General features: G+C 39.8%; 1 long non-coding RNA gene across 1 annotated transcript; it reads right to left on the bottom strand.

Moving 5' to 3' along the window:
• Positions 1 to 29,719: 29,719 nt before the first annotated feature.
• Positions 29,720 to 51,661, bottom strand: LOC139935451 (uncharacterized). The gene is made up of 7 exons (XR_011785813.1): positions 51,540 to 51,661; positions 45,151 to 45,295; positions 41,783 to 41,877; positions 40,784 to 40,856; positions 32,112 to 32,263; positions 31,313 to 31,430; positions 29,720 to 30,322 (listed from the first exon to the last, which is right to left on the bottom strand). It is a non-coding gene; the product is annotated as an uncharacterized lncRNA (long non-coding RNA).
• Positions 51,662 to 72,089: the final 20,428 nt, after the last annotated feature.

Below are 72,089 nucleotides of genomic sequence, written 5' to 3'. Positions count from 1 at the left end.
GTAAAACATATTTGTCAGCAGTACTGGAGTTTAGCTTATTTATTTATCGATAAAAAACAACAATTTTACTGCAACTGACCTCCTATGTTCTAGGACAATGGCAAAGATTTCACTACAGTAAAGTTTCAATCGTACTTTATGGGCACGGGTCTCTTGCAAGAGGCCCTACTGCTGGGCTGCCTCCCTGCACATCTTCCGGCAAATTTTCCCGTACATCTTAGACTGTCATACGTGTAGTCTCAACAATTCCTACAAGTAAAATAAAACATTGGGAATTGAGCAAAGAAAAAATGACCCAGTCTGTTCCCTTTAGAGTTAATGTTTAAAGACACTGTGATACTAATGGTAATTGTCAAAAACTAGCCTTCACAGTTGGTGTATCTCAACATGTGCTTAAAATATCAAACCTGTGAAATTTGATCTCAATCTCAATGGGTTGGTGAATTTGCGAGATATTAAAAAAAAACAAAAAAAAAAACAAGTTGTCGCACGAAGCTGTGTGCTTTCAGATGCTTGATTTTGAGACCTCAAGTTCTTAATTTTAGGTCTAAATATCAAACATGGGAAAATAACTTCTTTTTTCGAAAACTATGTCTCATCAGAGGGAGCTGTTTCTAACACTGTTTTATACTAAAGGCACAGGACACTAATGTTAGTTACTCTAAATAATTTTAAGCATAAAAACTTACTTGGTGATAAGCAATGGAGAGCTGTTGATAGTATAAAACATTGTGAGAAACGGCTCACCATTAAGTATGTTGCTTTTGAGGAAGAAGTAATTTCTCACGAAAATATTTAAATTGAACTTGAGACCTAATCTGAGGTCTCAAACTCAAGCATCTGAACGCACAAAATTTGTGCGCCAGGGTGTCTTTTTTTCTTCCATTATTCTACGACCAATTTAGTTCACAGTTGCAAGGTTTTTTTTATTATATATGCATAATACGTTGAGATACACCAAGTGAGAAGACTGGTCTTGAACAATTAACGAAGGTGTCCAGTGCCTTTAAGTATTGCCATTTGTGGCGTTAGTCATTATAAAAACAACAATAATAATAATGCATTTATAATGCTATCTATCTAGTGTAAAATGCCTATTCCAAGGCGCAGCACACACAAATAACAAAGTAACAGAGAGAAATATAGAATACATGGACAAGTATATATTAGTAATCTATAATAATGTTATAAGCTGGAGCTTAATAAATAAGTTTTCAGCAAGTTTGTTTAACAATTACCTGCAAGTAAAATCAAAGTAATGGGAAGAAAAGAAAATTCAACATTCAAGTCCTGGTCTAGTCAGTTTTTCTTTGTTCAGTCAAATCTGAATTATTTAAAATCTACTTAAAATCTAGTTAGCATCGAAGTCAGATTCCCTTGTGGTTTTCTTACTTGATAAGTAAAATAAGGAGTACATGAAGTATACAAAGTATTCAAGGAATAATCTAAGACAAGTTACAAGCTGGAGTTAAATAAATGAGTTTTCAGCAAGTTTTTAAACAAGTGAACAACTACAACATCTAATGTTATCAGGTAAAGCGCTCCAAAGTTCTTACAGCACAAGCGGAATTTTACTCCCAAAATGGTGAATGTGGTAATCACTAGTAGCCACATGGCATTGATGCAATTGGTAGATACCTTGAACAAATTTGTTATGAGAATTACTTAATTTTAGGAATTCATAACTTAATTTGAACTATACAGAGTTCCCCTTAAAGGCAGTGGACACTCTTGGTAATTACTCAAAATAATTGTAAGCAATAAAATTTTCTTGGTAACTAGCAGTGGAGTAACACAGTATGAAAAAACGGCTCCATCTAAAGAAACCTAATTTTTGAGAAAGAAGTAATTTTTGCACAAATTTGATTTTGAGACCTCAAAACTAGATTTGGAGGTCCCGGCATCTAAAAGCACCCATTTCGTGTGACAAGGTTGATTTTTCTTCCGTATATTTTGCAACTTTGACGACCAATTGAGTTCAAATTTTCACAGGTTTGTTATTTTGTTCATACTTTGAGATACACCAAGTGAAAAGACTGGTCTTTAACAAATACAAAAGTGTCCAGTGTCATTTTGCTGGAGTTTATTCAGGAAGCCAACTTAAATATTGAACTAACAAGTTTTAAAGGCAGTGGACACTATTGTTAATTACTCAAAATAATTATCATCATAAAGGATGTTACACTCAAGGTACCTGAACTTCTGTCAGTTAACGAAATAATAACCTCCAACTCTGAATAAGGCGGGTGGTGGGCTAAGTCCAGAACAAATACAAGGACAAGTCGACCCATTTATGCAACGACTGAAGCAAAGAATGCCTTGTTTAGACCTGAGCTTGAAGGCTGAAGTCTGTGTTTGTCCTTGGCTGTAGTGTAGTGTAGAGTAGGATAAGGAGGGACATTGTAAATAACCTCAGCTTGGTTGTGAGTTTCAGGCATTTGTTCCGCTAGATCAGCTTGGTTGTGGGTTTCAGGCATTTGTTCCCTAGATATGATTTAGCTGACCAAAGGTGGATAAAGAAAGCCAAAGACATCGACAGATGTTGGAAAAGGAGTAGCTTCAAGAGTGGATGTTACAGCCAAAGTACTTGAATTGCTGTTAGTTTGTGACAGATTTACCCGCAACGCTGACTGAGGGGGTCAAGTACAACAAGTACAGGACTAACTAAGAGTACAAGAGTCGCTAAATACAGAGAGCTACAGGGCTTATATAGATTTCATCAGAGTAGGCTAGAGTGTTAGACACATGAGGTTTCATGAAATAGAGAAAGAACTGAGGAGTGGTGTTGCTTGGCACTATTGGTTATTACTCAAAATAACTGTGAGCATAAAAACTTACTTGGTAACGAGCATAGAGAGCATAGTTTTTGATCACGAAGTAATTTCTAAGATAAATATTTGAACTGATCTGGTAGACTCCCTTGGGCCATATATTGTTCTCTTATACGATCAGACACTGCATAAATGATGAGATAGAAACTTGCTTTTGACTATATGAAAACATGAGTAAATTTTACAAATATACATTTATTATTGAAAAAACAAATTCCTTGAATCTATTCATTTACTTTTATACTACGCTAAGTCATTATAATTTGTGTATATTCGTAGTCACTGTACAGCCCTGTGTAACTTTTGTCAGGCGCTCTATAACAAATATTTACTGTTATTATTACTATTATTACTTCATAATCAATGGCTTTGGGGAGTTTAAGTCAGAGAATAGACTCCGAAGTAAATATTCATCATTACAATGTACTCGCCGTTGGTTCATACATTCTATTAAAAAATCTACAATTTCTCCTCAATTCTCCCTTAAGTATTTTGCAATTATCCTCTTCTCAGAACCATGAAGTAATCAACGGCAATTTCGTACTCGTAATGATCAAAAGGACATTAAACTTAGAATGCACACAAATTTCAAAAATAATATTATGAACAAAATATAGAAATTAATTTTGTACTATCAAAATGGAGGTTTCTTTTTAATTCTTGAAGACCATTCTTGATCAGTAAAACACGTATACAAGGAACTCCAAGGAAATTGTACTTGACCCCACAAACTACAATAAAGCCTAATTACATTTCTGAGAAGCCATCATGATTGCATGTCAATATCATGCCTTTTCCCCATATGGTATTGTCAATTAAAGAATGTCAAATTGATTGACGTGATTGTCATTTTATGGTGTTGACTAACTTGCTTGAGTTGGTGGCGTGGTGCTGTGCGAGGCAGACTTGTGGGTGACTGATTTTGGTGAGATGTCTGCTGCATTGTATGTTGGTAAACCTCTGGCACGATGGGCAGAGGGGAATATCGGGATTGTGTGACTTGCATTGAACAGGAAGCAAGGTCAGGAGGATGCAGAGGGCTGAGATGACGGTAAGTAGGTGTGTCGATGGCTTGAGACTGATGGAGAAACTGGAGAATGGTTCGTAATCTTGCGCCGTTGCCAAAAATGGGGCCTATTGGTAAACGTTTGTAAGTGTTGGTCGACAGAATCTCAGTTACCTTGAGGTCGTAATCAGAGGTGGACATGATCACAGTCAAAAACAACCTTAACACAACCCCTAACCCTAAACCTAACTCTTAACTACAGTCCGTATCCAGATCCTGCAATCACTCAAAAAGGCCAAACTACCAAGGAACAACCAACAAGCCAAGCAGTGTCATCACCTAAGCTCTACCTCATGAACAAAACAAACCCTAACACTAAACCTACTCAAGTTCAAAGGCAAAACAAAAGAATGTCGCAATATTTGTAGGTAAAAGCCAAGGTTCTTACTTAGTTGTGCAACATGATATTCCATTGACATCCTGGCATCAAACAGAACTCCCTTATTACCTACAGATTTGGTAAGTAAAATAGTTGTGTCTTCACGTGCATAGAGTCGCTCTCTTCACCAACATACACACAAAAGAAGATTCCATCATCTCCAAACAACGCCTCTCATGATATCTTTGATATTATGTTTTCTGTGGCGATTGCATGGTCCATTTAACCACATTGTGTAAATTACGCGTAAACAATAAAACGACCCATTCTCATTGATACAATGCACTGACCTGAGTCTAATCTTCTTCTTGCAAGCTTGAGTGCAGAACCGACCTTGACACAAATAGTGATGATCAACCATATCTGCAAATAAAGTTTTTGAACATAGATTTAACTGACCTGGACTTTTAACAGATTTTTGTGAAGAGCAAGGATAACAGCCATCAGAACAGTTTTACAACAGTATGAACTGATGCCCCCATAAATGTGCTCTTCCATGTAGTAGGGTAGTATTCGACTTTGCACACAAAACTTGTTGCTGACAGGAGTGTTGCTTTTGTTCTTTTAAGATCAAACCCCTCTGATTTTCAATAAGAATTTCGTTTTTAAAATGTGGTTTGGTGATAACACAAACTGTGCCATTGTGCTCTCATACCCCCTACTTGTATATCATCTTGAAGCTACCTCTTTTTACATTTACACATATACAAAACACATAGGGTCCCAATAAAATGCAATCTATAGTTTGTAAACGGTTGTTCGTATATTTGTGGAGTAAAAGAAATGTTGTTTTTCAAAAAAGCAGGAAAAAACACAATTTAGGGCCAAGATAAATCTGTGTGGATCATTCTTTAGTAATGTTAAAATTACGCTTTTTGTACATGGGCCAATGGTCATTGTGAACCAGTGTTGTCTGCAGATACCATCGATTACCAACCGCAAGGCAACCATTACTGAAATGCAAGGATTTTAAAAGACAGTGAGAATTTGTGCAATTGTATTTCCTGGACGAGAGAGTAACGCTCAGTGAGAGTACAAAGAACAGTGTAGTCATGTAAATGTGAGGGGCAAAACATTTTGAGTACACTGTTTTGTATTCGCTGTCACTCTATAAGCATATGATACAATTCATGGTGACAATACAGCAGAACACGCTAACCAACACTTAAGTATGTATTCTCCTGTTGCATCTGTACTCATGTCCGTCTAAACTGATGCCTTTTCATAATTTTGTTCTAATATTTCACTAATGGTTAGTTTTCATGATAATTCAAAGCAGTTTTACCTTAACATCCCTTGTGGCCAGACAACATCTGAGCAGAACTCAAACACTATGAGCTCATTCTATTATGAGCTTTTCAGGTCATGTCTCTCGTAGACCTGCAAAGAAAACACCAACATTTCAGGATGTAAGAAAGTACTCAAACAGTATTCCACATTGACAGAAATATTTTTTTGAAGTTCAGATTGGCTATAATACCTACCTCATTATGTGCTACATGTGAAATCAAAGACTGTGAGTAATGAAATGCACTGTAACCTACACTTCTTCTCTACATCCAGAATTTCAAATGGGCACATAATGCATGAGGTTTTGGTGTTGACGTTCCCCTTGCACAAAACATGGAGGTACCTTGCACTGCAGCTGCAAGTAGTCAACAATGGAAAGCAAAATGACTGAAATCAATGCTGCTAAAAAATTTAACCCTTGCAGGCATGAATGCTGAATACATTTCAGCGGTTTTTCACTGTTTTCTCAGGACCCAGATGACCCATTGAACTCAAACTTACGTATATTTTGGATTACACTGCCAGTATAACTGTTTTGTTAGCAAGAAACTTGGATGGACTCATACGTGGTAAGCAGATAGTAAGTTTAACTTTCTAATTATGCAAAGATTGAAGCCAACAATGCCTCGCTGACTATTGAGGTTGAAAGGTTGGAGCCTGCTAGTCCAAGTGTTTCCGAGTCCAGGCATAAAAACTTTAGTGGGATCTTTGAAACTCTAGAGCAGTGTCTTACCAACTCGACTACCAAGATTGCCTGGTAGCTCAAGGTAGTTCTAATCCTAAGTTTAGCAGCAAGGTCTGTGATGCTTCAAGATGTTAAATTTGCATCGCCTTAAAATTACAAATTACAAATTTTCGCTGTACACCGTTTACTCAGCACTGTTTACTCAGTATTTTTTCTACGAGTCCTGTAAAAAAATGTGATTGTTTAATATTGTCGTAACACAGGGGCAAACAGTGAAAACATCAAACTTTAGTCCAATCAAATACGATGTAACTTCACACCGGTGTGATTACACGCACCACGCACAGTACAGACGCCGCTGTAAACCAACCGGTATATATACCGGTTGGTTTACAGCGGCGTCTTTTCGGAGCGAATTATGCGACTGCCTTGAGCAAGGCTACAGTTGAGGTATCATACGCGGTTAGTTGACACTGCAACTTGCGTTGCTCTTTGCATTAGGCATACACAAAATGGACCTGCTCCACTCTTTGTGTGGAGGCATTAATTTGAACTATTATTCTAGAGGGGCGGACATGCATGCATCAATCCACTTCATTATTCTTAATACCATTTATTTGATTAAAAATACATAAATCAACTTTAGAAGCTGGGGTGTTGTACTTCATCAGTCCACATGTTTATTATTTCCGTACAACCTATATCCCTGTGAAGCAATGACTCGTTCCATCATGCAGTGTGTGTGTGCCATGTGTGTCATTGTGCTGTAAAACCAATAATTTAGCAGTTTTTAACAAAAGAAAAACACCAAATTATAAACCTCTATATCAAAACTACAGTTTTCCACCACCTGAATACATTGTCTTCCTAGACCTGCATGTATCTTCAAGTTCCATTAAGTTTAGGAAAATCACTGTAGAAATGCCGATAAATCCCAGAATGATATTTTGATCGAATGGGGTGAGTGTTTCTTGGCATTGAGAAAGCACCGTCTCGAGCACTCGTAAACTTGCACTGGCACACACTGGGTTTTTAATTCTGCCCTCCCATGCTACTAGTTACTATTTATAGCAATCGTGCATTACATTAGTGCAAAAAAGTTGCGTTGCATAATTGGGAAGTGACTTAGTAAAGTTGAATAGTGACAGTCAATGTGAAACTATAGGAAAGTAAACAATGGTTGCTCCCCATGAAGAGTAATACTAATACACCTATCAATTGTAAGACGCACCACTTGACCCCGGGGAGGATGCGTCACTGTCCACATGCGAGTCGGATTTGTGTGTCCAAGACCCACACTGATTAAAGAAAATGACACACTTGTTGCAGATTTGGACGGTCCTCCAAACGATTTTTTGACTAACCAACCGCGGAAAACAACGCACATTACCGACGCACAAAAAGTCTCGTTGAACTACGCAAGCGCAGTGAATACAAAGTAATTCAACCTTACAGCTACAAGAGCGAGTTTCGCTGTTTTGCAAGTGCATGCACCATTTGAGGTGTTCGAGGTGGTACCGCTCGATTTTCGAGACAAGCGGGACCCAGCGCACTAGCTATTAAAACGCACAGAAAACAGAGTGGGGTCCTAATAACCGCAAGTCAAAGCACATCGTGCACGTGTGTACACGATGGTGCACAATCTTCAAATTGCTCGATACACAATTGGAACTGCCTGTTCTGCATAGCGCAAGTTATAAATTGTGCACAAAATTGTTGCGCAGATTTGTTGATTGCGCTCGACCGATGAGCGACAGCGGATGCCTGTTTTGCTGCAAAATAAACGATCGCAATCACGATAGCGGCTAATTAGATCGAGCAAAACACAGGTTGTGGCTTTGAAAGGTTGGAATGTCTGCAAATACCAACATCATACGAAGGCAGGGAGGGAAAGTTGGCTTCATTATTTGATTCTCCACCAAATAAACAAAAAAATCGAAGGAACATGGCGTACCTCGACGCACATCTTAAAGATTTTTTGACTGACGACTAATGGATTTTGATGTACCCACCATCACTTTATTGAGAGTAAAGACGCAGACTTGACGCAACCTCCCCAGGGGTCAAGTTGTGCGTCTTACAATTGATAGGTGTACAATTTGATACACCCAGGGCCCAGGTCGGAATTCATCAACAAACAATTAGGCCTATGAACTCAGAAAATAATAGTCCTATTTTTATAAGTAATAACTCAAAAAGAATGTTTGGAATAAATGGTTTAGAATGTTCAATTAGGATCGTAATTATTAGATCTCACTTACTCTGAAGTCGATCGTGGCTCGTTTTAGGGACTACTGCTAAAATACCGGTAACATGTACATTGTCCATGTACATACATACATGTATATGTAAACCACAACGTGAGAGGAGACCGTGGGAAGCTTCGCTTGACTACATTGTAATACTAATGTCATAGTCTGGCCCGTCAATGTGTCATGACCGTAGTTTGGAGGCAGCTTAAAAAGTACACGTATCATGAAAACAGTTCAAGGAAGTGCCAAATGGTTTTACGGAAGTGTATTTTGACAGGGATATTAAAAAAACAAAGATATACCTTTTCTCTGTAGAATTTCGAACTGCATCATGCAGACGGTTTTCCTTGCAGCTGACACTTGCGGTTTTACGAAGACGGCTTATTTTTAAATCCCGATTATAAGGTTTTCAGCCCAACTGCCGTTACCCAGTGGTGGGAAACGTTAGCCAATCACCAAGAGAGGGCGCTCTCCACCACGTAATGTCAGAGCCGTAAAAAATGTCAACAACTTAGGAAAAGGAGAAGCATTAGTGACGGCCACTGACAGCAAATACCTTGTGTTTTGCGTGTTTTTGATTTTGTATTTGATTTAGCCAAATTGTATTTTGTTTCTCATAACACAATTATGTCAGCGATATTTTTTGCCCTAAAAATAATTATCAAAACGTGGGATTAAAACCGGCCCTTGTGATGTTTTAATTGTTTTGTGTTTTATTTGTTTTGTCCCTTATGGAGGTACATGCTTTTTACGGTGAATTATGATGTTTTTTTTTGTGAATTTCAGCCACCCGCCCTTATGTTTAACCAACTAATTTCATCAAAATGCTGGATGGGATTTTTTCGCCATTAAACACGCTGGACTGTTTTGCGCATTACAGCCTATGATCTAAGTGTTGAAACTCTCCCTAAAACAGGCATACCTGGTCCAAATAGACCCAAAACACAATACTGGGCCCGTTGTTCTTGTTTATGTTAATCTCCTCTTGTTTTCTACTTATGACATCCGACGCATTTTGGGGCCAAAACTAGATCGTACAAAATGTTTAGATGCCGTTGTCGCATGCAATTATATGTCTTCTATGCAATACTATCCGGAGGACATATTGCGTGAAGAGGTTTGTTCCTAGAGCAGCGTGAACATGAACGCGGTCACAAATTGTGTCATTTGTCGTTAAAATTTCGCGAGATGCAATAAGCCCAAAGTGACAATAAACAAAACACTTTTTTGACGTTCACGTTTAGTGCCCCCGTAGTGCGCAGCCTACTGACCAGAAAGTTTACAAGACCAATTCAGATGAGAATAAGCAAAAAAGAGACCTACGCTCTTACCGCCCCCCCCCCCGAAAAAAAACCCAAAACAGTCTTAAGATTTGTGGCACACAGCATGTTCCGAAAACTCGCTTTACTTATAGTGCTGTAGCAACGCTATGTATATCGTGGGACGTGACAATGTCATTTTTGACGATGTTTTTTAAAAAGGAAATGCAAGCATTATGAATGTATATTGAGTGTGAGGGGAAAGTTTTGGTAGTGTAGTACAAAAGAAACTTTAGTTATTGGTGGCTAACGGTCAGTTCCACCTATCAACGCTGATTTGAAAAACGTGTAGCGTTAAGGAGGCCCAAACTATTAGACCCCTATAAGGCTCACGGGGGAGCCTTGTAGTTTCTAGAAGTATGCATAAGGTACGTCGTCTAACCCAAAACGAGGTGGGCGCAGCCACTGCAAGTAGTGGCGGACGTGCGAAATAGCTCCATTTTGGGTTAGAATTATGACGCCATGCATAAATATTGAGAGAGGCGTATAACACCCTCCCCCACATTACATTTCGAAATATCTGTGTAAAGCGGCATCCCGCTAGTTACCGTTAATTCTGTTCATCTATGCAAAGTTAACAATCACAGTGCCAACTGTTGCTTTGGTAAAAATTGGTAAAGATTAATGTAAAACTACCACTCCTTTGTTATCACAATAAGGGTTAAAATTTGGAAGTGGTTCTGTAGAACTAAGCGCATCAACTTGTCAGTCAATTTAGGATGAATTGCCTATATTCATGTTTTTAGGAAAGGACCATGCAATACTACATTTAAAATAGTAATACAAATCTTCAGGAATCCACACTTTTTGTGTGAGAAAAGACTCTGAATTGTAGATTCATTTTAAACTACAGATGTACTAGTCTTCAGCTCGTACATTCTATTCAATTATTAATAAATACCTTTGACGGTTTCAAGTCTCTGATTGGTCAAAACCCGGTCACGTGTGGGAGTGTTAACGGTGGTATAAAGACCGGCTTTGGAAATAGCAAAATAGTGGCCACTAAATCAGTGGCCACTGTATCGCACGCTTGTTTATATCTCTATAAGTTTCATTGCAACTTTGCGCAATTCACGTTCGCGCGCTAAAAATGTATACATTTTGAGTGCGCGCGTGTAACATGTGCGCGTGTATACACTATACACTGACACCCATTGATCTCCATTATACTGACTGGATAGGGCATTGCGTTATGAGAAACAAAATCAAATTTGGCTAAATCTAAATACAAAATCAAAAACACGCAAAACACAAGGTATTTGCTGCCAGTGGCCGTCACTCATGCTTCTCCTTTTCCTAAGTTGTTGGCATTTATTTTTACGGCTCTGACATTACGAGGTGGAGAGCGCCCTCTCTTGGTGATTGGCAGATAGTCTAAAGTTTCCCACGTTGAGCAACAGTGAAGCTTCGGCGCAGCGGCGGGAAACACGGTAGTCGGATCCCAGTCTCCATTCATGTATTTACTTCGTGTGCGCATGATGGTTACACCACTGGGTAACGGCAGTTGGGCTGAAAACCTTAATCGGGATTTAAAAATAAGCCGTCTTCGTAAAACCGCAAGTGTCAGCTGCAAGGAAAACCGTCTGCATGATGCAGTTCGAAATTCTACAGAGAAAAGGTATATCTTTGGTTTTTAATATCCCTGTCAAAATACACTTCCGTAAAACCATTTGGCACTTCCTTGAACTGTTTTCATGATACGTGTACTTTTTAAGCTGCCTCCAAACTACGGTCATGACACATTGACGGGCCAGACTATGACATTAGTATTACAATGTAGTCAAGCGAAGCTTCCCACGGTCTCCTCTCACGTTGTGGTTTACATATACATGTATGTATATACATGGACAATGTACATGTTACCGGTATTTTAGCAGTAGTCCCGGATAACTTTCCGTATGGCGCCACCACCTTTTCACTCATTTTTACAAAAAGGGATATATCAATCAGGTAAATTAGATACTATATTATTTTATTTCGAATGAAAAAGTGGTGGCGCCATACGGAAACTTTTCCAACCATTTATTCCAAACATTCTTTTTGAGTTATTACTTATAAAAATAGGACTATTACTTTCTGAGTTCATAGGCCTAATTGTTTGTTGATGAATTCCGACCTGGGCCCTGGGTGTATCAAATTGTACACCTATCAATTGTAAGACGCACAACTTGACCCCTGGGGAGGGTGCGTCAAGTCTGCGTCTTTACTCTCAATAAAGTGATGGTGGGTACATCAAAATCCAATAGTCGTCAGTCAAACAATTTTTAACATGTGCGTCGAGGTACGCCATGTTCCGTCGATGTTTTTTGTTTATTTGGTGGAGAATCAAATAATGAAGCCAACTTTCCAGCTCCCTGTCTTCGTATGATGTTGGTATTTGCAGACATTCCAACCTTTCAATGCCACAACCTGTATTTTGCTCGATCTAATTAGCCGCTATCGTGATTGCGATCGTCAAGTGGTGCGTCTTACAATTGATAGGTGTATTAGTATTACTCTTCATGAGGAGTAAACATTGTTTACTTTCTTATAGTTTCACATTGACTGTCACTATTCAACTTTACTCTTCCCAATTATGCAACGCGACTTTTTTGCAATAATGTAATGCACGATTGCTATAAATAGTAATTAGTAGCATGGGAGGGCAGAGTTAAAAACCCAGTGTGTGCCAGTGCAAGTTTACGAGTGCTCGAGACGGTGCTTTCTCAATGCCAAAAAACACTCACCACATTTGATCAAAATATCATCCTGGGATTTATCGGCATTTAAACAGTGATTTTCCTAAAATTAAAGGAACTTGAAGATACATGCAGGTCTAGGAAGACAATGTAATGAGGTGGTGGACAACTGTAGTTTTGGTATAGAGGTTTATAACTTGGTGTTTTTCTTTTGTTAAAAACTGCTAAATTGTTGGTTTTACAGCACGTTGACACACACGGTACACACACACTGCATGATGGAACGAGCCATTGCTTCACAGGGATATAGGTTGTACAGAAATAATAAACATGTGGACTGATAAAGTACAACACCTCAGCTTCTAAATTTAATTTATATATTTTTAATCAAAAATTTGATATTAAGAATAATGAAGTGGATTGATGCATGCATGCCTGCCCCTCTAGAATAATATTTCAAACTAATGCCTCCACACGAAGAGTGGAGCAGGTCCATTTTGTGTACGCCTAATGCAAAGAGAAACGCAAGTTGCAGTGTCAACTAACCGCGTATGATACCTCAACTGTAGCCTTGCTCAAGGCAGTCGCATTATTCGCTCTGAAAAGACGCCGCTGTAAACCCACCGGTATATACTGTGCGTGGTGCGTGTAATCACACTGCACACCGGTGTGAAGTTACATCGTATTTTATTGGACTAAAGTTTTGAAGTTTTCACTATTTGCCCCTGTGTTACGACAATATTAAACAATTACACTTTTTTACAGGACTCGTAGGGAAAATACTGAGTAAACAGTGCTGAGTAAACGGTGTACAGCTAAAAACGAAAATTTGTAATTTGTAATTTTTAAGGCGATGCAAATTTAAAATCTTAAAGCATCACAGACCTTGCTGCTAAACTTATGATTAGAACTACCTTGAGCTACCAGGCAATCTTCGTAGTCGAGTTGGTAAGACACTGCTCTAGAGTTTCAAAGGCTCCAACCTTTCAACCTCAATAGTCAGCGAGGCATTGTTGGCTTCAATCTTTGCATAATTAGAAAGTTAAACTTACTATCTGCTTACCACGTATGAGTCCATCCAAACTTCTTGCTAACAAAACAGTTACTGGCAGTGTAATCCACAATTTACATAAGTTTGAGATCAATGGGTCATCTGGGTCCTGAGAAAATAGTGAAAAACCGATGACACACTTTATAAGCGCTTAAATGTTTTCAGCATTCGTGCCTGCAAGGGTTAAATTTTTTAGCAGCATTGATTTCAGTCATTTTGCTTTCCATTGTTGACTACTTGCAGCTGCAGTGCAAGTTGCCTCCATGTTTTGTGCAAGGGGAACGTCAACACCAAAACCTCATGCATTATGTGCCCATTTGAAATTCTGGATGTAGAGAAGAAGTGTAGGTTACAGTGCATTTCATTACTCACAGTCTTTGATTTCACATGTAGCGCATAATGAGGTAGGTATTATAGCCAATCTGAACTTCAAAAAAATATTTCCATAAATGTGGAATACTGTTTGAGTAATTTCTTACATTCTGAAATGTTCGTGTTTTCTTTGCAGGTCTACGAGAAATATGACCTGAAAAGCTCATAGTAGAATGAGCTCATAGTGTTTGAGTTCTGCTCAGATGTTGTCTGGCCACAAGGGATGTTAAGGTAAAACTGCTTTGAATTATCATGAAAACTAACCATTAGTGAAATATTAGAACACTTTTACACGCAGGCTCCAACCTTTGATCCTCGGCAGTCAGCGAGGCATTTTTGGCTTCAGACATGCATAAATAACTCACTATCTGCTTACCACTGATGAGTCCATCCAATCGACTTTAAAGTGTCCTTTTGGTTAAAAATCTTTGTTCTGACACCTGGTTAAAGTGTTTGGTCAAGGTCTTGGTTTAAGTGGTAAGGCTAGGTTTAGTGTTAAGGTGGGGTGAGGGTTAGGGTTAGGGTAGGGTATGGGAGGGTATGGGTTTGGGCTAGGGTTAGGTTGGGCTAGGGTACGTAGGTTAGATCATTGGGGTGTCAGATCATTGATGTGCTAACTGATTGATTTGGACATACTAAAAAGGTCATGAATTGCAGCATGGACTCGCACTTATATCGACGAACCAATCCCTTTGCAGGTAATAATTGTTTTTCAATATTTAGCATGCGAATCCACACAACACAATCAACATAAGCAAATCTGAGAAGGTATGTTCATCATCAAGGACCAATTTTGGTCATTGCTTAGCAAAGAGCAAGCAACTAAATTTTCCAGCAAACATTGTTACGATCCTGGACAGTCAAGTTAGAGCATGCCAACAGCACTGGAATACATTTAATCTGATAATCATTGAAAAGCGCAATACCTACATGTAGACCACTGTCCAATACATCTGGCTTTCGCGCAGACACATGCAAAACAGCAGCAAATGATCAGTTCCCTGTTGCCACTAACGGTACATAGCTACAACGCGTCATGGGCTTGGTAAATCACATGGGTAAAATAGGTTTAACTCTAACCCGAATTCAAAAACCACGAACAATTGAATATATTCTTTGTGTTGACATAACGTCTGTTTGATCTTTACTTTAGTCATTAAAGTGCGCGTCCCGGTTGACCTTTGTCATGCCCGTGTGCCACACAGACATCTTTGTCACTCCAAGCTAGTCAATGTTTTGCCCTCTAGCGGCAAATCACACAAAAACTGGCGCTACAACCAAAAAATTAATTTCATACTTTTTTACCACAAAAATTAGTATGTTAGTGACCTATTTTATAGACCTTGCTTATATATTAGAACTGGGCTGTTATCGTGACTTATTTTTGTGAAAAATTAAAGGAACATTACAGAATTGGTTTTGCTAGCTAAAAAGTTGTTGTCAGTGTCAGCACTTTATGGATCTACCACAAACATAAACTGACAAACCTGTAGAAGTTTGAGATCGGTCCGTCATCGGAGTCACATGAAAATAGTGACAAAAACGACTAAAAATTTTGCATTGCATCTTATGCAAAACAAAAATGAATAAAACTCTCACTGAGCGATGAACTTCAAACGCGATATTAGATTATTTATTACTCATCAAATATGACATGTCAGACAGAAATATTGTAAGGTATGTTTTCTACCATCATCATCATTAGATCGTGTAAGTTTTATGTAAATCTGTGATCTTCAGGAATTGTTAGAAATTGTGGTGCAAGTTAAACAATAAAATAGCAACACATTGTATTAATTAATCTTTAATGTTTAACACTTTATTTTGTAGAAAACAAAAATATATATATCTACTTTTCATTGCATTTATTTTAAATAAATAAGACTTTTTTTAATACTTGGTTTAGGTTTCACTGGGTTTTCAATGTTTAAAGGCACTGGACACCTTTGGTAATTTTGTTCTCACTAGTAAATCTGTACAAATTTTGACTGAGTTGGTCAGCAAAGCAAAGGAAATTATGACAAAAATCCTTGTTTGCACACATTTGTGTGTTTAACAAAAAAAATTCTCAAGGCCTGAAGTCTTTGAATATTTGAAAAATACATCGGAGGTAACCTATTCTCACAATGTTTGATACTATCAACAGCTCTCATTGGTTTATGTTAAGTAAGGTTTTATGCTTACTGTTATTTTGAGTAATAATAAACAGTGTCCAGTGCCTTCAGGCTACCCTAAAAAGCTTTATTTGGTTGAGCTGTTTTAGTTCTGCTTCAAGATTGTTTGTTTCAGTAGTTGGCTTTCTGAATAAACTTCAGCAACTTAAAGAATCATTACAGAACTTGGTTTTGCTAACAAAACCATTGCTGGCAATGTATAATACCACAACTGACTTTTTGTAGAAGTTTGAGATCAATCTGCCATCTGGGTCGAGATAAAATTGTGAAAAACCAATGACACACTCTGCATGATATCGACTACCAACCAAAACTTCATAAAATGCTCACTTTGCGGAAATTGTTTTTATATTAAATTTACTCATCAATATGACGCTTCAGACAGGAGCACTCTGTATAGCATAAGTTGCAAGTTCCTTAAATGCAATAAGTCTCATTCGACTTTCATGATAATTTTGTTTATGTTTTCTGCCATTGCATCAATGCCACAATGCCACTGATTACCTAATGTACCATTTTGTGGGTAAAAATCCATGTCAATGTCAGTTACGGTAGCCTTGTTCTTTTTGTCTTGCCTAAAAAGGCTGCACAATCTTTGAGGTATCCATGGTACCACATTGATTCCCAAAATTGCAACATAGATTTTTCATCATGTACTCTTTATTTTACTTATCAAGTAAGAAAACCTGAAGGGAAACTGACTTGGTAGATCTTAAACAACTTAGGTTTGAACAAGGAAAAGTTTACTGGAGCGGCCCGCTTCAGTACATTTTTCTTTGTTCAAGCCCCATTGCTTTATGTTACTTACAGGAATCATTGACAGTTAGACAATCAAAGATGCACGAGAAGATTTGCGAAAAGATGGGCAGGGAGGCAGCCCAGCAAGGCCTAGTGCACAGGATGCTCAAGTGCCTTCTAGTGCCTTCTGATGCCAAGAAGCTTTTCTGTAGTGAAACCCTTTCCATCATCACGCAAGACACACATGGCAAGGTACACTCAAGTTTTTTGTTCTTCTAGATTTAATTAAGTTGAACCGTTTTCATTAAAATGACCTAGTTGTGGCACATTGAAGCCAACTTTGTGCGTCTGCCTTCTACACAAGTTTGGCAAGTCATTGGTGTCTTTAGGTATGCATGAATTTAATCTGCATTATGGAAAAAGCTTATTGCCTTCATGGAAGAAGTCGTTCCCAGTGGTGTATATTTTCACTGTGCAACTATTTCCCAGAATACCTAATTCTTGGTCTTAACCCCTGGAACTTTGAGTTTGAAACATCCTATAATGGATAGCTGGCGTGCTAGGCTTAAATGTTTTAGCAGCACTGATTTCAGTCCTTTTTGCTTTCCATTGTTGACAACTTGAAGCCGCAATGCAAGCTGCCTCAATGTTTTGTGCAAGGGGAACGTCAACACCAAAACCTCATGTATTATGTGCCCATTTGTATGGATGTAGAGAAGAAGTGTATGTAACAGTGCATGTCATCTCACAGTCTTTGATTTCACGTGTAGTGCATAATGAGAAAGGTATTAAAGCCAATCTGAATTTCATAACATATTTCTATCAATGTTGAAATCGGTTTGAGTAATTTTCTAAATTCTGAATGTTGGTGTTTTCTTTGCAGGTCTACAAGAGACATGACCTGAAAAGCTCATAGTAGAATGAGAAGATGGAAAACCTCTTCAAATGTTTAGGTTCTGCTCAGATTTTGTTTGGCGATGAGGGATGTTCAGGTAATACTGATTTGAATTATCATGACAACAATGACCAATGGTCCATGTATAAAACAATACATTTATAACAGGACTGAAGAATGATCCATACCGATATATAGTCGATATAAATTGTGTTTTTTCCTTCTTTTTTGGAGAACAATATATTTTACTCCACAAATAATACGAACAACAGTTACATATTATAGATAGCCTTTGATTTGGACCCTTTGCGTTTTGTATGTGTAAATGTAGACTGAGGTAGCTTCAAGATGATATACAAGTAGGGGGTATGAGAAAACAATGGCACATGTGCAATTACCAAACCACATAATAAATGAAAATCTTTTTGAAAAACAGAGGGGTTTGATCTTAATAGAACAAAAGCCACACTCCTGTCAGCAAAAAAATAAAAATAAAAAATTCCACTCTCTACATGGAAGAGCGTATTTAACAGTTCATACTGTTGTAAATCTGTTCTGGTGACTGTTATCCTTGTTCATCACAAAAATCTGTTAAAAGTCCAGGTCAGTTAAATCTATGTTCAAAAACTTTATTTGCAGATATGGTTGATCATCACTATTTGTGTCAAGGTCGGTTCTGCACTTAAGCTTGCAAGAAGAAGATTGGAATCAGGTCCGTTCATTGTATCAATGAGAATGGGTCATTGTTATTGTTTATGCATAATTTACATGATGTTGTTAAATGGACAATGCAATCACCACAGAAAACATAATATCAAAGATATCATGAGAGGCGTTATTTGGAGATGATGGAATCTCCTTTTGTGTGTATGTTGGTGAAGATAGAGACTATACATTCGTCAGAACCCCTAAAGAATGTGCCTATGAATATCATGAGAGGCGTTGTTTGCCAATATTAGTTATGGTAGCCTTGTTCTTTTTGTCTTGCCTTAAAAGGCGCACAATATGGCACAATCTTTAGGGAATCCCTGTACCACATTGATTCCCAAAATTGCAACAAAGATTTTTCATCATGTACTCCTTACTTAACTTATCAAGTAGGAAAACCTGAAGGGAAACTGACTTGGTAGATCTTAAACAACTTAGGTTTGAACAAGGAAAAGTTTACTAGAGCGGCCCACCTCAGAACAATTTTCTCTGTTCAAACCCCATTACTTTACTTTAATTGCAGCAATCAATGAGAATGAGACATTTATAAGATGTGCGAGAAGATTTGCGACAAGATGTGCAGGGAGGCAGCCCAGCAGGCCCGATGGAAACACTGTTGAAGAGATTCGAGCCCTTAAAGAACCTTTTGATGCCAAGAAGCTTTTTTGTAGACACACAAGTTGCAGTCCTTCGAAAATTTAGGTTAACACAATTTAAGTTTTCTTTTACGTTCCAGGTTGTGTATGATTTTACTGTCCTTGTTTTTTAGAGTACTAAGGCCTTGTGTGCTATCAAATTTTGCCTAAAATGTTTGAAAGGGTAAACTGTAAAACTTTGCTCTTAAAAATTACAGTAATTTACTGTCAGCTGAGTTGCCAGTAAGTAACTGTGATTTTTACCGGCATTAGGGGCGAATTCAAAATTAAACAATCGGTAACTCGGGTAAATCTTCATTTTCCCCCGGGGTATTACGAGGCAAAAGGAAGTCGGACCATAATGAGCTAATTATCTACAGGTCAATGAACTCTTGGGGCCACAGGGAGCCAAGTTTACTTCTCTGATATCGCCGCCGGCAACCCTTTGGCTTGGCAGAGGCTCATTTAATTCGTAATTGATACTGTTCAACAATAGATAAGTGGAGTTTGCGGTCCATTGGTTTCTTTAGAACCAATGAGTACCTGAATAGATCAGCAGACCATTTATTGGAGCAGCCAGGCAGCTGTCACTAATCCGATCATCCCTTGCTGAAGTAATCCCACACAAAAATCTTGCCTTTTGTTAAGTTGTTAGGATACAAAATCCGCGGTCACCCAACCATGCCCAAGTTGACCCATATTCATGACTCTATTGTTCGTATGCAAGCCTGTAAATACCCTGTATTACCTCGGGTGATTCTTAAAAAGCCCCCGAGTTACCGCTTGTTTAATTTTGAATTTGTCCCTTACTGTAAATAAACTTTAAAACAAACAAGTAAAAACCGATTTTGGAGTTTGAACACATTTCTATTATAGCACAACTAGCCAACTTGACGTAAAGTGACTTGTGTGCAAACGGATTTTGTACAGTATGCAGTTCATTTAATTAGGCATATTGAAGAATATTGATGTAAACACACTGCTTACTGCATGGATGTTTTGTTCAAGCTAAATCACCCAGCAGGTGAACTATTTTACAAAGATGTAACAGAAATGAGACAAACTCAGCTTCTTTGTGTTACCTGTGATCATCACTTGTCTAATCCATACAACAAAATTAGTAAAGGATCTTTTTCAAGTACAAAAGATTTTGAAATTTTGAAAAGCTTTGTGTGTTGGGCGCAAAAGCTAATGTACGCCAAATTGAATTATGTGGAACACAATTGGCATAGCTATTATTAACAGCGCGTATTACACACTGACCGATGCGAAAAAAACGCAAATGAAACAGTGTCACACTGTCTATACCTGGTAAATTAAGTTGCTTTAAACATAAGGGCATTTGTGAACGGGAATAAAAGAGTAGTGACTCGATATCTAAAGCGGACGTTTAAATCCTGGCAGGGTCGTTACGGTGCGATAAAGGCCCTCGCCTTCAGCTCAAGCCTTTATCACATGGCCACAACCCTGCCAGTTTTAAACGTCCGTTTAAGAACTCGTCGCCTACTCTTTGATTCCCTTCTTAATTTCATTGTGTATTCCAAATGTAGGGCAACAGATCATTGTATCAGTGGCGTAACCAGAGGGGGGGCAGGGGGGGCCGGCGCCCCCCCGCTCAGAACCCTTGCCCCCCCTCTTGCCCCCCCATATGAAATCAGAGATAAGTATATTCTTATAGGCCTTATATCGTTTAAGGCTGCATGAAATGCTGCCGTAAAAAGGAAAACTTTTATTCATTATCTGTAGGCCCTATGTGGACTATAACATAAAAAAATGCATGGAAACACGCGCGCGATCGTATTGGCGGTAAATGTTTGTTGTGGTTTTGCGGTTAAAGAGAGTGCAGGATGTGACAAAGTTCTGTTAAATACGTGGTGGTCTGAACGCAGACCAATAGCTCCGTAAACACAAAGTCAGATCATGGAGGTAGAAATTTCTACCTCCATGGTCAGATGCACTACAGAGAAATTTACTACAGCAAAATGGCCAGCGAAAAAGGTTGCTTAGACCATTTCTTCTCCTTTGAAGCAAGCGGTGCAATTGAGAGGTAGTCCTATTATTTTCAAATATCCGTTTCGTAACTAAAATGTGATTATTAAACACCCACAATTTCGATCCTGTATTTTTTTTGATGGCTTACACTTGTTACAATAAGGCCGAGTAAAAAAAAGAAACATGTTTAGTGTCTGGGTTTCTCAAAAAAAAGGAAGGAGGAGGGGCTTTTTATTTTTTATTTCAAGATGGCCGCCATGAATGTCAAATATCAACTTTTTTTTCTGCTGCTGAAATACACAAAACATTAATGAAACAGTTTGGTCAAGCATTCAGACAAGACATTCAGATTTTTGTTTTGCTGAGATCATTTAAAATAACCCTTTTTCAAAAAAATTAAAATAAAATAAATGTACATAAAAAACTATAAAAAAAAAGAGGTGTCCTGTAAAAAGGAAGCGGGCGGAGAAGCTAAACATTTCTATTTTTCTACTTTTACTTGGCCTAATATTGTTATGTTTTGGGTATTTACACACCCACAAAGCCTATTTGAGAATGCCGTGTACAACTCTAAATTGGTACTTGGTGACCACAGTTGGTAATTTAATCCTTTTTTACAGTCAAAAGTTTTATCTTGTACAAAGTGACATGTTCTCTAAGATTTTGTTGTTTTCGCAATCTTTTGTTACATGCTGACTATAGACTGTTTTAGAACTGCATTGGTGTGTATCAACTATATATCAGTTAACATATTTAATAATAATCTTGCACTTCTTTGGCCCCCCCAAATTTAATCTTTGCCCCCACTTGCCCCACCAAATTTAAATGTCTAGTTACGCCACTGCATTGTATGTATTTGTTTTTCTTGTCACAGTGCTAACTAAATTAACCATAATAATAACGTGGCCTTTGTGTACTTATCAAATTTGTACAAAGCTATTGGGTTAGTTACTAAAATTTGTACTTACCAAGGTTTGCCTGAAATTGTGTATTAGGTCTTGTGTACTGATAAGATTTTGCATGAAATTATTAAATTTGCCAGAAATTGTGTACAAGGCTATTGTACCTCAGCCTCCTTTACTAAAATTTTAACTTTGCCGAAAATGTGTGTACAGTGCTTTATATAGCCTTGTGTACTTATAAAACTTTGCCTGAAAAAGTGTTCAAATGTGCTACATGTATAGCATTTGCTACAAAATGTGTACAAGGCTTGTGTGTTTGGAAATGTGTTTAAAGCCATTATACACTTTCCGTACAGAAAAAACACTTTGCTTGACAATGTAAGAGCTAGTACTTACTAGACTGGTGCATATGCCTTGTGTAGTTGTTAAATGTTGCTTGAAAATGTTTACAAGGCCTCATGTACTTTTTCTCTTAAAATTATCAAATTCTGCCTGAAACTGTATCTCAGGCCTATATAATAATAATAATATAGCCTTGTACAGTTGCCATATTTTGCCTGAACGTTATCAAACCTTGCCTGAAACTGACAAGGCTTAGGAAATGTGTGTTATCAAGTTTGGTTGACAATGTTTGTGTTGAAAACTATAGCCTTGTGTACAAATTCTGAACTATCACATTTTGCCTGAAAAGATGTACTGGACTTGCGTACTTACAAAAGTGTGGTTCTTAAACTAAAACTGTTGAACTATTGTGTACAAGACTGTAGCCTTGTGTAATAATTAAATTTTGCCTGAAATTATCAAATTTTGCCTGAAATTATCAAATTGTGGTTCTTAAACTAAAACTGTTGAACTATTGTGTACAAGACTGTAGCCTTGTGTAATAATTAAATTTTGCCTGAAATTATCAAATTTTGCCTGAAATTATCAAATTTTGCCTGGAAATAAGTACAAGACTATACGGTACACAAGGCTTGTGTACTTCCCTGTAGCATGTCAGTTACAATCTTGTCTGACTTAGAATAACTTTTACTCATTGATGCAGTCTGCTTACCGCAAATTCCATAGTACCGAAACTGCTCTGTTGAAAATTCAAAACGATTTGTTAATGGCTATGAATAGAAAACATGTTACCCTGTTGGTTTTATTACATTTAAGTGCTGCATTTGATACACTGGATCATGGTATTTTACTGAGTACACTTAAGTCTCGCTTTGGAATTGATGGTACAGCCCTTAACTGGTTTTGCTCATACCTTGATGGCAGATCACAAAGGGTTTCGATTAATGGTAAACTGTCTCATAATTATAATTATTTGCATGTAATGGTTTGTATCTAAATGACAATAAAACTGAATTCTTGATCATAGGTACCCGTCAGCAACTATCTAAGGTTACACTGGATGGTATTCAGGTTGGGCAGTCAATTGTGTCACCTGTTTCCCTTGCCCGAAGTCTAGGTGCATGGTTTGATGCCAATATGTCAATGAAAACTCGCATTTCTAAAGTTTGTGGTAGTGCATTTTATTATTTGCATAACATTAGGCGCATAATAATTTTTTTGTCTAAGGAATGTACTGAAACACTCATTCATGCGTTTGTCTCTAATAGACTATATTACTGTAATAGTCTTTTTTTATGGCTTACCCAACACTAAGATTAAACAACTCCAGAGAGTGCAAAATGCTTGTGCCAGGCTAGTCTGTAATGCTTTCAAATATTGCCATATTTCTCCACTACTTATGGATTTACATTGGCTCCCTGTTCGGTTTAGAATTGAATTTAAAATTTGAATGATCACTTACAAAATACTTCATATTTTAGCTCCTCAGTATTTAATTAGGCTTGTTTTGATCAAACCCCTATCTCGCTAAGGCCTTCGCAGTTCTGATAATGGTATTTTTCTTAGTCACCCTGTTGGTTGTAGTAAGGCCGCTCTTGGGGACAAGGCCTTTGAATGTAAGTGCTCCCCACCTCTGGAACAAACTCCCCCTCATACTAGGATCGCTGGCAGCCTCAATATTTTTTAAGACTTATCTTTTTAAAGAAGCTTTTTACTGATTGTGCATATAAATATATTGTTCCTTTACTAGTTTGTTTTTGGTCTATCTTATGTTTTGCAATTTGAACTCTTCGGATTGTCCTGTAAGGTTCTTGTATTTTCAGTTTGTTTGGATTGCTGTATATTTTCCTGTTGTTAAAAGTTATGTTATTATAATTACTTTGTTATGCGCTTGTGTACATTTTTTGGAATGGGCGCAATATAAATTAATAAATTATTATTAAAATTAGTATCAAATTTTGTTTGAAATTGTGTTCTTGTGTACTCCTTAAATTCTGCCTAAAAACAAGTACAAGACTATAACCTTGTGTACTTATAAAATTTTGCCTGAAATGATCAAATTTTGCCTGAAATTATATAATTTTGCCTGAAATAGTGTAATCATAAATTTTTGTCTGAAATTATCAAATTTTGTCTGAAATTATCAAATTTTGTCTGAAATAGTGTACAAGACTGTAGTCTTGTGTAATCATCAAATTTTGCATGAAATGATCAAATTTTGCCTGCAAATAAGAAACAAGACTCTATGGTACACAAGCCTTGTGTACTTATCAAGTTGTGCCTGAATAATTATATTAATTTTTTCCTGAAATTGTGTACTTGTGCACAAGACTATAGCCATGTGTACTCCCTAAAATCTGCCTTAAAACAAATACAAGACTATAACCTTGTGTACTGATCAAATTTTGCCTGAAATAATAACATTTTACCTGAATTATTAAAAGTTTGCCTGAAATTTTGTCTGAAATTATCAAATTCTGCCTGAAAAAGTGTACAACACTGTAGCCTTGTGTAATCATCACATTTTGCCTCAAATGATCAAATTTTGCCTGAAAATAAGTACAAGACTATAGCCTTGGGTAATCATCAACTTTTGCCTGAAATTGTGTACTTGTGTACAAGACTATAGCTTTGTGTACTCCCTAAACTCTGCCTAAAAACAAGTGCAAGACTATAACCTTGTGTACTGATCAAATTTTGCCTGAAATGATAACATTGTACCTGAAATTATAAAAATTTTCCTGAAATAGTGTAATCATCATTTTTTTTTCTGAAATTATCAAATTTTGCCTGAACTAGTACACTGTAGCCTTGTGTAATCATCAAACTTTGCCTGAAATGATCAAATTTTGCCTGAAAATAAGTACAAGCCTATAGCCTTGTGTAATCATCAAATTTTGCCTGAAATTATCAAACTTATCCTGAAATAGTGTACAGGACTGTAGCCTTGTGTAATCATCACATTTTGCCTCAAATGATCAAATTTTGCCTGAAAATAAGTACAAGACTATATAGCCTTGTGTAATCATCAAATTTTGCCTGAAAATAAGTACAAGACTATATATAGCCTTGTGTACTCCCTAGGTTCTGCCTAAAAACAAGTCCATACTATAACCTTGTGTACTCATCAAATTTTGTCTGAAAGAGTTTACAAGACAGTAGCCTTGTGTAATCATCACCTGTTTAATCATCAAATTTTGCCTGAAATGATCAAATTTTGCCTAAAATTATCAAACTTATCCTGAAATAGTGTACAGAACTATAGCCTTGTGTAATCTTCAAACTTTGCCTCAATTGATCAAATTTGGCCTGAAAATAAGTACAAGCCTTGTGTAATCATCAAATTTTGCCTGAAATAGTGTAATCATCAAATTTTGTCTGAAATTATCAAAATTTTTCTGAAATTATCAAATTTTGCCTGAAATAGTGTACAAGACCTTAGCCTTGTGTAATCATCAAATGTTGTCTGAAATCATCAAATTTTGCCTGAAATTATCAAATTTTGCCTGAAAATAAGTACAAGACTATACAGTACACAAGCCTTGTGCACTTATCAAATTTTGCCTGAATATATCAAATTTTGCCTGAAATTGTGTACTTGTGTACAAGACTTGTGTACTCCCTAAATTCTGCCTTCAAACAAGTACAAGACTTATAACCTTGTGTACTGATCAAATTTTGCCTGAAATGATCAAATTTTGCCTGAAATAATGTTATCATCAAATTTGTCTGAAATTATCAAATTTTGCCTGAAATTATCAAATTTTGCCTGAAATAGTGTAGGCCTACAAGACTGTAGCGTTGTGTAATCATCAAATTTTGCTTGAAATGATCAAATTTGCCTGAAAATAAGAACTATACAGTAAACAAGCCTTGTGTACTTTCCCTGGAATTATCGCATTTGACCTGAAATTGTGTACAGACTAAAGCAATGTGTATATTTCAAATTGTGCACAGACTTATTGTGTACAAGACTAAAGCCTTGTGTACTTTCAATTTTAGCCTGAGACTATCAATTGTTGCCTGAAAATGTGTTAAAATTTTAAGGCTTTCATATTTGCATGAAGCTTTCAAGTTTTGCCTAAAATTGTCTACTTAACCAGCCTTTTCTACTATTTTTTGTTTATTTTGACTGAAAAGTAGCAAATTTTGCCTGAAATAGTGTAAGACTTGTGTTATCAACTTTTGGCCTGAAATTATAAAATGGTTGCTGAAAATGTGTTCAAGGCTAATGTGTACCCTACTAAAGCCATTTTTACTTACCAGGTTTTGCCTGAAAGTGTGTATAAAACCTTGTGTGCCTGAAATTATCAAACTTTGCCAGGAGTTGTGAACTTTATCAAATTTTGCCTGAAAATAAGTACAAGACTATACTGTACACAAGCCTTGTGTACAAATTTTGCCTAAATATATCAAATTTTTCCTGAACTTGTGTCCTTGTTACTCCCTAAATTCTGCCCCATAACAATTTTGCCTGAAATTAACAATTTTTGCCTGAAAAAGTGTAGGCCTACATGCTACACCAATTTTGGCTTGAAATAATCAAATTTTGCCTGAAATTGTATACAGTCTTGTGTACTTAACTAGGACACCTGTCCTTGTGTACTATAGCCTTGTGTTTTCACCAAAGTTTGCCTAAAATTATTAAGGTTTGCCTGAAATACTGTACAAGACTGTAGCCTTGTGTATCATCAATTTTGCTGGAATTATCAAATTTTGCCTGAATATATCAACATGAAATTGTCTACTTGTGTGCAAGACTTGTGTACTCCCTAAATTCTGCCTAAAATCAAGTACAAGGGTGTACTAGCCTTGTATACTTAAAACATTTTGCCTTAAATAGTGTACAAGACTGTAGTCTTGTGTAATCATCAAAATTTGCCTGAAATTATCAAATTTTGCCTGAATATATCAAAACTTTTCCTGAAATTGTGTACTTGTGTACAAGACTATAGCCATGTGTACTCTCAAAATTCTGCCTAAAAACAAGTAACTTGTGCACTTATCAAGTTTCGCCTGAACATGTCAAAATTATGTCTGAAACATCCCTAAACTCTGCCTAAAACAAGTACAACGGTGTAATACCCTTGTGTACTTATCACATTTTGCCTTAAAATAGTGTACAAGCCTTGTGTAATCATCAAATTTTGCCTGCATATATCAACAATTTTCTTGAAATTGTATTTGTCCACTCCCAAAATTCTGCCTAAATTGTGTATAAGGCCTTGTGTGCCTGAAATTATCAAACTTTGCCAGGAGTTGTGTACTTTATCAAATTGCAAGACTATAAATAGCCTTGTGTACTGATTAAATTTTGCCTGAAATTGTGTACGCAGCTATTGTGTACAATATAGCCTTGCGTACTTATGCCTAAACATGTGTACAAGGTAAAAGTCTTGTGTTCTTATCAAATTTTGTCAGACAATTAGCAAATTCTGCCTGGCAATTAGCAAGATTTGCGTGAAAATGTGAACAAGGCTATTGTGTACAAGCGATAGCATTGTGTACTTGTGAAATTTCTCCTTAAATTGTGTACGCAGCTATTGTGTACAATAGCCTTGCCTACTTATCAAATTTTACCTGCAATTATCAAATAATGCCTGGAAATTGTGTATAAAGCCATGTGGACATGTACTTATTAAATTGACAATAATCAAATTCTGTATGAAATTATCCAGTTTTGTCTAAAATGGTGTACAAGGCTTTCGTGTTCAAGCCTTGTGTTCTTATCAAACTTTACCTTGTGTATACTAATCAAACTTTGCCTGAAATGATCAAATTTTAGCCTTTTTAACGTATGAAATTGTGCCTGAAATTATCAAAGTTTGCCTGAAATTGTGTACAAGCCTATTGTGTACAAGTACTTGTACAGAGTAGCTAGGGTAGAGCAGATGAAAACACAAGTTGGTTTAAACCAGCAGCCTCAAGCATGTTCAGAAAAACCTTGGATTCTTTGTTGTTGGGATCAAAAACATGAATGTTGAACTCTCTGACCAGAGCGGTTTTACAGTCCAAAACAGTGGTAGATTTGGTGACAGTCGAAAAATGAGCGTGTCAAACCTCAGGTTGTTTCTTGAAGAAAGAAGTTGACAAAAGGCACAGAGGCTATTCAATTCAATTAAAAAAACTTTAATAATCTTCAATAGTCAATTAATTCAGTTGGCTTGCTTCATATAAAACATTTACAGTTACGACTGGAAGTAGACAAAATACAATTAGTTAAAAATATATAGATTACTTGGCACAATGACAAGAAGCAGGTAAGTAAGAGTTGTGTGAAACCACAGCAACTACAGACAACTGAATAAATATAAAACACATTAATTGAATATACATTAATAAGAACCACAAAACAATTTATAAATACAGTGTAAACAGATAAACGGTGGTGAACCAGACCTCCAAATAGCTGACACCCAGCATACAAAAACGGTTGAAAACAAGTGCAAAACAAAAACCACTCAGAACAGGTCTGAATGTAACAAAACAGAAATTTCCATCTATTTGGGGGGGGGGGGTGGTCTAGATCATTGTTAAACAATTGCCTAAGTACATAATTATCTCTTAAGTATCTGTCGCTCACTGACCTTGGTTAAGTCTCTCTGTGGCTCTCTGATAATTTTGAGACCCAAGTCTAACAATCCTTTTCAAACTGTTTTTGTTCTTGACACTTAAGTTACAAAATACAAGGAAATAAATGAAAAACATAACACACTTAAACAACTGATAAACAACTGATAAAACAGACTGTTCAACTGTTGAACAGAACAGGGCCAAATTTCAAAAAGCTGCTTAACGGTTAGCAATTTATTTTGCTTAACGTAGCAAAAATAATCGCTTAAACCATGGAGGATGTACACATATTTCACGAGGTTAAGCACGTAAACAAACGGCACACACAAGATTGTAAATCATTTGCTGCAGCAAAATAGAAGAAGGTAGGCCCCCTACTGACAAAATGGCGGGCGATATAAATGCAGAGTGGCAATAAAACAAAAATTAACGCCTTCTCTGTCTTCCATGTACTATTTGTAATGGTTCAAAGCGCCACTTGGAAGGTTTACACAACTTGAGAGAAAATAAGAAGATAATACTTTGTACATCATTCCTTAAACATTTCAGACGCGTTTACTTCGCTACACCTACCATACAAACACACGTCAAATACACACCCAAATCAATGCTGCACGCCACACCAATAACATATTGGAATAATGTTGCACTGTGTGTGTGTGAAGGGCCCAATGGCATAGGGCTGTTTAACAGTAAGAAAATTTGTTTGCTTAACATAGCAACAAAAATTGCTTAAGCGTAAACCTGATTCACGAGCGGTTGCTAGCTTAGGCACGTAACATTTTAGATGTTTGCTTCAGCAAAAAGCAAGGTGATGACAAATTGGCGTGTGAAATAACTGCGGAGTGGCAAGAAAAAAAGTCATCACCTTCTGTGGTCTGATATGTGTTATTGTTTAATGGTTAAAAGTGCCCCTCGAAAGGTTTACACACTAACTTGAAAGTACACAAGAAGATAATACATTGCACGATCATTTGTGAAGCTTTTTAGACACTTGTTTGGGTCACTACACCTACCCTCAAACACACATACAGTATACACCGCTGCTCCGGCACAATACAACATTTGCAATAATGTTGCACTATGCGCTGTGTGAATGGGGTGCAAATGCATAAAAGAGGCTTGAAGGACCTTTAGAGCCTCTATTATGAAAGGTTTTTTGATAATAATTATTTTGAGTAATTACCAATATTGTCCACTGCCTATAATAAGTGAAACAAAGAAAGAGTACAATACATAATAACACAACTTATTAACCCAAATCACCTGATGTCTTTAAATGTATACAGCCTTTTTCACAGCAACCGTCTCAATGTGTTTTAGTGCCCATGGCAAAAAACATTCTCTCAGCTAATAGCAAAACTAACACCTGGCACATGATGATGAATTGAGCTGTAAGAACCTGACTCTCGATCATGAATATGTATGAGGTATAGTAACCTGTAATAATAAACAAAACCACAAACAAAAACTTTAAAGGCACTGGACACTATTTTATGAAGTTGCAAGTTCTCCGGAGTTGATAGGGATGGTATTTGAATGTGCAACAGACTCTGCGACAGAGATTTGCTGATGGCCTCTCTTGGTCGGCACGCTGTTCTCTTAGAAGATTGTACACGAATTGAGTGCTGACCAGTAGTATGGCATATGACTATGAACATTTATGGATACCAGTAAAAAAAAAAGATTGAGAAGGGGAAGTAGAAGATGATGGAAAAGGAGTGCAGTGAACCTATTCAAAAACATTGTTGTGCTTCCATTTGGGCCTCACATATCTGCAGATTTTGTAGTATTAAATAAATAAAATTAATAATAAATTTCTTTTAGTGCGCATTTAACAATTACCATCTGAATGAGCTTGCATTGATTTAACGTCCCACTAAAATACTGGGTCCTACACACTTCAAGATGAATTTATCTTGGTTCATGAGTAATGAACTTTTGAATTACGAAATTTGAAGTAAAGGTCACATGGTGTCATACTTCAAGCAAGACTTATAACATAATTATTTATTTGCAAAAGTGCTTTGATATGCAACTACCTTGTAAGCTAACTATTAGTAATTAATGTTCTCATGTCAAAATAAATAAGAAAGTTAATTAATTAGTTTCAGCTAATTATTACACTTATTATTTCATGACCTTAGTTTAAATATGATATAGAATCAGACTAAGTTGTGTCTTAGCAACAGGACTTATTAAAAAAGTCCCTCATAAGTTTGTTGACATCCATGAGAGGATTGAAATTGTGCATAATATTTATGTAAGTATCAAATGGAAGTGCTCTTTTCTTTGTCCTTTCAACATGTTCAAACATGAAATTCTAGGCCTGCTCATGAGTCTGTCTACACTGCTCTCCCTTTCAATGTTGGTTTTACATGTATCTTTCACACAATGATTTGTTGTCATGATAATTCTTAGCAGTATTACCTGAGCGTCCCTTGTTGCTAGGCAACATCTTAGCAGAATATGAACAACTGAAGAGGTTTTTCATGCGTATCTTGTTTTCTTTTGTGCTTGCTTGTCTGGTCATATGCCTCTTACAGACCTGTGAAGAAAATGATTTGGGGTTGAAAAACAAAAGTGACTAAATTGGGACTCGAACCAAAGACCTCCAGATCAACGAGCTGGCACTCTACCAACTGCGTCATCTAGCCCTATGTTGGCAGTCTCCTCTTTTTAAAAATATTTTTGTTTGGGGTGAAAGTCAAAAGCCATACAACCAATAACTGTCATGTGTCAAGATATCTCACCCAGTGTGTGATGCCTGGCTACACTGCAGCTGTATGGCTGTGACTGACACTCCCCGGCCGAACAAAGAGGTTGACAAAAAAGGGTGACCGTTAACATAGGGCTTGATAGCTGAGTTGTTTTTTTATAATGACCCCAAACTGCAAGCAATTAGCATACCGCAAGCTTCAAAAACATTGAGAGGGAACCAGTAGCTCTATCTTGATGCATCGTTATAAAGGGCTTCAAAGGGCTTATATAGTCTTCAACATAGAACGTGTCACTCACAGGATTAATTTAGATATCCAAATAGGATCATTCAAAATCACACCTCAAGGTGTTTGTTTTGGCGACTAAATAATTAAATTGAAACTGTTTGAATTCTGGACGCAAAGCTTCAACACAGGAGTTCAGTAACTGTAAAACCTATTTGTTAGCAGTACTGGAGTGTAGCAAATTTATTTATAGATAAAATAACAAAAGATTGACAACAACTGACCTGGTATGTTGCAGGACGATGACAAAGATTTCACTGCAGTAAAGTTTCAATCGTACTTTATGGGCTCGGGTCTCTTACAAGAGGCCTTACTGCTGGGGTGCCTGTCCGCAAATTTTCTCGTACATCTCAGAGTGTCATAGTCTCAACAACTCCTACAAGTAAAACAAAGAATGGGGAATTGAGCAAAGAAAAATTTGCCCAGTCTGTTCCCTTTAGGTTTATTGGTTTTTTTTTAGCGCGTACAAACATCCAACAGGCCCCCCATGGTTTACTTTGAGTACTGTGCTGAACGCAAGTTTTTGACACTATTGATAATTACTCAAAATAATTATTCTCATAAAACCTCACTTGGTAACGAGTCATGGGGAGACATTGATAGTATAAAACATTGTGAGAAACGGCTCCCTCTGATGAAGTGAAGCAGTTTTTGCTTAGAAGTAGTTTTACATGAATTTGATTTCGAGACCTCAGATTTATAAGGTCTCGAAATCAAGCATCTGAAAGCAGATAACTTTGTGTGACTAGGGTGCTTTTTCTTTCTCGCCACTCAGACAACCGTGTTAAGCTAACATTACTACAGGTTTGGTTTTTAGGCATATGTTGAGATACACCAAGTGAGAAAACTGGTCTTTGACAATTACCAATAGTGTCCAATGTCTTTAAAGCTATTGGACACTTTCTAAACAGAACAGAAATTTAAAGTTCACAGATTTACAGATAACTTACAAGGCTTACAGAAGTTAATGGTGTAATTTATATATGTAAGTTGTGATACCTGAAGTGCAGGCATTTGGACAATGCTGTTCACCGATGCTGTGTGATTGCTTTAAATGAAGAATGCATACAAATTTGAAAAAAAAATTGAATAAATAAAAATCAACAAATGAATTTTTACATTTGTTACTTTTTGCAAAACGAAAAATTAGAAGACGTATTCTTGATAAATAAACCCCATATACCAGGAGCTCCCAAGAAAGTGTATGCGACCCATACAAATTGCAACAAAGCATGTACACAACTTGAGGCTTTGTTTGTTTCCTCATCGAAATTGCACTGAACTGGTATTCATCGTAGTTTCTGTCCATATCAATCTTGCCTTCTCCCATTTGCTATTGTAAAAAAAAGAATGTCAGATTGACTGACGTGAATGTCCTTTTTGATAGTGACTAAGTTGTTGCTTGAATTGGTGTTGAAGAATGATCCATGGCCGCAGTGGGGTTTATTGGTAAACGTTTGAAAGTGTAGGTCGACAGAATTTAAATTACCTTGAGGTCGTGATCAGAGGTGGACATGATCACAGTCAACCCCTACCTATACCTAAGCCCTAAAGCAAACCCTAACCTTCAACCTATCAAGTCTGTATGCAGATCCTTAAATCCGTCAAGAAGGCCAGACAATAGTACCGATAAACCATAAACAAAATCCAGATCTTGCGATCCTCAAGAAGTCCCTACCAAAAAACAACCACAGGCAACAGAATGTCACCATCTGAGCTCCAACCTCATGAACCAAATCCAACCACATCTTGTAAGCCGACGAGAGTAACGACACTGTGGTCATATCCTCCTTTGACTATGATCACAAGGTGACTGAGATTCTGTCGACCAAGAAAACCCCATGGTAAATTTTCATAAAACATCCAACTTAATGGTGTTATCTCTTATGAGCTTTTCAGGGCAGCAAGTTAAAATACCAATTAAATTCAACGTTCGATCTCATTGTTTTTTTACCATTTGAAAGTGATTGTTTTCACAAATTCTTTCATATGAGACACCAGTCAAGCATTTTGGTAAAAATGAGTCTCCGGTACTTTCTTGGGAACTGTCCGAGTGTAGTTGCATGGTGAAAATGTGATGGTAATGAGTTCCATACATTTTGAGCAGCAGAAAACGAGTAGTGAACCAGCTTAAAGACAGTGCGATGTTTGGCCAAGAGGTTCTCTGAGGAAGAGCGTAGAGAACCCACTACAAATGCCGACCTAGAGGATGTCCTGTAGGAGGTTTTTTTTGCCTTTTTTTTCTTCAAAGTTTAACCCCTTTGGCCGTCTTCATACTAAAAATGTATCCCACATCCCTGTGCTACAGTCACACACACATTTCCCCGAGTTTCATGACAGTTTTGACTATTATGCTTCGGCTGAGAAATCACATCTATAGCAGTCTAAACTTTCCAAAGGAAGAGGTAAGTGCTTCCACAGCACATGGGTTTGATGTTTTCATGTGAATTTTTGACATTTGGACAGAGAAACACTTTGTTGTCGACCGTCGCATGTTAGAACAAGTTATGTATCAATTTAAAGCTTAAGAAACACTCTTTCTAGCCATATTACTTTTGTAAACTTTGTCTCGTGTTCAGTAGTTATTTTTCATATAACTATATATAATTATAAAGTTTCTGAAAACAACTTTTATTTTTATATGTGAGGCCAGCTTTTCTTAGTTACTTGGATTACGGATTTGCATGCCAAAAAGGTGAGCGGGCAGCAGGGAAAACATAGACATATACATCACATTTTTTTGTTAACACAAAGACAGTAAACACTGTTTCAAATTACCCAAAATAGCCCCAGTAGAACCTTTTTTGTAGTCCAAGGCGTGGAAATTATTTTCCCAATAAAAACCCACATTTTCATGACAAAACTTTCCCCCGATGTCACTTACAGTAGCTTTTTTGTGGGGAGTACTTACCACGACAAATGTGCCCACTCGTTTTGGTGAAATTTTGTATAATTTTTTGCTCAAAAAATTTACCGTGCGTACAATACAAGCGGCGAGTTGTCAGAGTGTCAAGTTGTTTGAGGTTGGGTTGTCTTACCTATCGAGTTGTCAGTCTGTCTAGTTGTCCGAGAGACGAGTTGTCTGACCTATCGCGATTTTATACTAAAGTTGTTCGATGGATGAATTTTGTGGACTCGTGGTCATGCCTATCGGTAAAAAATCACAAACCGACGCGAACATCATCGACGATGTTAGTCGAGCGAGACTAGCTTCGAATTTGGTCTTAATTGAGCTCAATGGTTTTGTTAGTAAAAACCAAGTTCTGTAATGATCCTTTAAGTTGCTGGAGTTTATTCAGAAAGCCAACTACTAAAACAAACAATCTTGAAGCAGAATTAAAACAGCTCAACCAAATTAAGCTCATAAAGATTTTAGGGTTCATCACTCAGTGAGAGTTTTTTTCATTTTTGTTTTGCATCAGATGCAATGCAAAATTTTTAGTCCTTTTTGTCACTATTTTCATGTGACTCCGATGGCTGACCGATCTCAAACTTCTACAGGTTTGTCAGTTTATGTTTGTGGTAGATACATAAAGTGCTGACACTGACAACAACTTTTTAGCTAGCAAAAACAATTTTGTAATGTTCCTTTAATTTTTTACAAAAATAAGTCACGATAACAGCCCAGTTCTAAAATATAAGCAAGGTCTATAAAATAGGTCACTAACATACTAATTTTCGTGGGAATATACTATGAAAATAGCTTTTTGGTTGTAGCGCCAGTTTTTGTGTAATTTGCCGCTAGAGGGCAAGACATTGACTAGCTTGGAGTGACAAAAATGTCTGTGTGGCACACGGGCATGACAAAGGTCAACCGGGACGCGCACTTTAATGACTAAAAGTACAGGTCAAACAGACGTTATGTCAACACAAAGAATATATTCAATTGTTCGTGGTTTTTGAATTCGGGTTAGAGTTAAACCTATTTTACCCATGTGATTTTCCAAGCCCATGACGCGTTGTAGCTATGTACCGTTAGTGGGAACAGGGAACTGATCATTTGCTGCTGTTTTGCATGTGTCTGCGCGAAAGCCAGATGTATTGGACAGTGGTCTACATGTAGGTATTGCGCTTTTCAATGATTATCAGATTAAATGTATTCCAGTGCTGTTGGCATGCTCTAACTTGACTGTCCAGGATCATAACAATGTTTGCTGGAAAATTTAGTTGCTTGCTGTTTGCTAAGCAATGACCAAATTTGGTCCTTGATGATGAACATACCTTCTCAGATTTGCTTATGTTGATTGTGTTGTGTGGATTCGCATGCTAAATATTGAAAAACAATTATTACCTGCAAAGGGATTGGTTCGTCGATACAAGTGCGAGTCCATGCTGCAATTCATGACCTTTTTAGTGTATCCAAATCAATCAGTTAGCACATCAATGATCTGACACCCCAATGATCTAACCTACGTACCCTAGCCCAACCTAACCCTAGCCCAAACCCATACCCTCCCATACCCTACCCTAACCCTCACCCCACCCTAACACTAAACCTAGCCTTACCACTTAAAGCCATTATACACTTTCGGTACAGAAATTTTTTTTAAAGTTCACAGATTTACAAATAATTTACAGGGTTTACAGAAGGTAATGGTGAAAGACTTCTCTTGAAATATTAGTCCATAAAATGCTTTACTTTTTGAGAAAACAGTAAAACAATATCAATTCTCGATAGCGAGAATTACGGATTTATTTTAAACACATGTCATAACACGGCGAAACGTGCGGACACAAGAGTGGGTTTTCCGCTATTTTCTCCCGACTCCGATGACCGATTGAACCTAAATTTTCACAGGTTTGTTATTTTATATATAAGTTGTGATACACGAAGTGTGGGAGTTGGACAACACTGTTTACCGAAAGTGTATAATGGCTTTAAACCAAGACCTTGACCAAACACTTTAACCAGATGTCAGAACAAAGATTTTTAACCAAAAGGACACTTTAAAGCCGAATGGATGGACTCATCAGTGGTAAGCAGATAGTGAGTTATTTATGCATAGTCTGAAGCCGAAAATGCCTCGCTGACTGCCGAAGATGAAAGGTTGGAGCCTGCGTGTAAAAGTGTTACCATTTGGTGTAACTTGTTTGGTTTTTGGTAGCGCGAAATTCTATAGTCTCTACTTAGTTTGCGGAGAGTTGGTCAAGCAGCCCAGTTCTTTTTAAGTTGTATTTTGGCACCAGCAGTAACAAAATGTCTAGGTTCAGAGAGTTCCTTATTTGGACTTGATTTTTGGTTTGGTTTGGGTATTGTGAAGTGGCACATTGAGAACATGGTATGTAGGAATGTAGGTGTGGTGAATTTGGGAAGGTTCGGTTGGTAGGGATTTAATGAATGTGGAATAGTATTGACGATGACTCTGGCCGAGTAGGGTCGCATTTATCGGGACAGAAAGGGGCTGAGAGTGGATCCACCCTAATCACCCTGCATTGTATTTTCACAGTTTGTAAATTTTCAGTACTGCGATCTTTGCTGGTGGTCTCCGTATGCCATTATGGGATGTGTTCAAGCAAAGTGAGTAGTTTTTTTTACACTTGGCATTTTTTTATACATCTGAAAAGAGCATAAGCTATGCTTTACTACTTTGAAAGTCCATGTTCATAGAACCGTTAGTTCAAATAATGTACAAGGAGAAACACAAAGTGGTATGATTAACTGAAACAAAGGGAAAGAGGTTAAAAACTCCCTTTTTTTAGCGCGTACAAACATCCAACAGGCCCCCACGGTTTACTTTGAGTACTGTGCTGAACGCATTTGAAGTTTTTGACACTATTGATAATTACTCAAAATAATTATTCTCATAAAACCTCACTTGGTAACGAGTCATGGGGAGACATTGATAGTATAAAACATTGTGAGAAACGGCTCCCTCTGATGAAGTGAAGAAGTTTTCGCTTAGAAGTAGTTTTACATGAATTTGATTTCGAGACCTCAGATTTAGAGTATAAGGTCTCGAAATCAAGCATCTGAAAGCAGATAACTTTGTGTAACTAGGGTACCACTCTGACAACCGTGTCAAGCTAACATTATTACAGGTTTGTTTTTTATGCATATGTTGAGATACAGTGAGAAAACTGGTCTTTGACAATTACCAATAGTGTTCAATGTCTTTAAAGCTATTGGACACTTTCTAAACAGAACAGAAATTTAAAGTTCACAGATTTACAGATAACTTACAAGGCTTACAGAAGTTAATGGTGAAACGTGCGGAAACAAGGGTGGAATTACCTGTTATTGTCTCCCGACTCCAATGAGTGATTGAGCCTAAATTTTCACAGGTTTGTTATTTTATATATGTAAGTTGTGATACCTGAAGTGCAGGCATTTGGACAATGTTGTTCACCGATGCTGTGCGACTGCTTTAAATGAAGAATGCATACAAATTTGAAAAAAAAATTGAATAAATAAAAATCAACAAATGAATTTTTACATTTGTTACTTTTTGCAAAATGAAAAATTTGAAGACCTATTCTTGATAAATAAACCCCATATACCAGGAGCTCCCAAGAAAGTGTATACGACCCACACAAATTGCAACAAAGCATGTACACAACTTGAGGCTTTGTTTGTTTCCTCATCGAAATTGCACTGAACTGGTATTCATCGTAATTTCTGTCCATATCAATCTTGCCTTCTCCCATTTGCTATTGTAAAAAGAAGAATGCCAGATTGACTGACGTGAGCGTCCTTTTTGATAGTGACTAAGTTGTTGCTTGAATTGGTGTTGAAGAATGATCCATGGCCGCAGTGGGGTTTATTGGTAAACGTCTGAAAGTGTAGGTCGACAGAATTACCTTGAGGTCGTGATCAGAAGTGGACATGATCACAGTCAACCCCTACCTATACCTAAGCCCTAAAGCAAACCCTAACCTTTAACCTATCAAGTCTGTATGCAGATCCTTAAATCCGTCAAGAAGGCCAGACAACAGTACCGAGAAACCACAAACAAAACCCATATCTTGCGATCCTCAAGAAGTCCCTACCAAAAAACAACCACAGGCAACAGAATGTCACCATCTGAGCTCCAACCTCATGAACCAAATCCAACCACATCACGTAAGCCGAGGAGAGTAACGACACTGCGGTCATATCCTCCTTTGACTATGATCACAAGGTGACTGAGATTCTGTCGACCAAGAAAACCCCATGGTAAATAACTTAATTTTCATAAAACATCCAAATAATAATGGCATTATCTCTTATGAGCTTTTCAGGGCAGCAAGTTAAAATACCAATTAAATTCAACGTTCGGTCTCATTGTTTTTTTTACCATTTGAAAGTGATTGTTTTCACAAATTCTTTCATATGAGACACCAGTCAAGCATTTTGGTAAAAATGAGTCTCCGGTACATTCTTGGGAACTGTCCGAGTATAGTTGCATGGCGAAAATGTGATGGTAGTGAGTTCCATACATTTTGAGCAGCAGAAAACGAGTAGTGAACCAGCTTAAAGACAGTGCAATGTTTGGCCAAGAGGTTCTCTGAGGAAGAGCGTAGAGAACCCACTACAAATGCCGACCTAGAGGATGTCCTGTAGGATTTTTTTTTGCATTTTTTGTTCTTCAAAGTTTAACCCCTTTGGCCGTCTTCATACTAAAAATGTATCCCACATCCCTGTGCTACAGTCACACACACATTTCCCTGAGTTTCATGACAGTTTTGACTATTTTGCTTTGGCTGAGAAATCACATCTATAGCAGTGTAAATTTTTCAAAGGAAGAGGTAAGTGCTTCCACAGCACATGGGTTTGATGTTTTCATGTGAATTTTTGACCTTTGGACAGAGAAAATTTTGAAATGAAACACTTTGTTGTTGACCGTCGCATGTTAGAACAAGTTATGTATCAATTTAAAGCTTAAGAAACACTCTTTCTAGCCATATTACTTTTGTAAACCTTGTCTTGTGTTCAGTAGTTTGTTATTATTCAAGAAACAACCTGTTGATTTTTCAGTTATTCAAGTACATGTACGTAAATTTGTTATTTTTCATGTAACTATATGTAATTATAAAGTTTCTGAACACATGTTTTATTTTTATATGTGAGGCCAGCTTTTCTTAGTTACTTGGATTACGGATTTTCATGCCAAAAAAGCTGAGCAGGCAGCAGGGAAAACATAGACATACATGTACATCACATTTTTTTGTTAACACAACGACAGTAAACATTTTGCCTTCTGTAATTATCACTGTTTCAAATTACCCAAAATAGCCCCAGTAGAACCTTTTTTTTAGTCCAAGGTGTGGAAACTATTTTCCCAATAAAAACCCAAATTTTTATGACAAAACTTTACCACGACAAATGTGCCCACTCGTTTTGGTGAAATTTTGTATAACTTTTTGCTCAAAAAGTTTACCGTGCGTACAATTCAAGCGGCGAGTTGTCAGAGTGTCAAGTTGTTCGAGGTTGGGTTGTCTTACCTATCGAGTTGTCAGTCTGTCTAGTTGTCCGACAGACGAGTTGTCTGACCTATCACAATTTTATACTAAAGTTGTTCGATGGATGAATTTTGTGGACTCATGGTCATGCCTATCGGTAAAAAAAAAAAAAACGTAGCTTCAAATTTGTTCTTAAAATTACAACAAAACAACCTTGCACATTTTTCGGGTTAATGAGCTCTCCACAAAAGCATGAACTCCCTAATATTACCTACAGATTTGGCAAGTAAAATAGTTGTGTCTTCATAGGCACGCTCTTTAGGGGTGCTGACGTGCATAGAATTGCTCTCTTCACCAACATACACACAAAAGAAGACTCCATCATCTCCAAACAACGCCTCTCATGATATCTTTGATATAATGTTTTCTGTGCCGATTGCATGGTCCATTTAACCACATCGTGTAAATTACGTGTAAACAATAAAACGACCCATTCTCATTGATACAATGCACTGACCTGAGTCTAATCTTCTTCTTGCAAGCTTGAGTGCAGAACCGACCTTGACACAAATAATGATGATCAAACATATCTGCAAATAAAGATTTTAAACATAGATTTAACTGACCTGGATTTTTAACAGATTTTTGTGAAGAGCAAGGATAACAGCCATCAAAACAGATTTACAACAGTATGAACTGATGCCCCCATAAATGTTCTTTTCCACGTAGTAGGGTAGTATTTGACTTTCCACAAAAACTTGTTCCTGACAGGAGTGTTGCTTTTGTTCTTTTAAGATCAAACCCCTCTGTTTTTCAATAAGATTTTTGTTTTTAACCTGTGGTTTGGTGATAACACAAACTGTGCCACTGTGCTCTCATGCCCCCTACCTGTATATCATCTTGAAGCTACCTCTTTTTACATTTACACATACAAAACGCATAGGGTCCCAATAAAATGCTATCTATAGTTTGTAAACCGTTGTCCGTATATTAGTGGAGGAAAAAAAATGTTGTTTTTCAAAAGAGCAGGAAAAAACACAATTTAGGGCCAAGATAAATCTGTGTGGATCATTCTTTAGTAATGTTAAAACCACGCTTTTTGTACATGGACCAATGGTCATTGTGAACCAGTGTTGTCTGCAGATACCATCGATTACCAACCGTAAGGCAACCATTACTGAAATGCAAGGATTCTAAAAGACAGTGAGACTTATCAATTTGTGCAATTGTATTTCCTGGACGAGAGAGTAACGCTCAGTGAGAGTACAAAGAACAGTGTAGTCATGTAAACGTGAGGGGCAAAACATTTTGAGTACAGTGTTTTGTATTCGCTGTCACTCTATAAGCATATGATACAATTCATGGAGACAATACAGCAGAACAGGCTAACCAATACTTAGGTATGTATTCTCCTGTTGTATCTGTACCCGTGTCCGTCTAAACTGATGCCTTTTCATAATTTTGTCCTAATATTTCACTAATGGTTAGTTGTCACGATAATTCAAAGCAGTTTTACCTTAACATCCCTTGTGGCCAGACAAAATCTGAGCAGAACTCAAACACTATGAGCTCATTCTACTATGAGCTTTTCAGGTCATGTCTCTCGTACACCTGCAAAGAAAACACGAACATTTCAGAATGTAAGAAATAACTCAAACAGTATTCCACATTAATGGAAATATTTTTTTGAAGTTCAGATATAATACCTACCTCATTATGCGCTACATGTGAAATCAAAGACTGTGAGTAATGAAATGCACTGTAACCTACACTTCATCTCCATATCCAGAACTTCAAATGGGCACATAATGCATGAGGTTTAGGTGTGGATTACACTGCCAGTAACTGTTTTGTTAGCAAAAAGTTTGGATGGAGTCATACGTGGTAAGCAGATAGTAAGTTTAACTTTCTAATTATGCAAAGATTGAAGCCAACAATGCCTCGCTGACTATTGAGGTTGAAAGGTTGGAGCCTGCCAGTCAAAGTGTTTCCGAGTCCAGGCATAAAAACTTTAGTGGGATTCCGACCAAGGACCTTTGAAACTCTAGAGCAGTGTCTTACCAACTCGACTACCAAGATTGCCTGGTAGCTCAAGGTAGTTCTAATCCTAAGTTTAGCAGCAAGATCTGTGATGGTTCAAGATGTTAAATCTGCATCGCCTTAAATATTACAAATTACACCGTTTACTCAGCACTGTTTACTCAGTATTTTCCCTACGAGTCCTGTAAAAAAGTGTGATCGTTTAATATTGTTGTAACCTAGGGGCAAATAGTGAAAACATCAAAACTTTAGTCCAATCAAATACGATGTAACTTCACACCGGTGTGCAGTGTGATTACACGCACCACGCACAGTATATACCGGTGGGTTTACAGCGGCGTCTTTTCGGAGCGAATAATGCGACTGCCTTGAGCAAGGCTACAGTTGAGGTATCATGACACTGCAACTTGCATTGCTCTTTGCATTAGGCGTACACAAAATGGACCTGCTCCACTCTTCATGTGGAGGCATTAATTTGAAATATTATTCTAGAGGGGCGGACATGCAGGCATCAATCCACTTCATTATTCTTAATATCAAATTTTTGATTAAAAATATATCAATCAAATTTAGTAGCTGGGGTGTTGTACTTCATCAGTCCACATGTTTATTATTTCCGTACAACCTATATCCCTGTGAAGCAATGACTCGTTCCATCATGCAGTGTGTGTGTGCCGTGTGTGTCATTGTGCTGTAAAACCAATAATTTAGCAGTTTTTAACAAAAGAAAAACACCAAATTATAAACCTCTATATCAAAACTACAGTTTTCCACCACCTGAATACATTGTCTTCCTAGACCTGCATGTATCTTCAAGTTCCATTAAGTTTAGGAAAATCACTGTAGAAATGCCGATAAATCCCAGGGTGATATTTTGATCGAATGTGGTGAGTGTTTCTTGGCATTGAGAAAGCACCGTCTCGAGTACTCGTAAACTTGCACTGGCACACACTGGGTTTTTAATTCTGCCCTCCCATGCTACTAATTACTATTTATAGCAATCGTGCATTACATTATTGCAAAAAAACCGCGTTGCATAATTGGGAAGCGACTTAGTAAAGTTGAATAGTGACGGTCAATGTGAAACTATAGGAAAGTAAACAATGTTTAATCCCCATGAAGAGTAATACTAACACACCTATCAATTGTATGACGCACTACTTGACCCCGGGGAGGATGCGTCACTGTCCACATGCGAGTCGGATTTGTGAGTCCAAAGACCCACACTGATTAAAAAAAATGACACACTTGTTGCAGATTTGGACGGTCCTCCGAACAATTTTTTGACTAACCAACCGCGGAAAACAACCCACATTACCGATGCACATAAAGTCTCTATGAACTACGCAGGCGCAGTGAATACAAAGTAATTCAACCATACAGCTACGAGAGCGAGTTTCGCGGTTTTGCAAGTGCATGCACCATTTGAGGTGTTTGAGGTGGTACCGCTCGATTTTCGAGACGAGCTGGACCCAGCGCACTAGATATTAAAACGCACAGAAGACTGAGAGGGGCCCTAAAAACCGCAATTCAAAGCACATCCTGCACGTGTGTACACGATGGTGCACAATCTTCAAATTGCTCGATACACAATTGGAACTGCCTGTTCTGCATAGCGCAAGTTATAAATTGCGCAAAAAATTGTTGCCCAAATTTGTTGACTGTGCTCGACCGATGAGCGACAGCGGATGCGTGTTTTTGCTGCAATAATTGATCGCAATCACGATAGAGGCTAATTAGATCGAGCAAAATACAGGTTGTGGCATCGAAAGGTTGAAATGTCTGCAAATACCAACATCATACGAAGGCAGGGAGGGAAAGTTGGCTTCATTATTTGATTCTCCACCAAATAAACCAAAAACATCGACGGAACATGGCGTACCTCGACGCACATCTTAAAGATTTTTTGACTGACGACTAATGGATTTTGATGTACCCACCATCACTTTATTGAGAGTAAAGACGCAGACTTGACGCACCCTCCCCGGGGGTCAAGTTGTGCATCTTACAATTGATAGGTGTACAATTTGATACACCCAGGGCCCAGGTCGGAATTCATCAACAAACAATTAGGCCTATGAACTGAGAAAATAATAGTCCTATTTTTATAAGTAATAACTCAAAAAGAATGTTTGGAATAAATGGTTTAGAATGTTCAATTAGGACCGTAATTATTAGATCTCACTTACTCTGAAGTCGATCGTGGTTCGTTAGGGACTACTGCTGAAATACCGGTAACATGTACATTGTCCATGTACATACATGCATGTATATGTAAACCACAACGTGAGAGGAGACCGTGGGAAGCTTCGCTTGACTACATTGTAATACTAATGTCATAGTCTGGCCCGTCAATGTGTCATGACCGTAGTTTAGAGGCAGCTTAAAAAGTACACGTATCATGAAAACAGTTGAAGGAAGTGCCAAATGGGTTTACGGAAGTATATTTTGACAGGGATATTAAAAAACCAAAGATATAACGTTTCTCTGTAGAATTTCGAACTGCATCATGCAGCAGTTTTCCTTGCAGCTGACACTTGCGGTTTTACGAAAACCACTGCACAGTGAAATCATACACCACTGGAAACAATTTGGGTATTGAAGGCAATTTGCCTTTTTAATGAAACGCAGACATAGGCCTAATGGTTGGCAAACGCCATAAAGCTGTGTGCACAAGGCAGACACACAAACTTGGCCACACAAACCACAACAAAGTCATTATAATAAACTGTTTTAAATTCTGAACGTCAACCTCCAATACAAAAGTTCAGTAAAACCTTTTTAGTAAGTGGTACTGTTGTATTTACTAGTTTTTGAATACAGAATAACAAAAACTTGACTTACCTTGTGAGTCTTGCAGGGCAGGATGATGGCAATTAAGGATTTCACTACAGTAATGTTTGGCATCAAATGGCACTTTATGGGCTTGAGTCTCTTCTTCAGCAGCCATTGCAGATTCCACAAATCTCATGGATGTTCTCAACGATTCCTGCAAGAACATATGAAAACAAGAAATTGGGTTTGAACAAGGAAAATTTACGGGAGCAGGACTTGCAAGTCCAGCACCAGTCAATATTTCTTTGTTCAACCAAACTTTTAAAGATCTGCCCTAATCAGTTTCTTTTGTGGTTTCTTACTTGATAAGTAAAATAAAGTGTACAAAACAGGATGAAACAAGAATAAAATAGACCATGCAACCTGCTAGCAGATTTGATAATACATTTGATTTTATGATGTTAACATTATGTTAAGAAGGATAAAACAGATCGAATAACTTCTTGATATAACTGATCCCTATCTACATTGAAAGATTTAATGCGCCTAAAAGAAATACAGCCGTTGATTGTATTTAGCACTGAATTTCTAAGACCTACATTTCCAGTTGAGTTTATCATCAATAAACACCCAGGTATTGCATTCTGACACAACACCATTAGCAATCATTATTTGTAAAGTCTTGTGTTTGCTTCTCTTTTTTTCTATTTAGTTCAATGATTTCCTTATATTTCGCCGCATTGAGAGGGTAAGGTAGTTGTCAATGCACCATGTAACAAAATTATTCACATTGTCCTTTAAGGGAAGGTACACGTTTGGTAATTACTCAAAACAAATATAGACTTAAGACTTACTTGGTAACGAGCATTGGAGAGCTGTTGACAGTATAGACCATTGTTAGAAACAACTCCCTATGAAGTAGCATAGATTTTGAAATAGAGGTAATTTCTCACTAAAATAATAAAAGACTTCTAGCTAGAAGCCTTTTATTCCTATCTGAAAGCACACAAATTCGTTCAACAAGGGTGTATTTTCTTTCATCATTTTCTCCCAAGTCCGATGACCAATTGAGCTCAAATTTTTACAGGTTTGTTATTTTATGCATATGTTGAGATACACCAAGTGAAAACACTGTTACCAATACCAATAGTGTTCATTCCCTTTAAAGACCTTTCCCTAAAGACTATTTTCAATCAAGTCATATGACTATATAGATTTAAATTGTAAAAACAAAAACCTAATCATTTCGAATACCCATCCAGCGCTTTTCTGAAAGATTCGTGAAAAGTTCTGTTGCGTAATTACTCATGTTATGTCATAGTTGGGAGCTCCAATTCGTATAGCCGATTTGTTGCAGCATGGAGGTATATCAAAGAAAACTCCCACACACGATGTCAAAGCATCTTGTCATTTTGAGGCACCCGTCAACAGCAGAAGTGTTTTTAGTTTGTCAAAACCTTCAAGTTTACACATATCAACATTACATTTAAATGGTGAACAAACGCATTATTAACAAGTTAAAATAGCATTTCCGCTAAAAACATTTCGCTCAAGAAGCTTTCCGAAAGCATTGACTTAATTGCTTTAAATGAATCCAGCAAGAGAAGTATCATCGACATATTTTACAGCCGCAATACATTTAAAATCATTGGAAATAAATATAACAGTCCCTGTGGGGTACAAGTATTACACACGGTGCAACCAAAAAGCCGATCCCCTCCACTCTACCCTCCGCCTCAGCTCCACACTTGACAGCCCGTCAGACAGAGACACCCCACACACCCACCTAATCATTCTCAGCTCTGCTCGCTCCATCTGCTGTATGTGCCACACCCTTGTGGGCCATGTCTCGCAGCTGACACCGTGCAGCTTTGCACACAGGTGGTGTTTACCTTGCCCTTCAGGGACGGCCCCTTTTATGTAAAAAATGGGGCCAGCTCCCTGAACTTCTTCCATCCACTCCTCACACCGGATGTCAATGCTGCATCTGAATCCTCGGCCCCCATCATGTCATCAAGGTAGCAGAACGACTCAACCATCTCAAACATGTCAAGAACGATGATGCTAGCAGCCTAAAGACTACCTTTCGCGCAACTCCATCACCTGTGAACCCATGTCCTACAAATTGTACACTGGACTGACTTTGCAGCTACACCCTTCCCACACACACCACATAGCTATGTACCAGAGGTCGTCATTGGTCCATTGATGATTCAACTAACCATCACTATGGTCTCCCCAGCCTTTATCTTCAGACCCTTAGTTTCCAGACAAGCTCTCCATGCTGCAATCTTTGCCTGTTAGTGTAAGTACTCTTTTGTCTCTGCTTGATGATAGTTTAATACACTCCTTGCACATTTCCATAGCATTTGTCAAGCATCCGTTCTGTTACCAAAACAGCAAACATTAGGCACTTTGATAAAAAATGAAGAGAAAACAAACCATCATCATCTTGGGTTGACCAAAGATCCTAGGGCATGATGAAGCAGAGGGCTTAAGATGACAGTATGTGGGTTTCTGATTTTCTGATGGCTTAGAGACTGAATAAAAGATACCAAACACTGGTTGGTGATTTTGCATTCAAAGAATGGTATGGGGTTTCTGGATAAGTATCCACAAGTGTCAGTCGGTGCCTATAAGTGTTGTAAGTGAGTTAGGGTTAGAGTAACGTTTAGGGTAAGGGTTTAAAGGTTAGGGTGAGGATTAAGGTGAAGGTGAGAGTGAGGGTTAGCTTTACAGTTAGGGTTAGGCAGACACCTACCTAGAAAACCCATCACAGATAAATAAAAAAAAATTCACCTCAGTCAATCTAACATTTTTGTCAGTTTTGACACAGTCTCTCTCTTCCCAACATACCCCCTGTTGGATCTCCTGTGACACCTGGACTCGGCTGCAAGGCAGTTCCTCCAACACTTTAAAAAACCAGCAGCCACGGATCAAACTCACCACGGAACAAGAGAAGATCAACACCATGTCTTTCCTAGATGTTCAAGTCACCAGAGTAGCAGATGGCACCCTCGTCCATACAGTAGACTACAGCGGAAGCACACACAATGACTGGTTTCCATACAACCCTTCATTCCATTATCTACACTTCAAGTCTGCCATTCACAACACTTGAACCCACTGTGCCACCAACACCTAGATAGCTTGTAGCACCACTTTACCACATCAAGACAACGCTGCAACTACATCAATATGGAGCAGCATGCGAAGGAGGAAGCACTGCCGTCTAAAGTGTCCCTGATGGAACTGCCGCTCTTGTAGATTGGTAAAAACCCAGCTCTCGTACCCATAACTGTGCAGCGTGCAGTGGAGGCAGCATTGCCGTCTAGAGTGCCCTGGACTCGCCGACACGCTCTTCTTGATTGGTAAAAACCAATGTCCCATTCCCTTACTGTGAAGAGTGTAGTGGAGGCAGCACTGCCTCTTGAGCGCCCTGGACTCGCTGACACGTGCCTGTAGATTGGTGAAAAACCAGCTGTCGTTCCCGTTCCCATTACTGTCCGTCGACGGAAGATGGCCTGGAGCCAGGGAAGTCACTTCCGCCACAACCCAGGATACAGCAAGTGGGCCCAACTGGGCCTGCTGCTGGCCCTTGGTGGGCCTGTGTGTAATTGCTGGCGTGAGGTATCCGGACAAGAGAAGCAAGAAGGACGATGTGCGCAGGTCGAAGTGGGACGACGAGTCTTTTTTCTTGATTACCTACTCCAATTTCCCCCATGCTTTGTCGACAAAATGAAGTTTGGGGAGGTTTGTCTGAAACAGAGTCCGGCAGGACCTAGGTCGAAAAGAATTTATCAAAATTCCCCGACTGGGGACCGATAATATGAATCGGCCCGCTTGGGGTAAACAATCCAAGAAGAAGCTGATATAATGCCCTCTATGCAATCAGTACATATGCGGTCGAGTGGCATAGCCGGGAAAATATTCCCGCTCCTCGGAGCAGGGCCTGTCCTCCTTTCAAATGATCGCGTTCCACATAGAGTCATCCGTTTTTTTCAGCTGGAAGGTCAAGCACCCGGGCCATGTCCCTCTGGACAAGATGCAGTTCAATCTTGGCAATTGAGAGTCGTTGAACACTTGAGCCCAACTTGTCCTCTTCTGGGGACCAGTTGCCCAACACGGGAAGGTCAGGCACACTCAGTGACTGTTCATCCAACGGCAGAGCTGTGCCTAAGTCATGTTGCTGTACATCCCGATCGGAGACAAAGGACCCTGAAGGTTGTATGCTGATCCCCGTCTGGGATTGTGCCGGTGCACCTGTGCGAGCCCGCACACCACTCTGTTCCACAACACCCAATGCAACCTCCTGTGCTGTGGTTGTGGGACGGTGGCTGGCAGGGGAGGCCAGAACCCGGCTGACTGTGCATGGCAGGCCGCCCAGATCCGAGTGCACCCAACCATGACCTGAGTGGTCGGGTTGGGTGTACAGCCCTGGAATATTGAGGCCACTTAATTCAGAATTGCCATCAAGAATTCATCCTGAAATAGCAGTTTGCTTACCCGTTGACTTTTCCTATGGGCATTAGGTGAAGACTCGTCAGATGACCACAAATGACGGTTCTTTCCGGGTTTTGCCTCTTGTTTGATACCCGGTCACAGACGAATCCGAGGCCCTCTCAGAGGAAGCCACAGTTACAGGGATACCCGATCAACGGGTGATACCCGAAGACGAGGGCGGGCCCTGTGAGTGGGGTATTCCGGGGGAATCCCAGGTACATCACTGCACCATCAATCCTCTTCCCCATGGCTAGTGCTCCACAGCTTATGGCATGGGCGAGTGCCGCCCGGGTTCGATAACCTCGTTAGAGACTGTCACCGACCGTCGTGGAAGAATCGACGTGGTTGGTGCGGGCCTGGTACCCAAAGTCGTGTGGAGGGGAGATGCCCTCGGACTTCAGAGATCCAGAGGCGAGCTGGGAGAGCCAGGGCATTTGACCTTCGATTGGGTTGACCAACTCACGCTGACCGAAGAGGGGGAGCGAGAAGCATCCAATCTTTGATCGGTGGGTCCACCGGCTGGTGCCGCTGCCGGAGGCTGCAAGGCCGGTTGAAGGGCTGCGAGCCAGGCGACGGAGTGTCATGTGTGCAAACCTTTGAGAGCTTTGACTGTCCCAGGGGAATGGACGCAACCCCAGTATTGACAGTCAAAGCCCTCTCCAATTAATTTACACTACTCATAATTTAACTCAAAGAAATCAAACTATTTTATTTCTCGAACCGTACTAAAATATGAGTAAAAGTAGGTACAGAGGAAATCCAACAGGGACCAAGCGGTTTGCTCATAAAACTGTTTTTACTTCTTTATTCTTTTTATTATTTGTTCATTTATTTGGTTGTTTGTTTATTAATCTAGTTATTTAAATGTTTATTTATTTATTTATTTATTTATCTATTCATTCAATTATTTACCTATAAATATCTCTTGTTATTCAATTATTTATTTATCTATAAATATCTCTTGATGGGCGGAAGGGAAATCAGGATTGTGTATCTTGGGTTGACTAAAAGAAACAAGGGCAGGAGGATGTAGTAGTCTTGAATTGACAGTATATGGGTGTGCGATGGCTTGAGCCCGACGGAGAGATCAGAGCTGCTTGGTGATTCTGCATTCAATGAAAAGGATAGAAGAGGTGGACAGGACCACAGTCCACAATCAACCACAACCCCTAACTCTAACTCTGAACCTAATTCTAACCCTAACTCAAGTCCACGTCTTGATCCTGCAAGAAGAAAAAAACAAGCTACCAAGACACAACCAAAGCAAACTAATGCCACCATCTAAGCTATACCTCAAGACCAATCAATCCATTGACTGACATTCTTTCGACCAACACTAACAGACGCCTACCAAGAAACCCTATTCCCACCACAAATATGCAAGATTACCTAACTATCTACTGTCATCCCGAGCCCTTTGCATCCCCCTGCCCTTGTTTCTTTGGTTTTTTTTATGTTATTTTTCACCTTCTAATGATTTCGCTTTTTGTGGTTAAATGATAGTTTTTATTGTTGTAAAGCACTTGGGAGCATTTTTATATATATGTTTAATTGTTACCTATAATTACTTATGAGCAAACTGCAGGGTTGCGATGGTATCTTGTCTATTCCTATATTGTTAATATTTTACATTTTTAAAGTACCATTTCTGTATTTATATACACGTTTCTAGTGGGTTTCATTCTGGTCTTTCTGACACACTTGATCTTTGATAGTGTGTTTTCGGTAGTAATTGCATGGTCCATTCTAAAAACATCACTGAAGTATACCCAAACAATGAAAATGGGCAATTCCTCTTGGAAGGACACAAAAAGTGATGCTGCATGACTTCATGCAGAATCATTTACAAATTTCAACGCTGTTTTTGATAACATAAGAAGTAACATTTGGCACTGTGGTTACAAAAAAAAAGTGCCTTTGCAAAGATTTGCAAAATTGATGCAATCTGTACTGACCTGATTCCATTCATCTTCTTGCAAGCTTGAGTGTAGATTCGACCTAGACACAAACATTGAGAATGCTTGATTTCCATCAAACAAGAAGCCGTAAAGTCATGCATCTTGGTATAGTTCAACCACATCTGGAAATAAAGTATGAGAACTTCAATTGAATGGGCAGGTTGTGATTTTAAATTTCTGTGATGAACAAACAGAGGCATAAGAATCACAATGAGAGATAAATATTATAAGCATGCACTCATAATGGGCTCCTCCACCAGGAGGACAACCTTAGCAAAGTAGGTGCCTGCCTCTGATCCCCAGGGGGAAAAATTGAGATATTGGGTTTGATTTCCAGTACCATCTGTCCCTCTTTGTATGAGAGAAATGAAGCATAGCAAGGTATGTGCCTGCCTGTGACCCCCGAGGAAAAGGGAGATTTTGAGCAAGATTTCCCTCTATACCTATTCTTCTGAGGGTAACTACCTAGACTCACGACTACCTAGACTTGTGCCTTTTTCAATTATTGTTTCATCTTCTACTAATGATGTTTTGTAATGATAATTCTTAGCAGTATTACCTGAGTGTCTCTTATTGCTGGACAACATCTGAGCAGAACACAAACAGTTGAAGACGTTTTTGAACATCTCATTCTCCTATGTGCTTTTCAAGCCATGTCTCTATCTGCAACTTGTCTTGTGTGTCTTGCAGGATGATGGCAATGATTCCACTACAGTAAAGCTTCATGACATCAAATGTCACTTTAGGGGCTTGAGTCTCTTAAGCAGCAATTGCATGAGGCCCCTATGCCTCCCTGCACATCTTCCTGCACATCTGTTGTCACATTCTCAATAGTACCTGCAAGTGCATATAAATAAAAAGATGGGGTTTGAACAAGGACAAATTTACAGACGCAGGACTTGCAAGTCCAGCTCCAGTCACTTAGCCTTGTTCAACCAACATTTTAAGATCTACCCAGTCATTTTCCTTTCTGGTTTCTAATGACACAGGAAAAAAACAGACCATGCAATCTACTTTTAAGATATTATAACACAAACCAGTGTACTACGCAGGTCATTGGATCGTACATTTTCTTTTGTTAAACCCCCAAAACTGTAAGTATTACTGCGACAAAAGCCCTGCTTTCGAACAGCTAAACAAAACCGTATACCATTTATCTCTTTGGCTTTAAAATTTTAAATTTTTAATAATTAAAATAGTTTTACAGTAAATTTTCAGACAATGGTTTAAATTAGGTAATAGCTGGACTTGCCTATTTTTCACATTTTGTTGTGGGATTTCATTCGGAAATTGACTTTAAGTTTTGTTTTCTCATTGCTTTTCATTTTGCTGTAAGGCCCGTTGGGGAATGTTTCATTACTATTACTATTATTATTTACAAATCCACAACTAATAGGGCTTACATACATGCTATGCACTTGATCCATCAACAATTTAGCCTATATTTGCCGATGCCAAAAAGGTAACTGTAGCACAAGACGCTGTATAATTTCAAGATGGTTTGTGCAGTAAAGTAATGACAGCATCTTCTACACCTTGTTTTGCTCAATAAGCAACATGATATGGATTGATAATATCTTTGGTTTGTGACAAAAACATTCATTTAATAATCTGCTCAAAACACTCATTGAAATCACAAAGGGCCATAGGTCAATAATTGTTCATAGCAACTGGTTTGGGCATTTTGGATATCAGAGTTGACCAAAGAAGATATCAATACCTTCAGACCAATATCCAAAGACCATTGATATAGGGAGTGAAAAACTGGGGCAAATGTGTTACACCTTCTCTGGGATGAACATGGCTTTGTAGAAATTCATGTATATGCATTATTACCCCTATGGCCTCATCAGTGTGGCAGATGTATAAAGACCTCTCAATCCCTATAGGCCTACCAGAAGCATGCCTTAAAAACAGTGGGCACTATTGGTATTTGTCAAAGACTAGCCTTCACAGCATAAGATAACAGACCTGTGAAAATTTGAGCTCAATCGGTCCTTGAGTTTGTGAGATAATAGTGAAAGAAAAAACACCTTTGTCATACGAAGTTGTGTGCTTTTTGATGTTGATTTCGAGACCTGAAATTCTAAATTTGAGGTCTCAAAATCAAATTTGTGGAAAATTACTTCTTTCTCGAAAACTACGTCACTTCAGAGGGAGCTGTTTCTCACAATGTTTTATACCCTCAACCTGTCCCCATTACTTGTAATCAAGAAAGGTTTTATGATGATGATTATTTGGAGTAATTACCAATAGTGTACACTGCCTTTAAGAGTAGCCATAGTTCTTACAAGTGGTTTAGATGGTTTTAATCATTGAACAGACACTGGTAGCAGTTGAACAGTATTACAATCGGACGATAACAACCTGGCCTTAGTCATCATGTCAGTTTTAAGGCCGGTGTTCGGTCTGTTTATGGTTGGCCTGCTTCCTCCCTATATGGTCGTCCTCCACTTGGCCCTGTCCGTCTGGTCCCCTGCATTTAGGTCAAGCAGTTGTATGTCACTGGACATGAAGATCTGCCACGTCTTGCGTTGTCTGCCATCAGGTGTGGCCCAACCCACAGTATACGTTGGTAAACCTCTTGACCCGGTTAGCATCCTCCTTTCTCTCCATATGACCGAACCACCTCAGCCTGTGCCTCCTTATACGACGCGATCCCCTCCACTCTGACTCTCCTCCTCAGCTCCTCACTTTACATCCTGTCAGACAGAGACACCCACACATCCCCCTTACCTTTCTCATGTCTGCTCGTTCCATCTTCTTAATATGCCACACCCTTGTGGGCCATGTCTCGCTGCTGACACCATGCAGCTTTGGACACAGGTAATGTACATGTATAATTGGCCTTGTATCTTCATGGACGGCGCCTTTTACGTAAAAATGGGGCCAGCTCCCTGAAATTCTTCCATCCACTCCTCATACCAGATGTCAATGGTGCATCTGATGAATAGCTCCCATGGCACCCATCATGTCATCAAGGTAGCAGAATGAGTCAACCATCTCAAACATGTCAAGAACGTGACGCTAGCAGCCTTTCACACAACTACATCACCTGTGAACCCATGTCCTACATATTGTACACTGGACTGACTTTGCAGCTACACACTTCCCATACACAACCACACAGCCATGCACCAGAGCTTGTCATTGGTCCACTGCTGTGTCAACTAACCATCACCATGGTCTTCCCAGCCTATATCTTCAGACCCTTAGTTTCCAGACAAGCTCTCCAAACAAACAACCATCTTGGGTTGACCAAAGATCCGAGGGCAGGATTATGCAGAGGGCTTAAGATGACAGTATGTGGGTTTCTGATTTTCTGATGGCTTAGAGACTGAATAAAAGATACCAAAAAATGGTTGGTGATTTTGCATTCAAAGTATGGTATGGGGTTTCTCAGTAGGTATCCACAAGTGTCAATCGGTGCCTGTAAGTGTTGAAAGTGAGTACAGGGTTAGAGTAACGTTTAGGGTAAGGATGAAAGGGTTAGGGTGAGGATTAAGGTGAAGGTGAGAGTGAGGGTTAAGTTTATAGTTAGGGTTAGGCAGACACTTACCCAGAAAACCCATCACAGACATCAAATGCAACATCACTTACTTTAAAGAAAATTCACCTCAGTCAATCTAACATTTTTGTCAGTTTTGACACAGTCTCTCTCTTCCCAACATACCCAAGTAAGAAGCATGTCTCATCACCAAACAACGCCTACAAGTGGATCCCTTCACATTCTTCTCATAACCTGTGTATTTTTATCAAGCTGGGTCGCCGTTGGATATCCTCTAACCCTGGTCCTGGCGGATTTGCTTATGATGTATGAACTCTGTTCCAACTGTCAACTTGATTCCATCGAGAATGTTGATCTTTGCCTCTGCTCTTCTATATTGATGATTTCTTTGAGGTTTGACCCAGCTGCAAGGCAGTTCCTCCAACACCTACAAAACCAGCAGCCACTGATCAAATTCACCATGGAACAAGAGAAGAACAACACCATGTCTTTCATTGACGTTCAAGTCACCAGAAAAGCAGATGGCACCCTCGTCCATACAGTGGACTACACCGGAAGCAGACAAAATTAATGGTTTCCATTAAAACCCTTCATTCCATTATCTACACTTCAAGTCTGCCATCCACAACACTTCAACCCACTGTGTCATCAACACCTAGATAGCTTGTAGCACCACTTTACCACATCAAGACACCGCTGCAACTCCACCAATATAGAGCAGCATGCAGAGGAGGAAGCAGTGCCGTCTACAGTGTCCCTGATGGACCCGCCGACGCACTCCTGTTGATTTGTACAAACCAAGCTCTCGTTCCCATTACTGTGAAGCGTGCAGTAGAGGCAGCATTGCTGTCTAGAGCGTCCCTGGACTCACCGACACGCGCCTGTAAATTGGTAAAAACCAATCTCCCATTCCCTTACTGTGCAGAGTGCAGCAGAGGGAGCACTGCCTGTTGAGCGCCCTGGACTCGCCGACACGCTGCTTTAAATTGGTGAAAACCCAGCTGTCGTTCACGTTCCCTTTATTGTTTGTTGGCAAAGGTCGCCTGCAGCCAGGGAAGTCACTTCCGCCACAACCCGGGATACCAAACTGGGCCTGCTGATATCCCTGGGTTGGCGTGTGTGTAGTTGCTGCTCCTTGGTTCCCACGAACCCACCACTGGCGAGTCTCTGTGGCACGGCAGGAAATAACAAACGAGGCATGTTTGTGTTTCTTTGTCGCTGGTGCGGAGGTCCCGTCCCGTTAGGGGGAGCACATCAAGCCGGTTGCATGCCCCTATGGATGGAAGGAACAATGCATCTAGGGCATTCGCCCTATGGGCCAAAGTCGCTAGGGTGGAGACTCTTGTAATTTGATCAAGGACGGTGCGCAGCCCGCTATCCAGACAATGGAGGGCTGCCACCATCATATCAGCTGGGATTACGAATCCTTATCGCCGCCAGCGTGAGGTATCCGAACAAGAGAAGCAAGAAGGACGATGTGCGCATGTCGAAGCGAGACGCCAAGTCTATTTTCCTGATTACCTGCTCCATTTTCCCCCGCGCTTTGTCGGCTAAAGGAAGTTTGGGGGAGGTTGACCCCCTGTCCAGTGCCAGTTTGTCTTGCACAGAGTCCGGTAGAACCGGGGTCAAAAAATATTTATCGAAACTCCCCAGCTGGAGACCAGTCATATGAATCAGCCCGCTTAGGGTAAGCAATCCAAGAAGAAGCTGACATTATGCCCTCTACGCTGTCAGTACCTACGCGGACGAGTGGCATAGCCGGGAAAATATTCCCGCTCCACAGAGCAGGGCCCGCCTACTCTTAAACGATTGCCGTTCAACGAAGAGTCATCCGTTTGCTCAGCGGGAAGGTCCAGCACCCGAGCCATGTCCCTCTGGCCAAGGCGCAGTTCAATCTTGGCAATTGAGAGCCGTTGAACACTTGAGCCCAACTTGTCCTCTTCCAGGGACCAGTTTCCCGACACGGGAGGGTCACACACTCAGTGACTGTTCATCCAATGGCAGGGCGGTGCCTAAGTCATGTTGCTCTTCATGCCGATCAGAGACAAAGACCCTAAAGGGTGTATGTTGATCCCCGTCTGGGATTGTGCCAGTGCACCTGTGTGAGATCGCATACCACTCTGTTCCACAACACCCAATGCAACCTCCTGTGCTGTGGTTGTGGGACAGTGGCTGGCAGGGGAGGCCAGTGCCCGACTGACTGTGCATGGCAGGCCGCCCACATCCGAGTGCACCCAACCATGACCGGAGTGGTCGGGCTGGGTGTACATCCCTGGAATGTGGACAAAGTCCTGGACTTCACGCTGGCAGGATATTGAGGCCACTTAATTCTGAATTGCCAACAAGAATTCGTCCCGAAATAGCAGTTTGCTTACCCCTTGACGTTTCCTATGGGCATCAAGTGAAGACTCGTCAGATGACCGCAAATGACTGTTCTTTCCGGGCTTCTGCCTCTTGTTTGATACCCGGTCACAGACGAAGACGAGGCCCTCTCAAGGGAAGCCACAGTTACAGGGATACCCGAGCAATGGGTGAAACCCGAAGACGAGGGCGTGCCCTGTGAGTGGGGTATTCCGGTGGAATCCCAGGTACCTGACAGCACCATCAATCCTCTTCCCCATGGCTAGTGCCCCACAGCTTATGGCATGGGCGAGTGCCGCCCGGGTTGGATAACCTCGTTAAAGACTGTCACCGACTGTCGTGGGAGAATCGACGCGGTCGGTGCGGGCCTGGTACCCTGAGTCGTGTGGAGGGGGATGCCCTTGGACTTCAGAGACCCAGAGGCGAGCTGGGAGAGCCGGGGCATTTGACCTTTGATTGGGTTGACCAACTCACGCTGACCGAAGAGGGGGAGCGAGAAGCATCCCATCTTTGATTGGTGGGTCCACCGGCTTGCGCAGCCGACTGAGGCTGCAGGGCCGGTTGAAGAGCTGTGAGCCAGGCAATGGGGCGTTGGGGGCGCAGCCCTCCGAGAGCTCTTGACTGTCCCGCGGGAACAGACGCAACCCCAGTATTAACAGTTGAAGCCCTCTCCAATTAATTTACACTACTCATAATTTAACTCAAAGAAATCAAACTATTTTATTTCTCCAACTGTACTAAAATATGAGTAAAAGTAGGTACAGAGGAAATCCAACAGGGACCCAGCAGTTTGCTCATAAAACTGTTTTTAATTCTTTATTCTTTTTGTTACTTATTTATTTATTTTCTAGTTTGTTTATTAATTTAGTTATTTAGTTGTTTATTTATTTATTTATTTGTTTATCTATTTATTTATTTGTTTATCTATTTATTTATTTATTTACCTATAAATATCTCTCGTTATTCAATTATTTATTTATCTATAAATATCTCTTGATGGGCGGAAGGGAAATCAGGATTGTGTATCTTGGGTTGACTAAAAGAAACAAGGGCAGGATGATGCAGAGGTCTTGAAATGACAGTGTATGGGTGTGCGATGGCTTGAGCCTGACAGAAAGATCAGAGCTGCTTGGTGTTTCTGCATTCAATGACAGGGATAGAAGAGGTGGACAGGCCGACAGTCCACAACCAACCACAACCCCTAACTCAAACACTGAACGTAACTCTAATCCTAACTCACGTCCACATCCTGATCCTGCGAACCTAAAAAACACTAAGCTACCGAGACACAACCAAAGCAAACTAATGTCACCATCTAAGCTATACCAAGACCAATCAATCCATATCATGTTGGCCACTGTGGTCATATCCACCACAACTAGAACCATAAGGTGAATGACATTCTGTCGACCAACACTAACAGACGCCTACCAAAAAACCCTATTCCCACCACAAAAATGCAAGATCACCAGGCAAGCCATCATCACAACTATCTACTGTCATCCCAAGCCCCTTGCAACCTCTTGTCCTTTTTCCTTCGGTTTCTTCGACGTTATTTTTCACCTTCTAATGATTTTGATTTTTGTGGTTAAATGATGGTTTTTATTGTTGTAAAGCGCTTTGGAGCATTTTTAATGGATTTGGCGCTATATAAATGGGTTTAATTGTTACCCATGTATGAGCAAACTGCAGGGTTGCGATGGTATCTCCTCCATGCCTATTTTGTTAATATTTCACATTTTTTAAGTACCATTTCTATATTAATATACACGTTTCTAGTGGGTTTCATTCTGGTCTTCCTTACACACTTGATCTTTGATACTGCGTTTTCGTAGTAATTGCATGGTCCATTCTTAAAAAACAATAAAGTTTACGCAAACAATGAAAATGGGCAATTCCTCTTGGAAGGACGCAAAAGTGATGCTGCATGACTTGTGCAGAATCATTTACAAATTTCAACGCTGTTTTTGATAACATAAGAAGTAACATTTGGCACTGTGGTTACACCAAAAAGTGCCTTTGCAAAGATTTGCAAAATTGATGCAATCTTTACTGACCTGATTCCATTCTTCTTCTTGCAAGCTTGAGTGTAGATTCCACCTTGACACAAACATTGAGAATGCTTGATTTCCATCAAACAAGAAGCCGTAAAGTCATGCATCTTGGTATAGTTCAACCACATCTGGAAATAAAGTATGAGAACTTCAATTGAATGGGCAGGTTGTGATTTTAAATTTCAGTGATGACCAAACAGAGGCATAAGAATCACAATGAGAGATAAATATAAGTATGCACTCATAATGGGCTCTTCCACCAGGAGGAAACCTTAGCAAAGTAGGTGCCTGCCTCTGATCCCCGGGGGAAAAAATTAGATATTGGGTTTGATTTCCAGTACCATCTGTCCCTCTTTGTATGACAGAAATGAAGCATAGCAAGGGTAGGTGCCTGCCTGTGACCCCCGGGAAAAAGGGAGATTTTGAGCAAGATTTCCCTCTATCCCTATTCTTGTGAGGGTAACAAAGCACAGCTTGGTAGGTGTCTGCCTATGCAGGCAGCACAATAGATAAACTGGAAAAAACATGTTATTAGCGAATGTAAGGAAAAACTGCCAAACATTTTGCTCAGAGCACTTTGATGCTACTTAGCAGCATCTACAAGTAGATATGACATTGCTGATGCAACAAATTATGATCCAAGGTTTGTTATTAACATCCTATTACTTTCTCTAACATACTTCATACACAAGTATGTATTCTCTTGTTTTATCTGCACTCATGACTATCTAGACTTGTGCCTTTTTCAACTATTGTTTCATCATTTACTAATGGTGTTTTGTAATGATAATTCTTAGTAGTATTACCTGAGCGTCTCTTATTGCTGGACAACATCTGAGCAGAACTCCAACAGTTGAAGACGTTTTTGAACATCTCATTCTCCTATGTGCTTTTCAAGCCATGTCTCTATCTGCAACTTGTCTTGTGTGTCTTGCAGGATGATGGCAATGATTCCACTACAGTAAAGCTTCATGACATCAAATGTCACTTTAGGGGCTTGAGTCTCTTAAGCAGCAATTGCATGAGGCCCCTATGCCTCCCTGCACATCTTCCTGCATATCTGTTGTCACATTCTCAATAGTACCTGCAAGTGCATATAAATAAAAAGATGGGGTTTGAACAAGGACAAATTTACAGACGCAGGACTTGCAAGTCCAGCTCCAGTCAATTAGCCTTGTTCAACCAACATTTTAAGATCTACCCAGTCATTTTCCTTTCTGGTTTCTAATGACACAGGAAGAAAACAGACCATGCAATCTACTTTTAAGATGTTATAACACAAACCAGTGTACTACACAGGTCATTGGATCGTACATTTTCTTTTGTTAAACCCCCAAAACTGTAAGTATTAATGTGACAAACGCTCTGCTTTTGAACAGCTAAACAAAACCATAATACTATTTATCTCTTTGGCTTTTTAATTTTAAATTTTTAATAATTACAATAGTTTTACAGTAAATTTTCAGATATTGGTTTAAATTAGGTAATAGCTGGACTTGCCTATTTTTCACTTTTTGTTGTGGGATTTCATTTTGAAATTGACTTCAAGTTTTGATTTCTCATTGCTTTTCATTTTGCTGGTAGGCCTGTTGAGGAATGTTTTATTACTATTACTATTATTATTTTCAAATCCACAACTAATAGGGCTTACATACATGCTATGCACTTGATCCATCAACAATTTAGCCTATATTTGCCGATGCTAAAAAGGTAACTGTAGCACAAGACGCTTTATAATTTCAAGATGGTTTGTGCAGTAAAGTAATGACAGCATCTTCTACACCTTGTTTTGCTCAATAAGCAACTTGATATGGATTGATCTTTGGTTTGTGACAAAAACATTCATTTAATAATCTGCTCAAAACACTCATTGAAATCGCAAAGGGCCATAGGTCAATAATTGTTCATAGCAACTGGTTTGGGCATTTTGGATATCAGAGTTGACCAAAGAAGATATCAATACCTTCAGACCAATATCCAAAGACCATTGATATAGGGAGTGAAAAACTGGGGCAAATGTGTTACACCTTCTCTGGGATGAACATGGCTTTGTACAAATTCATGTATATGCCAAAATCACCCCTATAGCCTCATCAGTGTGGCAGATGTATAAAGACTTCTCAATCCCTATAGGCCTACAAGAAGCATGCCTTTAAAGACAGTGGACACTATTGGTTATTGTCTAAGACTAGTCGTCAAAGTTGGTGTGTCCCAACATATGCATAAGATAAACAGACCTGTGAAATTTTTAGCTCAATCTGTCGTTGAGTTTGCGAGATAATAATCAAAGAAAAAACACCCTTGTCATACGAAGTTGTGTGCTTTTTGGATGCTTGATTTCCAGAGCTCAAATTCTAAATTTGAGGTCTTGAAATCAAATTCGTGGAAAATTACTTCTTTCTTGAAAACTATGTCACTTCAGAGGGGGCTGTTTCTCACAATGTTTTATACCATCAACCTGTCCCCATTACTCATAATCAAGAAAGGTTTTAGGATGATAATTATTTTGAGTAATTACCAATAGTGTACACTGCCTTTCAGAGTAGGCCATAGTTCTTACAAGTGGTTAGATGGTTTTAATCATTGAACAAACATTGGTAGAAGTGTAACAGTATTACAATCGGACGATAACAACCTGGCCTTTATCATCATGTCAGTTTTAAGGCCAGAGTCCGGTCTGTTTATGGTTTGCCTGCTTCCTCACGATGGCCGTCCTCCACTTGGCCCTGTCCGTCTGGTCCCCTGCATTGACGTCAAGCAGTTGTATGTCACTGGACATGAAGCTCTGCCACGTCTTGCGTTGTCTGCCATCAGGTGTGGCCCAACCCACAATTTACTTTGGTAAACCGCTTGACCCAGTTAGCATCCTCCTTTCTCTCCACAAGAGCGAACCACCTCAGCCTGTGCCTCCTCATACGGTGCTGATCCCCTCCACTCTGACTCTCCTCCTCAGCTCCTCACTTGACATCCTGTCAGACAGAGACACCCACACATCCCCCTTACCTTTCTCATGTTTGCTCGTTCTATCTTCTGAATGTGCCACACCTTTGTGGGCCATGTCTCGCTGCTGACACCATTGCAGCTTTGGACACAGGTGATGTACATGTATACTTGGCCTTTTATCTTCAGGGACGGCCCCTTTTATGTAAACAATGGGACCAGCTCCCTGAACTCCTTCCATCCACTCCTCATGCCAGATGTCAATGGTGCATCTGAATAGCTCCCTTGGCACCCATCATGTCATCAAGGTAGCAGAATGACTCAACCATCTCAAACATGTAAAGAACATGATGCTAGCAGCCTGAAGACTACCTTTCATGCAACTACATCACCTGTGAACCCATGTCCTACAAATTATACACTGGACTGACTTAGCAGCTACACCCTTGTCATTAGTCCACTGCTGTGTCAACTAACCATCACCATGGTCTTTCCAACCTATATCTTCAGACCCTTAGTTTCAAGACAAGCTCTCCAAACAAACAACCATCTAGGGTTGACCAAAGATCCGAGGGCAGGATTATGCAAAGGGCTTAAGATGACAGTATGTGGGTTTCTGATTTTCTGATGGCTTAGAGACTGAATAAAAGACACCAAAAACTGGTTGGTGATTTTTCATTCAAAGTCTGGTATGGGGTTTCTCGGTATGTATCCACAAGTGTCAGTCGGTGCCTGTAAGTGTTGTAAGTGAGTATAGGATTAAAGTAACGTTTAGGGTAAGGGTTAAAGGGTTAGGGTGAGGATTAAGGTGAAGGTGAGAGTGAGGGTTAGGTTTTTAGTTAGGGTAAGGCAGACACCTACCTAGAAAACCCATCACAGACATCAAATGCAACACCACCTCAGTCAATCTAACATTTTTCTCAGTTTTGACAGTCTCTCTCTTCCCAACACACCCAAGTAAGACGCATGTCTCATCACCAAATAACACCTTCAAGGAGATCCCCTCATGACAGACTGCACAAACCTCACTTCTCAACAAGTCCCAAACTCTTCATAAGCTGTGTATTTTTATCAAGCTGGGTCGCCGTCCGATCTCCTCTAACCCTGGTCCTGGCGGAATTGCTCATAAATGTATGAACTGTGGCCCAACTGTCAACATGATCTCATCAGGAATGTTGATCTTCGCCTCTGCTCTTCTATGTTAATGATTCCTTTGAGGTTTGACCCAGCTGCAAGGCAGTTCCTCCATCACATAAAAAACCATCAGCCACTGATCAAATTCACCATGGAACAAGAGAAGAACAACACCATGTCTTTCCTAGATGTTCAAATCACAAGAAAAGTGGACGGCACCCTTGTCCATATAGTAGACTACATCGGAAGCAGACACAATGACTGATTTCCATACAACCCTTCATTCCATTATCTACACTTCAAGTCTGCCATCCTCAGCACTTGAACCCACTGTGCCATCAACACCTAGATAGCTTGTAGCACTACGTCACCACATCAAGACACCGCTGCAACTCCACCAATATAGAGCAGCAAGCGGAGGAGGAAGCACTGCCGTCTAGAGTGTCCCCGCTGGACCCGCCGACGCGCTCCTGTAGATTGGTAAATTCCCAGCTCTCGTTCCAATTACTGTGCAGCGTTCAGTGGAGGCAGCATTGCCGTATAGAGCGTCCCTGGACTGGCCGACACGCTCCTGTTGATTGGTAAAAACCAATCTCCCATTTCCATACTGTGCAGAGTGCAGTTTGAGGCAGCACTGCCTCTTGAGCGCCCTGGACTCACCGACACGCTCCTGTAGCCAGGTTACCTGGAGCCAGGGAAGTCATTTCCCCCACAACCCGGGATACCACAGGGCGGATGAATGAAAGCCGCGACCCAACTGGGCCTGCTGCTGGCCCTGGGTGGGCGTGTGTGTATTTGCTGCTCCTTGGTTCCCACGGAACCCACCACTGGCGGGTCTCTGTGGCACGGCAGGGAATAACAAATGAGGCTTGTTTGTGTTTCTTCGCCGCTGGGGCGGAGGTCCAGTCCCGTTAGGGGAGCACATCAAGCCAGTTGCGTGCCCCTACGGACGGAAGGAACAATGCATCTAGGACGTTCGCCCTACGGGCCTTAGGGTGGAGACTCTTGTACACTGATCATATCAGCTGGGATCGCCGAATCCTCATCGCTGCCATTGTGAGGTATTTGCACAAGAGAAGCAAGAAGGACGGTGTGCGCATGTCGAAGCGAGATGTCAAAATTCCCCAGCTGGGGACCAATAATGTGAATCAGCCCGCTTGGGGTAAGCAATCCAAGAAGAAGCTGATATAATGCCCTCTATGCGATCAGTACATACGCGGCCGAGTAGCATAGCCGGGAAAATATTCCCGCTCCTGGGAGCAAGGCCTGTCCTCCTCTTAAACGATCACCGTTCAACGAATAGTCATCTGATCACCGTTCAACGAATAGTCATCTGTTTTTTCGGCGGGAAGATCCAGCACCAGGGCCATGTCCCACTGGACAAGGCGCAGATCAGTCTCGGCAATTGAGAGCCATTGAACACTTGAGCCCAACTTGTCCTCTTCCGGGGACCAGTTGCTCGACGCAGGAGGATCACACACTCAGTGACTGTTCATCAAACGGCAGGACTGTGCCTAAGTCATGTTGCTCTACATCCCGATCGGAGACAAAGGACCCCAATGGGTGTTTGGTGATCCCCGTGTGGGATTGTGCCAGTGCACCTGTGCGAGCCCGCACACCACTCTGTTCCACAACACCCAATGCAACTTCCTGTGCTGTGGTTGTGGGACGGTGGCTGGCAGGGGAGGCCAGTGCCCGGCTGACTGTGCACGGCAGGCCGCCCAGATCAGAGTACACCCAACCATGACTGGAGGGTCGGGTTGGGTTGGGTGTACAGCCCTGGAATTTGGACAAAGTCCTGGACTTCACGACGGCCGGACATTGAGGCCACTTTATTCTGAATTGCCATCAAGAATTCGTCCCGAAATAGCAGTTTGCTTACCCGTTGACGTTTCTTATGGGCATAAGGTGAAGATTCGTCAGATGACCGCAAATGACGGTTCTTTCCGGGCTTCTGCCTCTTGTTTGATACCCGGTCACAGACTAATCCGAGGCCCTCTCAGTGGAAGCCACAGTTACAGGGATACCCGAGCAATGGGTGAAACCCAAAGACGAGGGTGGGCCCTGTGAGTGGGGTATTCTGGGGGAATCCCAGGTACCTGACTGCACCATCAATTCTCTTCCCCATTGCTAGTGCCCCACAGCTTATGGCATGGGTGAGTGACGCCCGGGTTGGATAACCTCATTAGAGACTGTCACCGACCGTTGTGGGAGAATGGACGTGGTTGGTGCAGGCCTGGTACCCTGAGTCGTGTGGAGGGGGATGCCCTCAGACTTTAGAGACCCAGAGGCGAGCTGGGGCATTTGACCTTCGATTGGGCTGACCAACTCACGCTGACCGAAGAGGGGGAGCGAGAAGCATCCCATCTTTGATCGGTGGGTCCACCAGCTGGTGCAGTTAACGGAGGCTGCAGGGCCGGTTGAAGGGCTGGCCAGGCGACGAAGTGTCGCGGGCGCAGCCCTTTGAGAGCCATGTCCAAGGGGAATGGACGCAACCCCAGTATTGACAGTCAGAGCCCTCTGCAATTAATTTACACTACTCATAATTTAACTCAAAGAAACCAAACTATTTTATTTCACGAACTGTGCTAAAATATGAGTAAAAGTAGGTACAAAGGAAATCCAACAGGAACCCAGCGGTTTGCTCATGAAACTGTTTTACTTCTTTATTCTTTTTATTATTTATTTATTTATTTTGTTGCTTGTTTATTAATCTAGTTATTTAGTTGTTTATTTATTTATTTATTTATCTATTCATTTATTTATTTACCTATATATATATATATCTTGTTATTCAATTATTTATTTATCTTTCAATATCTCTTGATGGGCGGAAGGGAAATCAGGATTGTGTGTCTTGGGTTGACTAAAAGAAACAAGGGCAGGAGTATGCAGAAGTCTTGAAATGCCAGTATATGGGTGTGCGATGGCTTGAGCCTGACAGACAGATCAGAGCTGTTTGGTGATTCTGCATTCAATGACAGGGATAGAAGAGTTGGACAGGACCACAGTCCACAATCAAACACAACCCTAACACTGAACCCAACTCTAACCCTAACTCAAGTCCACATCCTGATCCAGCAAACCTAAAAAAACACTAAGCTACCGAGACACAACCAAAGCAAACTAATGCCACCATCTAAGCTATAACAAGACCAATCAATCCATATCATGTTGGTCACTGTGGTCATATCCACCACAACTAGAACCATAAGGTTTATGACATTTTGTCCACCAACACTAACAGACGCCTACCAAGAAACCCTATTCCCACCACAAAAATGCAAGATCACCAGGCAAGCCATCATCACAACTATCTACTGTCATCCCAAGCCTCTGCATGTGGTAGCCCTTGTTTCTTTGGTCTCTTCGTCGTTATTTTTCACCTTCTAATGATTTTGCTTTTTTTTGGTTAAATGATTGTTTTTATTGTTGTAAAGCGCTTTGGAGCATTTTTAATGAGTTTGGCGCTATATAAATGTGTTTAATTGTTTCCTATTAATACTTATGAGCAAACTGCAGGTTGGTGATGGTATCTCGTCTATGCCTATTTTGTTAATATTTCACATTTTTTAAAGTACCATTTCCATATTAATATACACGTTTCTAGTGGGTTTCATTCTGGTCTTCCTTACACACTTTATCTTTGATACTGCGTTTTCCGTAGTAATTGCATGGTCCATTCGTAAAACATCACTGAAACAGACGCAACTAACGAAAATGGGCAATTCCTTTTGGAAGGACACAAAAAGTGATGCTGCATGACTTATGCAGAATTATTTAAAAATTTCAACGCTGTTTTTGATAACATAAGAAATAACATTTGGCACTGTGGTTACACAAAAAAGTGCCTTTGCATAGATTTACAAAGTTGATGCAATCTGTACTGACCTGATTCCATTCTTCTTCTTGCAAGCTTGAGTGTAGATTCGACCTTGACACAAACATTGTGAATGCTTGATTTCCCATCAGACAAGAAGCCGTAAAGTCATGCATCTTGGTATAGTTCAACCACATCTGAAAATAAAGTATGAGAACTTCAAATGAATGGGCAAGTTGTGATTTTAAATTTACGTGATGAACAAACAAGGGCATAAGAAGCAAAATGAGAGATAAATATAAGTATGCACTCACAACGGGCTCTTGCCCCAGTAGGACATTCTTAGCAAAGTAGGTGCCTGCCTCTGATCCCCAGGGAAAAAAGGGAGCTTTAGAGCAAGACTTCCCTCTATCCCTATTCTTGTGAGGGTAACAAAGCAGAGATATTGGGCTTGATTTCCAGTACCATCTGTTCCTTTTTGTATGAGAGAAATGAAGCTTAGCAAGGTAGGTGCCTGCCTGTGACCCCTGGGGGAAAGGGAGATTTTGAGCAATATTTCCCTCTATCCCTATTCTTAGCATAGCACGTGTCTGCCTATGCACGCAGCACAATGGATAAAGTGGATAAAACATGTTATTAGCGAATGTAAGGAAAAACTGCTAAACATTTTGCTCAGAGCACTTTGATGCTACTTAGCAGCAACTACAAGTAGATATGACATTGCTGGTGCAACAAATTATGATCCAAGGTTTGTTATTAACACCCTACTACTTACTCTAAGATACTTCATACACAAGTATATATTCTCTTGTTTCATCTGCACTCATGACTATCTAGACTTGTGCATTTTTCAATTATTGTGTCATCTTTTACTAATGATTTTTTGTAATGATAATTCTTAGCAGTATTACCTGAGTGTCTCTTGTTGCTGGACAACATCTGAGCAGAACACAAACAGTTGAAGACGTTTTTGAACATCTCATTCTCCTATGTGCTTTTCAAGCCATGTCTCTAATCTGTCTTGTGTGTCTTGCAGGATGATGGCAATGATTCCACTACAGTAAAGCTTCATGACATCAAATGGCACTTTAGGGGCTTGAGTCTCTTAAGCAGCAATTGCATGAGGCCCCTATGCCTCCCTGCACATCTTCCTGCACATCTGTTGTCACATTCTCAATAGTACCTGCAAGTGCATATAAATAAAAAGATGGGGTTTGAACAAGGACAAATTTACAGACGCAGGACTTGCAAGTCCAGCTCCAGTCAATTAGCCTTGTTCAACCAACATTTTAAGATCTACCCAGTCATTTTCCTTTCTGGTTTCTAATGACACAGGAATAAAACAGACCAAGCAACCTACTTTAAAGATGTTCAAAAACCAGTGTACAAAACAGGTCATTGGATCGTACATTTTCTTTTGTTAAATCCCCAAAACTGTAAGTATTACTGCGACAAACGCTCTGCTATTGAACAGCTAAACAAATTCATAATCTAATTATCTTTTTGGCTTTTTAATTTTAAATTTTGAACAATAGTTTTATAGTAAATTTTCAGATATTGGTTTAAATTAGGTAATAGCTGGACTTGCCTATTTTATTTATTTTGTTGTAGGTTTTAATTCGGTTTTAATTTCTTTAATTATTTTTATTATAAATCCACAACTAATAGGGCTTACATACACACTATGCATTTGATCCATCAACAATTTAGCCTATGTTTGCAGATGCAAGATCCAAAAAGAGAACAAGACAAGATGAGCGTACGTTTTCTGCAGTAAGGTAATGACAGCATCTTCTACACCTTGTTTTGCTCAATAAGCAAACTGATATGGATTGATAATATCTTTGGTTTGGGACAAAAACATACATTTAATAATCTGCTCTAAACACTTCATTGGAATCGCCAAGGGCCATGAGTCAATAATTGTTCATAGCAACTGATTTGGTCATTTTGGATATCAGAGTTGACCAAAGAATATATCAATACCTTCAGACCAATATCCAAAGACCGTTGATATAGGGAGTGAAAAACTGGGGCAAATGTGTAACACCTTCTCTGGGATGAACATGGCTTTGTAGAAATTCATGTATATGCATGCATTATTACCCCTATGGCCTCATCAGTGTGGCAGATGTATAAAGACCTCTCAATCCCTATAGGCCTATCAGAAACATGCCTTAAAAACAGTGGGCACTATTGGTATTTGTCTAAGACTAGCCTTCACAGTTGGTGTGTCTCAACATATGCATAAGATAACAGACCTGTGAAAATTTGAGCTCAATCGGTCTTTGAGTTTGTGAGATAATAGTGAAAGAAAAAACACCTTTGTCATACAAAGTTGTGAGCTTTTTGATGTTGATTTCGAGACCTTAAATTCTAAATTTGAGGTCTCAAAATCAAATTTGTGGAAAATTACTTCTTTCTCGAAAACTACGTCACTTCAGAGGGAGCTGTTTCTCACAATGTTTTATACCATCAACCTGTCCCCATTACTCGTGATCAAGAAAGGTTTTATGATGATGATTATTTGGAGTAATTACCAATAGTGTACACTGCCTTTAAGAGTAGCCATAGTTCTTACAAGTGGTTTAGATGGTTTTAATCATTGAACAGTAATCATTGTAGCAGTTGAACAGTGTTACAATCGGACGATAACAACCTGGCCTTTATCATCATGTCAGTTTTAAGGCCAGTGTTCGGTCTGTTTATGTTTGGCCTGCTTCCTCCCTATGGCCGTCCTCCACTTGGCCCTGTCCGTCTGGTCCCCTGCATTTAGGTCAAGCAGTTGTATGTCACTGGACATGAAGATCTGCCACGTCTTGCGTTGTCTGCCATCAGGTGTGGCCCAACCCACAGTATACGTTGGTAAACCTCTTGACCCAGTTAGCATCCTCCTTTCTCTCCATATGACCGAACCACCTCAGCCTGTGCCTCCTCATACGGTGCCGATCCCCTCCACTCTGACTCTCCTCCTCCTCAGCTCCTCACTTGACATCCTGTCAGACAGAGACACCCACACATCCCCCTTACCTTTCTCATGTCTGCTCGTTCCATCTTCTGAATATGCCACACCCTTGTGGGCCATGTCTCGCTGCTGACACCATGCAGCTTTGGACACAGGTAATGTACATGTATAATTGGCTTTGTATCTTCATGGACGGCGCCTTTTACGTAAAAATGGGGCCAGCTCCCTGAAATTCTTCCATCCACTCCTCATACCAGATGTCAATGGTGCATCTGATGAATAGCTCCCATGGCACCCATCATGTCATCAAGGTAGCAGAATGAGTCAACCATCTCAAACATGTCAAGAACGTGATGCTAGCAGCCTTTCACACAACTACATCACCTGTGAACCCATGTCCTACAAATTGTACACTGGACTGACTTTGCAGCTACACCCTTCCAACACACAACCACACAGCCATGCACCAGAGCTTGTCCTTGTCCACTGCTGTGTCAACTAACCATCACCATGGTCTTCCCAGCCTATATCTTCAGATCCTTAGTTTCCAGACAAGCTCTCCAAACAAACAACCATCTTGGGTTGACCAAAGATCCGAGGGCAGGATTATGTAAAGGGCTTAAGATGACAGTATGTGGGTTTCTGATTTTCTGATGGCTTAGAGACTGAATAAAAGATACCAAAAAATGGTTGGTGATTTTGCATTCAAAGTATGGTATGGGGTTTCTCAGTAGGTATCCATAAGTGTCAGTCGGTGCCTGTAAGTCTTGAAAGTGAGTATAGGGTAAGAGTAACGTTTAGGGTAAGGATGAAAGGGTTAGGGTGAGGATTAAGGTGAAGGTGAGAGTGAGGGTTAAGTTTATAGTTAGGGTTAGGCAGACACCTACCCAGAAAACCCATCACAGACATCAAATACAACATCACTTACTTTAAAGAAAATTCACCTCAGTCAATCTAACATATTTGTCAGTTTTGACACAGTCTCTCTCTTCCCAACATACCCAAGTAAGAAGCATGTCTCATCACCAAACAATGCCTACAAGTGGATCTCTTCACATTCTTCTCATAACCTGTGTATTTTTATCAAGGTGGGTCGCTGTTGGATATCCTCTAACCCTGGTCCTGGCGGATTTGCTCATAATGTGTGAACTCTGTTCCAACTGTCCATCGAGAATGTTGGTCTTCGCCTCTGCTCTTCTATGTTGATGATTTCTTTGAGGTTTGACCCAGCTGCAAGGCAGTTCCTCCAACACCTACAAAACCAGCAGCCACTGATCAAATTCACCATGGAACAAGAGAAGAACAACACCATGTCTTTCCTTGATGTTCAAGTCACCAGAAAAGCAGATGGCACCCTCGTCCATACAGTGGACTACACCGGAAGCAGACACACAGACTGGTTTCCATACAACCCTTCATTCCATTATCGACACTTCAAGTCTGCCATCCACAACACTTCAACCCACTGTGTCATCAACACCTAGATAGCGTGTAGCACCACTTTACCACATCAAGACACCGCTGCAACTCCACCAATATAGAGCAGCATGCAGAGGAGGAAGACTGCCGTCTACAGTGTCCCTGATGGACCAACCGACGCACTCCTGTACTGTGAAGTGTGCAGTAGAGGCAGCATTGCTGTCTAGAGCGTCCCTGGACTCACAGAAACGCTCCTGTAGATTAGTAAAAACCAATCTCCCATTCCCTTACTGTGCAGAGTGCAGCAGAGGCAGCACTGCCTCTTGAGCGCCCTGGACTCGCCGAC

This window comes from Asterias amurensis, chromosome 3 (genome assembly GCF_032118995.1).
Source record: "Asterias amurensis chromosome 3, ASM3211899v1".
Classification (NCBI taxonomy): Eukaryota; Metazoa; Echinodermata; class Asteroidea; order Forcipulatida; family Asteriidae; genus Asterias; species Asterias amurensis.
Note: the sequence above shows the minus strand (reverse complement) of the source record. Positions and strands in the feature narration are given on the sequence as shown.